The following is a 72,089-nucleotide window of genomic DNA, read 5'->3' as shown; positions in this document are numbered from 1 at the left end:
CCTTACTAGCTACAGGATATCTTCCCGGACTTAAAACCTGAGAACTTCTATAATATTGCAAAATCTATTAAACACGCCGTACCCTTTCAGTATCTTTTCACTAACTCACACCCTGACATCCTCTTCTGTAGGGTGAGTAAATAATTTTAAGAATAACCTTGATTTTGCTCCAATATATGGGAAAAAAAGGTCCCTTTACAAATTCTATTATTATTAGTTTTCTTCTGAGTTATTTAAAGTAAAATTCACAGTATATTGAAATCATGCTTGACAATTACATTCAGTATTACTATTAATATTAGTGCATTTCTCTTTATTTTGTTTTTAATCTGGAATCTTCTGCTCTTTTTCCCCCACACTTGCACTCTGAAACTCAGAACTGACTTTTCAAGCACATATAAAGTTTATATATGCAGATATTATTTCTTGCATTCAATCTTCCTGGAATTCTTTTTCTCAAGGCTAGAATTTATCAGTCTTCTCACTTCTTATGATATTTAATCATAGAAAGTGGGAGCTCTCTCAAAGTTTAGACATTTATACAAATGACTTATCCTTCCTATAGCACTGCAAGCTTCCAGAGGGTAGACGTGACTTGAGATCACTGTTAAACTTCATAATTAAAATAATGGTGGTCAGGTAGTATATACATTCAGAATAGCTTTGTGCCTTATGAATTATCTACTTTTAATATACCTTGAATATTTTCTAAGCTTATATGGACTAGTTTTCATTGGTTTGTTTGGATTTTGTCATTATTATTCTTGTCCATGAATCTATCAAAGTATCAGATAAAGATTATCTTTGTAATTTGAAAGACTATACGTTTGTTTTAAGGTTTAATCTACTATTCTATTCCACTCTCTCTTTCTCTCCTGTCACCACCCTTCCCTATCTCAGCTGTCCCCAGACTCCCCCAGGTGTCTCTAAACTGTTTATTATTCCAGTAGTCAGGTTCTTTGAAAGGTACTTGAAAGCCTTTAAATAATTGGCAAGAGTTGTTTTTGCTTCTAGACATATTAAATAGCTTCATTGTCAAAGTTGCTATTTTATTATTAACTGATTGATTAGCAGCATTCTGAAAGTCATGATGTTTTAATTACTGAGATTCCTCACAATGTTTTACATTGTCAATTTTTCCCCAACAGTTCAGTAGACCCTTGGCATTCACTGATTGAACAGAGTGGTTTTGTGTATTTACATCCATCCCAGAAGACACATGATGTGTAGGGATTTGCCATTTTCCTGGTGCTCACATCTGAAATGTATGCATTATGAGGCTGTAAGAAAACAATTCCCTTAGCTGCTGAGTGAGTCTTGCGGGGCACTTAACGACACACCTCTATCCAGCTTTGCTGTAGTGACATCTAAAGCACAAGTTCAATCTTGCTAAACATACTTATTTATTATTCAGGAAATGCTCATCTTACAGCAAGGATTTTCATGTTTCATTCCTCTCTGAAAAGAGCAATTACTAAAATTTAGAAGACAAGCTTCTTGTATATGGAGAGAAAACAAGCTTTCAAGCCAAGAAGAAACAGTCTCATATTTTACTTCTTAAACCCTGTTCTTATAGTGAAAAAAGTACTTATCTCCCCCTCTTAATTTGTGTCCCAACCTATAAAGAACCTAAGAATTTGGCAGAGAATATGTAATTAGATAATAAGTGAATAGTAGCACTCTGCCTTTTAGTAGATCTTTAATAACTAAAAAGAATTATTAAATTTTAGTACTTTGGCCAAGAACTGTATTTTTCATTTTCTTGTATTTTCTTTAGATCCTCTGGTCTGCGAGTCTCAATATTTAGCATGGTTATTAGTTGACCTTTTCCAATAGAATAGTGTTAAACATTATGAAAGATGTTAACCTGGAGGTTTTTGCTTTCCTGAAATGAATGCATCATTTCCTGAGAGTCTTTAACTGAATTTCAATTGGTTAGTAACCTTTTTCAATTCTAACACTTATTTTAAGATTTGGGTATACTAAAACTCAATTCAAAACTAAAAATGAACCTATCATTTTTTAGTTTAATATCTCATTCTTCAAACACATTTATTTTTATAAAAGTATTTTAATGTTGAAAATCTTTTTTAAAAGGACTCTTTATTCTTAATCTGTTTTTCACTTTGTAAGAACCAAAGGTATCTGCTCTTTAAAAGCAAAGCAGGCCCTCTAGTTGTCTAAAGAGATTTTGCTGCATTGAATTTATTTTTCATTGTACACTTTCATTTTAAATTCAATTCTGCTCTATGACACAAACTTTTTAAACAGCTTTATTCAGACATAAGTGATAAACAAAACTACACATATTTAATTTGTACCATCTGATGAGTTTGGACATAGGAAACATCTCTGATACTATCACCACAATCAGCATAATAGATATATATAATACGTCCACAAGTTTCCCTGTGTCCTTTTGTATTTTAAGGTTAATCTAGGTATAATTGCCTGGAGAATCCCAGGTATGGCGGGGCCTGGTGGGTTGCCATCTATGGGGTCGCACAGAGTCAGACACGAATGAAGCGACTTAGCAGCAGCAGCAGCAGGTATAATTGATATCCTAAAAACTCTGCACAATTTGATGAGTTTGGATACACTGCATAAACCCATATTATTACCCGTGATGAGTTGTTTCAGTGTTGTCTGACTCTGCAACGCTATGGACTAGAGCCCACCAGGGTCCTCTGTCCACGGGATTCTCCAGGCAAGAATACTGGAGTGGGTTGCTGTGCCCCCCTCCAGGGGATCTTTCCAACCCAGGGATTGAACCCGAATTTCTTGTGTCTCCTGCATTGGCAGGCGTGTACCACAGTCACCTTAATAGATACCCATCACCAACAGAAGTTTCATTGTCCGCTGTGTGTGTGTGCTAAGAACGCTTACCATAAGATCGGCCCTCGTAATGAATGCTTCAGGGCACAATGCAGTATTAACTATAGTCGCTGTGAATTTTACTCTTTGTTCTGTTAATGTGGTGTGTCACACTAATTGATTTGTATATATTGAAGCAGCCTTTCAGCCATAGGGTATGTCTCACTTGGACATGGTGTTTGATCCTTTTAATGTGCTGTTGAATTTGGTTTCATTTTCTTGAGGACTTTTGTATCTATGTTCGTCACAGATATTGGTCTGTAGTTTTTTGGTCATTTCTTTGCCTGGTTAAAGTATCAGGGTAATTCAGCTGCCCATTTCCTGTTTAGTCCTTCTTTATTTTATCTTTCTCACTTCTCATTTATTCCTGTATCGTTTTCCTAATTGTATTTAGTTGTCTATCCACATTCTCTTGTGTAACTCTCTGTTTCTTCAAGATGATTATTTTGATTTTCCTTGTCATTTTATAGATCTCTATTTTTTTAAGTTACTGGAGATTCTGTTCTTTTGATTGTGTCATGTTTTCCTGATTCTTTATGTTCCTTGTAACTTTACACTGATGTCCACACATTTAAAGGAACAGCCACATCTCCCAGTTTTTAATGAACTGGTTTTGACTGAGAGAGACCTTCGCCAGTTGGTCTGCCTGTAGACTCTGGACTTACGTTACTAGTTATCCCATGAGCCTAGTCTGTTGTTGATGCTGCTGTCTTCATGGTTTTCTGGGACCCACAATCTTCTCCCCCATGTGATGTCTCACTGTCTCAGTTTCCTCAGGGCTCTGTGTTACTAGCCCCTCAAGCAACGTTATGAAAGTCTTGGGCTACTGAAATTATACTCCCTTCTTCCCTCCTGGAGGAGAAACCTCAGTTCTGCACCACCTTTCATACTCAGTAAGGTCAGCTGCAGAAGTACCCCTCCCCTGACTGCTGCATGGCAGTTCTTTCAGTCCAGTGAGCAAAAAGGCAGAAGCCTGCCCTCTGGGAGTGCTCTAAATCCCTGGGACACTGGACATTCACTCCATTCTCTCGCCTCACCCCGCCCCCCGAGGAGAAGTCATGCTCTTTCTTGGTGCTGAGTTTTAATGGCTTGGGAGGAGGGCCTGACATAGGTAATGACAATCTGCTTCTTTTTTTTTTTTTTATTATATGACAATCTGCTTCTTACCCATTTCAGTGCAGCTGATCTCATTCTTATGTTCATCTGTGATACAATATTCTTTACTTTTTTTTTTTGGTCTGGACCAATTTTTTAAAGGTTGTATTGCATTGCTTGTTATATTGCTTCTGTTTTGTGTTTGGTTTTCAGCTGTGAGACATGAGGGATCTTAGTTCCCTGACCAGGGACTGAATGTGTACCCCCTGAATTGGACCACCTAACTACCAGACCACCAGGAAAGTCCCTAGGATACTACAATTTCTTAAGTAAAACAGGACCTGCTTGTAAGGCATTTTATTCCTTATATTACCTCAGTGTTTCCGTGGGAAACAAGGGCTGGACTTCTTATTCCTCCATCTTGCTTAAGTCACTCTCTATGACATTGAAACTTGCAGCCTATGCATAACTAGTGTTTTGAGAAAGGTGAGTCAACTCCAGAGAAGAAGAAAAGTGTTTGGAAGCCCTGAGAACCATCTTTTTGAGGCATATTTTTTTATTTTATGTTGCATGGAGATAGCCCATATTTTAAACTGAATGTCATTTCTTAGTTTTTTTGCAACTGTCAGCTGCCTTTCAGAAGATGAAGGATCACCAAGTCTTCATTTAGGCAGACTTGTTACTGAGGAGATTTAGGTTACTTAAGATAAAATGAAAGAAAACTCTAATTAAAAATAATAGTTATGATGAGGTCGAGCCATCAGATAGCGAGACATTTGCATGTGGAATTATCAATAAGATCTCAAAAATAGAATGTCATTATGGCCTTCATCAACTTTGTTTTTCTCTTCTCATAGTGTATAAAAATTGCCTGCTGGCTAGTCTAGTTGCCTCTAGCTTTGACCTAGTTATAAACATTGCCTATAGGACATCTAGCATGCAATTTGTGATAAACAACTCTGACCATGCCCTCCTCCTTTTTTTTTTATATCATTCAGTGCTATGAGATTCCCAATAGGAGACAGTGTGCCCTGCAACACAGGTCTACAATGCTTCCCCATTGCCTCTACTTTCCCCATTGTCTGCTTATTTATCCGTCTCCCTAGTTTTACCCCCTACCACTTCAATGTTACTCTAAAAATATAGAAAATTCAGAGCTTCCGAATCTTCTCAACTGTTAACTCTGCCTGAAAAGTCCTATCCTCTGTCCCCTATATACCTGTTACATTACTTTTTTGCCTTTTGCATCTTAAATCCTGCTATTGCTTTAAATACCATTTGGACCTCACTTCTTCCAGAAAGTCTTCTCTGAATGAAGATAAACTGTGCCTATCATTGATGTTTGATATAGCATGGAAACATCTAATGATGGTAACTATTGTGTATCTGTCTGTTTTCTTTTTTTTAACTCTGGACAATATGCTTCTTGAGAAAAAGAATTCTTTTACGTTCAAGTTTGTTTTCCTGCCTCCAGCACAATACTTATATCAACAGTCATTTAATAAATGCTTGCTGAAGGACTGTGTCTCACAGGAAAATGATTAAGACTGAAAATTGGCTTTCAAGTCCTGTTGATTCTTTTTGACAAATAGGCTATTCCAGTATTACTTTTATGTCTTCATTGGATTACAGCTTTCAAAGATGTAAACGTGCAGCTGGTTCCAGCATGGATCCAGAACCTGGGCCATCAATGTCAGACACAAGTGAGGTTGCAGCTTGCCCTCCATCTCCTGTTGCTGATGATCCTTCAGCTCTACCATTTCCCACCTCATCCCCCTCCTCCAGTCAGTACCTCTTCTTGCCTGTCCATTTGATACTAGTCCTTGAAGGTCAGCTGTTGTACTCTACTAGTGTACTCTTCAAATTATTATATTGTAGGGTTAAAAATGTTTCCTTCAGTTTTTGTGTTTTTTAATGTATTATTTGTGTGAAAAGTATTATATACCAATTATAGTATAGTACTATATAGCCTATTGTGTTAGTTGGATACCTAGGCTAACTTTGTTGGACTTATGAACAAATTCGACTTACAAACTCCCTCTCAGAATGGAACTTGTTTGTACATAGGGACTTACTATACTGCTAATAACATAGTTTTCTAATTGATCTACTGATTTCTCTCCACTTCTACCTATTATTTCCAATTAATCCCTAAAATTACAGGTTAAAAAAAAAGGGAGACATTAAGGGATTAAGGTTCTGTACGTTGGGCTAAAGCGCTAGAGACTCACATTCAGATATTCTAAATGAAATAAAAGAACAAAGCATTGATTCCCTATTGATTTCCAAGATACTCCATGGTATTATCTCAATTTTTCAGAACATATTCCTTCAAGTTTCCAATTTATATGCTTTCATTTGGCTTTTCCCTTGACCTGAAATCTCTGCTTACATCTTTGTCTGTTAGGCATGATGGAACAAATTTTGAAATGGAAATTCTAAATGAAGATACTAGTATTTGTATAGCTAGAAAATGAGATGTCATTTGTCAGCAAAGAGAATCTGAAACTGAGAGAGTGAATGGTGAGGCACAGGTAGGATGAACAACTCCCTGGATCTGCCTATGACTTGCCTGCTTTTAGCAGTGGAAGGCTCAAGTCCTGGGAACCTCCTCAGTTACAGAAAAACTGCGACAGTCGGTCCCTCTACAGATAGCTGATATAGACATCCTTACAGATCCTTGAGTGACCTGAATATAGAATCTGAAGATCTGTCAGACAGTGAAGAGCAGAATTAATTAACCAGAGAAAGAATGAAGTTATAATGATCAGGTAGGAAGGTATTATACAAATCCAGACCCAAACAGTGAAACCATTCCACTGACGGAATGTGAAGAGTGGTTTCTCTTCAGTAGTCAACAGAATTTGATGACTCATTAAATAAAGGGATTGAAGAGAAAGATCTATAATCCTGGTATGTTAGCTAAAAAAAAACCCATTAAGAAATAAGACAGAGGACTTCCTTTGTAGTCCCAGCGGCTCAGACTTTGCACTCCCAATACAGGAGGCCCAGATTCAATTCCTGGTCAGAGAACTAGATCCCACATGTTGCAGTTAAAGATCCCACATGCCACAAGTAAATGATTATGATCCTGCAAGTCACAACTAAGACCAGCACAGCCAAATTAGCTAACTAAATAATTTTTTTTTTTAAGTAAGGCAGAACTGTCATTAAACTTCTGTTCTTGCTAAAGGTGAGCAGCCAAATATCCCCAGAACACTGAGGCCATAAATATTACTCAAAAAAAAATTGTGGAAAAACAATATTTAAATGAGTAACTGAAATTAACATATCAGATTGCATACTGAGGTAAAATTAGACTCTATAAATTTTGGAGTTGTAGTAGAGAACATTCCATGAACACATCTGGAGACTGTGACAGCATAAGGCTGCTGAACCAGTAGGGAGCCAGTGAGGAGCCAGAAGAGAATGGCATCGCTAGAGAGAAGGTGCTCTGAATCCTACCTTTCTGTTTCAACAAATAATTAAAATAATAAAGTAATAATGCACATCCTATAAAAAACAGTTGTTAAACAGGTCAAGCAGTGTGCTGAGCACACATAGGTTATTTTACTTAAACTTTAAAACTCTCTAGGAGGTAAGTATCTACTTGAGATTTGGGATATTTCCATTTAGAAAGATAGGAAATGAACAAAAGAGGCAGGGATCTTGGGAGATAGTGGGAAGGTCAAGACTTCCATGTTTCAAGATGCACAAGTCTCACTTCAACCACAGTAGAATCAGAGATGCAAGCCAGTTACTAAACAACAATTGAAATGAGGAGGAGGCAGCCATGCCAGAGACAGATTGGTTACTATCATAAGTTTAAACTATGAACAGTGACTTTGAGAAACCAAGTGTGTCAGCAATGATGCCTGGGAATAACTTAACAGATAAAAGAATAATTTTTGAATATTGAATTGGATTTTGAAATGTTATCCTTTGAATGATATCTCATGGAAATTTTGTTCTTGTGCATTAATTTTGACTGTATTTGGATTGTCCTACCTCACCTAAATTTTGCATTAAAGGGCCAGAACAGTAAAGACGTATAGTCAAACTAGTAACAATTTAATAGTTAATAATATAGCTTGATTTTTCATCAAAAGAATATATAGTCTTTTTGAAGAAACTCTGATAAGGAGTTGGGCTGAAATGTTATACTACTGAAATACAACTATAGAGACAAAGACATTTTTCCTTTGAATAAGTGCATATTCGATGTGTAAGGAAAGTTAAGAGATAATACAGCGCTGTGTATTTAGGAAACAGCATGCTTTGAAGATTAACAGGGTATAGCTCATTTATATAACATTTCCTTTTATTTTCAACCATTGGAAAAATCACTTGTTAACATGGTTTCTAAGCCATTTCCAGTATCTGTCACTAGGGGTACTTTTTCCATCACTGATTTGTAACTTTTCTATCTCATAAAATACAACTGAAGGTGAGAAGAAGTTTTCACAGAAGCCCTAAAAATAGTTCGATATTTTAAGTATTCAGAATAAAAAATTAATGAATTTAAAAAATCAAAGCAATATTTTTTTTCTATGAATAAGGAGATGAAAGCTAAAATCAGAGGATAGTTCTCAATTAAAAACAAATCAGGGACTTCCTTGGTGGCCCAGTGGTTAAGAATCCACCTTCCAATACAGGAGATGTGAGTTCAACCGCTGGTCAGGGAACTAAGGCTCCACATGCCATGGGGGAACCAAGCCCACACACTGCAGCTGCTGACCCTGCGTGCTACTTCAGAGGCCGGAGCACCACAGCTAAAGACCCCACATGCTGCAACTAAGACCCGACATAGCCAAATAGCTTTTTAGAAATCATTTTAAATAAACCTTTATAGAGTAAATCTTATGTGCCAGTCATCAGATGTTTAACAGTGAGCAGCCGTACAGGTGTCACAGTAGCTCACAAGATGCTCACTGTCTGCATCACTTAATTATGATCACAATAATGATGAGTAACATACAACCATCAAACCTCAGTAGCACAAGACACTATGTATTTATTTAGCACACCTATGTGGGGCTTCCCTTATAGCTCAGTTGGTAAACAATCCGCCTGCAATGGAGACCCCGGTTCAATCCCTGGGTTGGGAAGATCCCCTGGAAAAGGGAAGGGCTACCCACTTCAGTATTCTGGCCTGGAGAATTCCATGTACTGTATAGTCTACGGGGTCACAAAGAGTCAGACATGGCTGAGAGACTTAAAAAAAAAAATGCGGGGCTTGGCTGGGAGTTTGATGATCTAAGTGAGAGGCACTGTTCTCTTGAACAGGCTATCACACATCTGAACACACTGATTTTCAAGTCTGCTGATTCTTTTTTTTTCTTGTTCAAATATGCTGACCTCCTCCAGAGAGGTTTTCACTTAGAGTTGTACTTATCAGCATCATAATTTCTTTTCAGTTCCTTCTTTTAATTTATTTTTTTATTGAAGAATAATTGCTTTACAGAATTTTGTTGTTTTCTGTCAAACCTCAACATGAATCAGCCATAGGTATACATATATCCCCTTCCATTTGAACATCCCTCTCTTTCCCTTTTTAAAATATCTTTCCTTTTATTGATCTATTTGTTGATACATTATTCTAAACTTTCTTTTACTTCTTTAAATATGATTTCCTTTAGTGCTTTGAATATATTTAGAGCAAGTGATTTAAAGTCTTGGGCCTGATGATATTCTGTTATCTAGGAGGAATGCTACGATAGAAATAGAACTGCACTTGAAGGGACCAAAGCCCAAACCAAACATGTCATTGCCACCTCCTTTTGGGTAAGTTGTTTCACTTCTTGGTAAACTCTAGTTCCTTAGCCATAGAGTGGAGTTACTTATACAGGGCTGTTGTGAAGCACAAACGAATTACTCTATGTGTAAAACCTTTATAAATGGTTAAAGCATTATGCAAAAACAAAAGACTCTTATTATGCTGTAAACCAGAATGTAAGATTGTCCTGCGAGTTTTACTGGCCAATAAACGCTGTGGCCTGACTGTGTGTGAAGATAACTAGGGAAAGTTTTTACTAACAGTTTTTAGGACCATTCCCACCAAGTTCAGAATCTTAGCCTAGACAGATTCCTATGACCTAATAAAGAGATACAGGATGGTGGGGATGTGAGGGTGGTCCTTTATGATGCAATAATTCTCAAGTATGCTGAGCATGCATAGAAGATTTAGTGATAAAGCAATTTACTTTTGGATTGTTACATGACCCAGACAGAGTATCCTTGATTTATAAAGACCCTGATGCTGGGAAAGATTGAGGGCAGTAGGAGAAAGGGGCAATAGAGGATGAGATGGTTGGAAGGCATCGTCAAATCAGTGGACATGAGTTTAAGCAAATTCTGGGAGATAGTGAAGGACAGGGAAGCATATCATGCTGCAGTTCATGGGGTCACAAAGAGTTGGACATGACTCACTGACTGAACACCATCATCACTATTACATTATAATCATTTTCTATCTTAAAAATCATAATGATGAATAATAAATGTTAAAATACTACATGTGCAATTACAATTTATGAATATTATTTATAATTATAATTTATAGGTACTATTTATTACAATTACATATTTCTTTATATTTTTACAATTAAAACTAACATAATACTGTAGTACTGTAATTATTACTATTTTACAAAAACTAAATACTAAATTAATATTATCATGTATTAAGTATTTATTATGTATCTGCCAGATCCTCTAATAAACAGATAATCCTTATAATGATCCAGTTACATATAAATTATATCTGCATTATATAGATTCTAAAAATGTACATGCAGACTTCTCTGGTGATACAGTGGATAAGAATCGGCCTGCCAATGCAGAGGACATGGGTTTGATCCCTGCTCCAGAAAGATTCCACGTGCCATGGAGCAACTAAAAGCCCACCATAACCACTGGGCCTACACTCTAGAGCCTATGCGCTGCAGCTGTTGAGCCAACACAGCACAATTACTAAAGACTGTGTGCCTACAGTCTGCGCTCTGCAACAAGAGAAGCCACCACAGTGAGAAGCCCGTGCACTGCAATGAAGAGGAACCCCTGCTCACTGCGTCTAGAGAAAGCCCGTGCACACGTAAATGACCAAGCTAAAATGGAACCTGGGTTGTCTGAGTGCAAAATTAATGCTCTTGAAACACTAAGACACATCTTTTTCTCTGTCTGCTTGTACTTAAACCAAATCCCGTTGAAGTGATATAAGACTAATTTTAATGGAATATTATTGTCAGTAGTTAACATTTGAAGCTGATCCCCATAATTTATGGGGCACTTTAACATATAGCCCCAGGGAAATACTGATGCAGTAAAATAAAATCAACTGGGAATATATTTAAATATTCCTGATGATGTTTCCACTTAAGCTCTCTATTAGTTGGTAAAGAATTTCTCAAGGGATCCCTGAACATACTCAATGATCTTCAATTGCACAGAAAAAAATAGAGCATCTCCCTTCCCAGAGACATGGAGACAAAATATATAGGCCCATTTCTCCGTGGGTTTAAGTCAGACCTTGAATAATAAATACTTTAATATGGTCATATGTATTTAAAGAGAGTCACATTAAATGACGCGTCAAAGTTTACCACAAAGAGGGCCCTGAGGGAAACCCATCAAAAAGAAAGAGAGAAATGTAGATGCTGAAATGTTGGCTTCACAGGGATCAGTTCAGGCATATAGTGTATTTTCTCATTTCCATCGCACTCCACCAACACACAAACACGCATGCCTGTGTACACATCATATTTGGAACCAATCAACTTTTTGATAGCACTCAGGGATTTAGGTCCTTTCCCTGACTCTTATTTTTAACTTTAGTAAAAAAAAAAATCTAAAATAAAATGTACCATCTTAACCAGTTTAAGTGTACATTTCAGTATATGAAGTACATTTACATTGGTATGTAAAAGATCTCCAGAACATTTTCATCTTGTAAAACTCTATTTAAAAAAACAAAAAATGAACAAACAAAAAAATCTCTGTATTTATTAAACAACTGCTCTCCATTTCCCATTCCCCTTAGTCCTTGATAACCACCATTCTACTTTCTGTTTCTACAACTTTGACTATTCTAAATAGGGTACATAAATGGAATCATAGAGTATTTTTCTTTTTGTGACTGACTTATTTGACTTACCATAATATGTTTAAAGTTCATTCATGTTATGTCATGTGGCAGAACTCCCTTTTTATAAGGCTAATACTGTGTTGGATGAAAATATTGCATTGTTTTTACCCAATATTTCAGTTGCTCTCACTTTTGGGCGATTGTGAGTAACATCACTAAGAACATAGGTGTGCAAATATCTCTTTGAGACACTGCCTTCGATTATTTTGAATATATACAGATATGGGATTGCTGGATCATATGGTAGTTCTATTTTAATTCTTGAGGAATATCCATACAGTTTCCCACAGGGGCTGTACATTGGAACATGCCTACCCATAGTGTTCAAGGGTTCCCCTGTGTATGCCCGAGAAGAATGTATATGCTGCTGCTGTTGGATTAAATGTTCCTTATCTGTCTGTTAGACCCATTTGGTATAGAGTATGTTTGATTCCAATATTCCTTGGTTGGTTTTCTGTTTGGATGGTCTATCCACTGCTGAGAGTGAGGTATTGAACTCCACTACTAATATTGTATTGTTGTCTATATAGCCATTCAGGTCTATTAGAATTTGCTTAATGTATTTAGGTGCTTTGATGTTGGATAGTTATATATTTGCAATTGTTATATCTACTTGATGAATTGACTCTTTTATCATTATATAATGACCTTCTTCATCTCTTGCTCCTGATTTTGACTGAAAGTTTATTTCATCCAATATAAGTATATATACCCCAACTTCTTTTGGCTTCCAAGTACATAAAATATTATTTTCCTGCCTTTGCATAAATTAATTTACAATGTCTTGAAGTTCAGATTTTCTCATATCTCACTACTTTTGAACATAATTTAACTTTTTTCCCAAATGCTCATTCCTTCTATATTTTCCTATGATTATTTTTGAGTCAGATTTAATGTATGTTTAAGGATGGGCTTAGTGTTTCCATAGGTTGCTTTTTTTTTTAAAGATTAAGGGGATGAAACCTCAAAATATGCTAGGTTCTAGTGACAATATTATCTTTGCCCACATTCTGGCCTAGGAGTTATCACTAAATGTTCTTATTATTTTTATAGACATTATTTTCCAGACCTTTGGACTGATCAAGGTGAGGAAAAAATCCAAGTTTACTTTTGTATTTCCTTATCTATGAGAATGTGAATTGACTAAGAAGAATCGTACACTAACACAGCATTGTATCTTGTTTTCTCAAAGTTGAGAATTTCCTTGAGCCGAATGGATGCCACCTTTTTAAGCTAAGCTGAAATTGTTAGAAAATACTGCCCAATGTTTTGCCAACTTAAAACTATTTAATTTGTTGTGGATTTCCAGAGTTAAGACTATACCATTATGATTTCATAAAGAAAAGCTCTCTGGTTACTATTCCTCCTAGCTACTCTGATAACGGGATATATTTGCAGTGTATAATTACATTTTTTATCCTGGGAAATAAATATTTATTAAGGAAAATTAATAAGAATTCAGGTTTATAAACATCAGCATTCCCTGAGTTCTGTTAGTTTGAGTGAGCCTTCCTAAGTCTGATGAACTCTCTCTCAATTGTCTGACCAAGCTCTTGTCAAGCTCAATTGGAATGCAGAGCAGAGCCAGGATCATGGAAAACCAATCAAGGTAGTTTGTCTTCTGTGATGAACTTGTGTGGTCACCTGGCATTATTTGAGCCATGAGGAAGAATTCTTGTCTTTCAACACCAAATCAAATCAACTACGGGGTGATAAATATAAAATCTTAACTTCTGTAAACTTAATTCTCCTGTTTTCTTTATAAGATAAAACACTGGAATAGACAATTTTTTTCATATATAGACATACATAATATTTACCTTTCTCACTATAGATAGATATAGACATATATTACACATGTCCTGCTGTACCGTTCTGATTTTACTTTCAAGACTCTTCTCTAAAGCAAACCCTAGAAAGCTGTGGCTGAGTCAATGGGCTCTATCAACATGATATCTTTGACCAGTGATTTCTAGAACTGTTCTGATTCCTGTTTCAGATTTTATTTTATGCCTAAATCATTTGGTTTGATTAAAACACACAACTTATATACTTACTGTAGGGACATTTCATTCTTTACAACTACAGACATTTGATGTTTATAAATTTAAATGGGAAGTTTTCTTTTTTTGTTGAGGTACAGTTGATTTAAAATTTGTTAGTTTCAAGTATACAGAAAAAGTGATTCAGATATATCAGTTGAGTTCAGTTCAGTTCATTTCAGTTGCTCAGTCATGTCTGACTCTTTGTGACCCCATGAATTGCAGCACGCCAGGCCTCCCTGTCCATCACCAACTCCCGGAGTTCACTCAAACTCACGTCCATTGAGTCAGTGATGCCATCCAGCCATCTCATCCTCTGTCGTCCCCTTCTCCTCCTGCCCCAAATCCCTCCCAGCATCAGAGTCTTTTCCAATGAGTCAACTCTTCACATGAGGTGGCCAAAGTACTAGAGTTTCAGCTTTAGCATCATTCAGATATATATATATATATTTAGATCATTTGTCCCTTATAGGTTATTAAAATATTGAATATAGTCCCCTATACTATACAATAGGCCTTTGCTGGTTATCTATTTTATATATAGTAATATGTTCATCTCAACCTCCTAATTTATTCCCCCTCCTTTCCTCTTTGGTAACCATAAGCTTGTTTTCTGTTTGTTGTCTATTTCTGCTTTGTATATAAGTTCTTTTGCTTTTTTGTTGTTGTTGTTGTTTTTAGATCCCATACAGTAGGAAGTTTTCTATGGCACTCACTCAGCCTGTTGCAAACTAGTTACCACAAATAGCTATGCTGAGCTGATCTCCCCATGTTGGTCTAGAAAATGCCTGTTGCAATTTACTTTGTTCTGTGCTTGAGTTCATACTGTTCTGAGAACCCTCTGATGTTGAAGTGGCTGCTGTTGATTCTGACTGGAACAAGAATGACTTCCAAGTTGTGTGAGACCTTAAAAAGCCTCCCCTACTGAACAGAAGATATTGACATTTATGTTCTGCCTGCATTGCAATATCAAGCATGCTGTGTGGTAGGAGCACCCTGTGGCTTTGCTGGACAGTCGTTTTGTGCTTTCTGCCCTGTAGCAGACTCATTTTAGAGTCCTGTTTAACTATTTCTTTGGCTTATAAATGCCCAACCAAATGGATGAATGGATGGATGAATTATTCTAGACATGAGCTGACAATATTTGCTTATATGTTCATCTGTTGCTTTATAACCATGGTAATATGTATAATCTTTCTGATTTAAATTAAGCACCCCCTTTTTCCTCCAAATTACATATTATTGGAAAGGGTTTCATCATCTTCAAACAAGATATGCCAATCACCAGACAATAATTATAAGTAGAAATTAACATAAAATGACAAATATCTGCTTTTAATGAGAGAGAACCAGAATCTTAGAAAAACAGGGCACTAAGGACATCAAAGATTAATCTTCAGTAATTTAGTGTTGAAATAACTGAAGGATAATATCACTATTGACTGAACTATAGTGTCCTTAGCAAAAAGCTTGTCAGGACTAATAAAATCCAACACAAAATTGATACAGGGAATTGTGACCCTACATCTTAACCACCACCAGGGTCTTCCCCATCCAGAGTAGGTAATTAATTAGTTTCAATTGGAGAATGTCTTCCAGGTCTGTAATTAACAATATGTACACCTACCATACTCTCACCCTCATCTTCTACTATGGTAAGAATGTGCAAGGTGATTAGTGAAGCCAGATTGTAAACATGCCTCCTGGTTGTTCCTTCTTCCACCTTAAACTCGCTCAGCCTCCAACCCCTTCCCACATTCCTTATCATGTTCCTAATGAGAGTGTATATATATATATATATATATATATATATATTTTTTTTTTTTTTTTACTCAACTGAAGTGTAAAATACCTGTTTTCTTCATTTTCTTGAAAAGATGTTTTACTATACATCTATGTCTTGAGTTGTAAAGTAAACCTTGAGTAAGTTTTATGTTGGTTTATTACTAATAACACAAGACATGCCAAAATGCTCATAAAATGCATATTTTATGTATTTTAGTCATGTTTATTTTTCACCTTGTGAAGTATCTGGAGAAATGACAGTTAAAGCTACATAGTAAAGATACTACATGTTTGCTTTCTTCAAGATTTTGACCTGGCATCTGTATAATGTAGGCAGCCCAATAAAATAATCAAGTAAATGGAAAAATAAAAAATGTAGCATATGTGAAATGGCATGAGTGGAATTAAATCAGAATATTTAACTGGCTTTAGCCATGTGCCCTTGGAAATATTAGTTAGCTTCTCTGTAATTTCCTTGTTTCTTCTATGAAAATAAGATATAGAATGCTACCAATATGGTGAGCACATCATTATAAATGTATTTTAGGTATGTGTATTAAATATAAGGGCTTCACAGGTGGCTCAGTGGTAAAGAATCCACATGTCAGTGTAGGAGACATGGGTTCGATCCCTGGGTCAGGAAGATCCCCTGGAGAAGGAAATGGCAACCCACTTTAATATTCTTGCCTGGACAATCCCATGGACAGAGGAGTCAGTTGGGCTACAGTCCACAGGTTCGCAGAGTCGGACACAACTGAAGCGACTGAGCATGTATGCATTTGTTATATTTCTATATTAGTTTTCTTAAAGCCAGAAAAAGTATTGAGTTCTTCAGGCAGCATTCCTACAATCTCAACAAACTATTTATTTTTGACATAGCTTTTATTTTGGAGGAACTTCAAGAAAACTTGGATAAATAAAAATGCTGAGCTTTGTAAATGAACATGATTATCCATAAAATGGTGAATATCATGCTGAATTATTAGCAAACAATCATTTATTTGGTTGCAGATGTGCAGAAGAAAAGTTGGAGCTATCAGCACAAAACTACGCACAAAGGAAAAAAGATAAATAAGGAATGTTATTTTGTCATATTTAAGTATGAAACTTTTGTTAGTAGGAACTAATTTTATTGCTCTCCATTATTCTGACTGTAATATTAACTCATAAAGTAACTAAGTTGGCTAAACATTTCTCTATAAAAACATTCATTCAGAATATAGCAAAACAGAAACAGACACCCAGATACAGAGAACAAACTAGTGGTTACCACTGGGGAGAAGGAAGAGAGGAGTAGGGGTAGAACAGGACAGGGTAAAGCAGAACAGGAGGAGGGGATTAAGAGGCACAAACCACCATGCATAAAATAACCAAGCTATAAGAATGTATTATACAGGACAGGGAATATAGCCAATATTTTATAACATTAAATGGAGTAAAATCTATAAAAGTATTGAATCACTATGCTGTATACCTGAAACTAATGTAGTACTGTAAATCAACTATACTTCAAAAAATCCATTCACATATTCCTTTTTATAAGTTTTATTTATTTATTTGGCGGCATCAGGTCTTATTTGCAGCACGTGGAATTTTAGTTGCAGTGTGTGGGGTCTCTAGTTAACGGCGCAAAGGCTTCCCAGGTGGCGCTAGTGGTAAAGAACCCTCCTGCCAATGCAGGAGATTTAAGAGTCCTGGGTTCAATCCCTAGGTCAGGAAGATTTCCCCGGAGGAGGAAATGGCAATCCACTCCAGTGTTCTTGCCTGGAGAATCCCCATGGACAGAGGATCCTGGTGAGCTATGGTGTATAGTGTTGCAAAGAGTCGACACAACTGAGGCAGTGGTGCACATATGATTCCTCAGTTCCTTAACCAAGGATTGAACATATATCCCCGCATTGCAAGGTGGATTCCTAACTACTGGACCACCAGGGAAGGCCCCATTCATACATTATTAATTGAAGTAACTCTTAGGAAGAACTTGCTTCAAACTCACCTAATACAGAACTTATTCAAAATAGTTGTATTTTGAATTGAGATTTTTTTCTTTTAAGTTGTCCATACTAATCCAAGACTTAGTTCTTCCTAAATTTATAGATCGTCATATTTTTGTGCACTCAGCTGTAATATAAACCAAAAAAGTCTCTGATTTCAGGGTCTTTCTTTTCTTTCTTTCTTTTTTTTTTTTGTCTTTACTATAGAATGTCCCACTCTAGCAAGATGGTAGACTAAGAAATCTTTAATATACTTTTACTACAACTATGTTGAAATGCTGGATAAACTAATAGAAACATATTTTAAATAAATAACTAAGCTTACAAAATGGAGATAACCTCCCTCAAGTTGACAGACACAATAAGATGACTAAAAACCAGAGCTGAAGTATTTGAGTTGATCTGGTGCTGCAGCTGTGTGTGTCTCCCCAGTGGTGAAGGAGACAGAGGAGTCAGGAGTGAGTGGCTAGTCTTAGTACCATAGACGCTTGAGGTTTCAGGTCCAATTAGCCTTAAAACATGCCTTTAGTCATGAGAACAAAGGCAGCATTATTTTTTTTTTAAGCCACATTTTTAAAGAACAAAATAGAACTTGAAGAAATATATATCTCTGCATCATATGAAAAACTGGACACAAATTTATTAGCATATGCAACACAGTTGAAGGATTACATGAATTACACAGATTACATGAATGTGAGATCATTAGGAAGACTTCATCCAGAATTCTGCAGAGATTAAAGAGAGAATATTTGAAAGAGCTTTATAGGCATCAAGAGTCAGATCCCAAATACGTACATATAAAATAAGAATTCCAGAAGGAGAAAAAAGGAAAGAAGCAATACTGCAAAGTAATTGCAGTAGAATTGAGAATGTCCATATTTCTCCCATTACAGGGTGGAGCCCACTTATCTTTCTGCTTAATATAGATTAGCCTGTGACTGCTTTGAGCAATGGAGTACAGAGAAGCCAGTTGATAACTATCCACTTTTGCTTGCTGGCTGGGAGCCCTGAGCTGCCATATAAGAAGTCTAAGTACTATTCTAAACAGACCATATGGAGTGATTTTGAGATGACATGAAAAGGGTGAGTGGCCTGACAGAAACCAGTCTTCAAATCATCTCTACCAAGCCCTGGCCTGTCTGTACCCTCTAGATCAGACTCTTCGCCAGTTAAATATCACTGAGTAATCTATCTATGCCACGTGGAGCAAAAACATCACTCTGCTGAGTCCTGTAACAATCAGGAAGCACAAAATCATGAGATATCTTTAAACGTTTGTGATTCAGAGCTGTTACATCTTGAAGTGAAGTCGCTTAGTTGTGTCGGACTATTTGCGACCCCATGGACTATAGCCTACCAGGCTCCTCCATCCATGGAATTTTCCAGGCAAGAGTACTAGAGTGGGTTGCCACTTCCTTACATCTTGAGGCACTGTTTAAAAGCAGCAATAGATACCTGAAACATAAATAATGGCCAAGAATTTTCCAAAATGAACAAAATATGGAATCCTTAGATAGAAGAATTATATCAAGTTTCAAACAAGAGAAATAAAATTAATCTCTACCTAAATTCATAGTTGTAGCCAGAAGAACAAGAGTAAAGTGAAGTATTAAATAAAGCAAAAAGGTAGATTGCATATAAATAATTTTAAGACTGAAACAGATTCCTGAAAAGAAGGAAAAGAGATGAGAAGATAATGGATTGACACCTTTAAGTGATGTGGGTTAACTGTAAACCCAGAACTCTACATCCTGCCAAATATTCAGGATTGAGATCAGAATCAAGACAACTTCTGTCCTAAAAGACTGATAATTCAGAAGGAATAGAGATGCATGAAACAATAAGAGAAAACAAATAGCAATATCCACCTGTGAGGAAAACAAAACAGAAAATGACGAGTAACACTAAGCACCTTTTTATACGTTCCCCAAAGTCATCATTAGCAGATGAGCGTAACTTAATTATGCATAACTATCACCACTGTTAGTTTTTCCTGTTACTTTATGCTTGATAGAAATAATACTTTATCTTATGTAAACTCAGCAATTCAAAGATAAACATAGAGGATGGGATAAATTGGGAGACTGGGATTGACACATATACACCATTGATACTATGTATGAAATAGATAACTAATGTAGCACAGGGTACTCTACTCAATGCTCTGTAGTATCTAAATGGGAAAGAAATTAAAAGAAGAGGAGAATGTATGTGGCTACTTGTTGTACAGTAGAAACTAACAAAACATTGTAAAGCAACTATACGTCAATAAAATTTTTTAAAGAAAAAAAAGATGAAATAGGAATTAAATCCCTCATACAACAGAAGAAAACATGCATTAAATAAACAACTCATCAGAATCTGAACAGCTATTAAAATGTAGAGATGAAGTTTGAACTGATTCAGTGATTTCAGATAGTGAACTGCTGCTGCTATTGCTAAGTCGCTTCAGTCCTGTCCGACTCTGTGCGACCCCATAGATGGCAGCCCACTAGGCTCCTCCATCCCTGGGATTCTCCAGGCAAGAACACTGGAGTGGGTTGCCATTTCCTTCTCCAATGCAGGAAACTGAAAGTGAAAGTCAAGTCGTGTCCGACTCTTAGCGAACCCATGGACTGCAGCCTACCAGGCTCCTCCGTCCATGGGATTTTCCAGGCAAGAGTACTGGAGTGGGGTGCCATTGCCTTCTCCGCAGATAGTGAGCAGACTCTCTCAAATATACAGTCTCTTGTGCATTCTTTTAGGCCTTCCCCCCTTCATAACTCAAGCGGGTTTGTTTTAAGCAACTTTAGATGCTTTATCTCTATTTCCCTGTTCATGCCCCCAAAACACCCCCACTTCTCCTTTGCCACCAAACACCAATAACAACATACCAAAATTTGTTCATTCTGAAAACAGAGAATTACCTAAACCTAAAACTAGGTTTTCAAGACAAAATGATTATGGAAAAATTAAAGTATAAATGACCTTGCATATGAACCCTGTATATGGAGCATAAATGTCTGCATCTGAAGGATGGAGATGTTGCTTTCTATGTATCTAGCAGAGGAAGACTGCTACTCTCATTTTATTTATTTATTTTTATTTGACTGTGCCAGGTCTTAGCTGTGGCATGTGGGATCCTGTTCTCTAGTCAGGGATTGAACCTGGGCCCTCTGCATTGGGAGCATGGAGTCTTAACCACTGGACCACCGGGAAGTCCTACTACTCCATTTTATTAATAAAATAGGTAATAATGGAGCTTAACCAAACAACATAACTAAACCAAGATAATTAAGCAGTTAAAAAAAGAAGAGATTCAAAATAATGTCCAATGCTTCTGAAGATACTACATCAACTACCACCCAAGATGACCACCTTAGGTTGGGAGAATCTATGATGTCTGACATGTATATGACTTGTGTTTAGTCCCTCAGTGGTGTCCAGCTCTTGGTGACCCGTGGACTGCAGCCCACTAAGCTTCTCTGTCCATGGGATTCTCCAGGCAAGAATACGAGAGCGGGCTGCCATTCCCTTCTCAAGGGGATCTTCCCAACCCAGGGATCGAACCCAGGTCTCCGACACCGAAGATGGATTCTTTACTGTCTGAGCCACCAGGGAATCATGATGTCTGACGTAGGAAGTTGCTACTATAAATGACTTTGATCTCTTGTTAGGAAAACATCATGTGCCCAAGTAAAAACAATTCTGAATGATAGTAGCCAATATTGATTTACTGATCACTTAAAATTTTCTGCTCCATGAACTATTACTTCATACAGATGCAATAATTGGGCACATCTCTAAAATGTGGAGAAGATGTGACTCATGTTAAAGTGAAAGTGAAAGTCACTCAGTCATGTCCAACTCTTTGCGACCCCATGGAGTATACAGTCCATGGAATTCTCCAGGCCAGAATACTGGAGTGGGTTGCCATTCCCTTCTCCAGGGGATCTTCCCAACCCAGGGATCGAACCCAGGTCTCCAGCATTGTAGGTGGATTATTTACCAGCTGAGCCACTAGGGAAGCCATGTTAAAGTCAAAGTCAATATATGAGGAGGATGGGAGTCAGGGTACACACATCCTTCCACTAGTCTTCCAAAAAAGAACAGTTCTGAGTGAACTAATAAAAGTTAATTCTAGTGGTGATGTTATAAAGGGAGGTTAAGTGGAGCAGAGGCCTGAGTGTGTGCTAGTGTGTATGCTAAGTCGCTTTAGTCGTGTCCAACTCTTTGAGACCCCATGGACTGTAGACTGCCAGGCTCCTCTGTCCATGGAATCCTCTAGGCAAGAATACTGGAGTAGGTTGCTATTTCCTCCTCCATAGTAACCTCCTGACCCAGGGATGGAACCTGTGTCTGTTACATCGCCTGCACTGGCAGGCAGGTTCTTTTCCACTTGTGCCAGCTGGGTAGCCCAGCAAGAACTTTAAACCTGGACGTAGGAGAAAGCTATGTACAACTCAGAAGACTCTTCTCTGTGCTCCTTCACTGTTCATTCTGAGCTTTATTTCCTTAGCTTATATTGTAGAAAATGGCAGCTACACTTGTACTTTGTGTGAACGTTGAGGATAAGGCTAAAGAGTGAGAGAAGGAAGATGAAAACACATGGCATAGATCTGAGCATGCTGTAGCTATTTAAAACATCACGTGAACTGTTTATTGACTAAAAATTAATCATACTGTTTGAGAAAGAAAGCTAGTAAAGAAAACAAATGTGGGCATAACAGATATGGGCATTAAAACTATTTTAAGAATTGGGCATGTGCTCTCATAAAGGGAGACAGAAATGTACTTATTAAATTTTGTCATACTGTTTTTCCTATTAATTTTAATTAGATCCTATTAAATATTCAAGGATTCTTTTTAGTGGTTACCAGGCTTACTATTTAGATGTATTATTAATTGTAGATGGAACTTCCCTCTTGTTAGATGTGCTGTCTTTGAGGGAATTTTGTTTCATTTAAGTGTTGTTCAAATGTAGCACCCCGTGGCAGGTCCCCTAAGAATACATCACAATGCTGTATATATTGTGCAGAGACTATAGGTATTTGTCTCGATGGGGACTTTGCTCTGGCTACAGTAACTCTGGTCAGAACTCTTGTTAAGTCAGATATCTAATACCAATGCTCAGTGATGGTCACAGGTGCGGGAAGTTAACACCGGTCATTAAAACAAAAATGATCTTGCTAGAGAACTAAATAATGTTCTTCTCCAATGATGATTTGTGTATTGCATATTTATGACCTCTTCAAAAATAATCCATCCAAATAGGAAATTAGTCCCTACAAGAGAAGCATTTAAGTATGAAAAAGAATTTATGGAGGCTGAGATCTAAACTCTCATCCTATAGATAGAGATGATGACAAAAACTGAAACTTAAGACTGTGGGAGATAGGTGAATTAAGTATTCTGCTTCCTGAATTTTTTATTCACTTGTTTCTCTTTCATTTGTGCATTTTCCACAGTGGATTACAGTAACAGAAAAATTTTCCTGAAGGAAATAACAAGTAGGCTTTAGTGGGAAACAAAAAAGTAAGGTATTCCTAATTCCTATACTCGGAAGCAGTTTGAAATGGCCTATTAACTGGAAATTCCAGAGATGAAGAGTAATTTAGAGCTAGTAGGAAAAAAGCACCTTTGATGAGTGGCTACAAATAAGGTCAGAGAACTGTGCAGTGCTGCGTCATGGAAGGACTTCTGTGCTGAATTGTGAAGTTTGAAATGTGTTCAGAAAATTACAAAGAGGAATTGAAAGATGATGCATTAGTGTTCTAATACTGCTATAAAAAATTACCACAAATTCGGTCACTTTAAACTACATGAATTTATCATCTAACATGTCTGGAGGTCCAAAGTCTGAAATCAGTCTCCCTAGCCTGAAGTCAGAGTGTCGGCCTGGCTGGTTCCTTCTGCAGCCTCTGAGAGGGGATCCATTCTCTTTGCCGTCTTCTTTGTACTCTGAAGGCTGCCTGCATTCCTTGATTCATGGTTCTTTCCTCATATCACCCCTACCTTTTTCTTCCACCATCATCTCTCCTACTAACTCTGATCCTCCTGCCTCACTGTTAGAAGGATTCCTGTGATTAACCTAGGCCTACCTGGAAAATCTAGGATAATCTCCCCATCAGCATCCTTAAATTAATCATATCTGTGGAACTCCTTTAATCTGGTTAAAGATTTGGGGAATTAAGACATGAATATTTTCCAGAAGCTATTATTCAGTTTACCAGAAACTATGAACAGAGACACGACATGATAAACTTTATATTTTAGAATGAACCCTCTGATACCGTGGGAGTTAAAGAAGGATCAGTCTGGAAGAAGGGGACCAAGGGGCAGTTGCTGAGCTCCTGAAGAAAAATGGCTTATTCTATATCTATTAATGTTAAATGTTTGGCTCTAACACTACTGTGCCCCATTTCCTTCACAGGAGTAAATGAGGAATAGTGAAAAAATATGTATAAGGTGCCTTTTAACAGAACCTAGAAGCTAACTATATCGGGAGAGAAGTGAGGAGTAGAGGTAAGGGAGTGATTAAAGTCTCCAAATTTGAATTGACGTTAACAGATATGCGGATTTTAGGAAAACAGAAGAGTGAAGAAGAAAAGAAATTTATTCAAAGATCCTATTAGTTTGTAGAGCATCCATGTGCAAATTTGGAAAAGATGCCCCCCTGCTTCCCCTGGACAGATGCTGTCCCACAGGCACACAACTTGGTCACATGGCCGTGCCTTTAGAGAGAGAAAATTGTGTCCCCTTCTCTCGGTTAAGGCTTTGTCAGAGCACAGTAGGAGCCTACCACAGCTCCACAGTCATAATATATCCTGAGTTGTTCTGTATATGATAAACAAAGCATCAGTGAACTTAGATGGAGTTGTCTATTGGCACAAGAGTTAAAAAAAAAACAAAAAAACAAAAAAAAACCTCTGGATGCTAGTTTTATATCAGCAAAAAAATAACAGATGAATGAATGTATAGGCTGGCTGAGATTGTACAGGCAGCAAAGAAAATATTAATAACTGACTTCAAGAGGCAATCAAGTTTAAAGGTAGAATGTCCAACACCGCAGCATCAGTGCTACCATCAAATGGGACAATCTCTTGTTGCAGAGACATTCTAGGTGAATATATAGTGCATTTAGTCTTGCTTATGACAACGCTAGACCATTATCATTTTGCTTGTTTGTATTTTTACAAAAATGTTGATGTATTAAATGTATGCCATTTGGGGATCAACAATAAGAAATAGAGGAGAGCTTGATGATTTGATATCAGCAAAAGGGAAGATTGGTAAAAGGGCAACTGGGGTATATCAACCATGGGTAAAAACGGATAGAAAAACCTTTGATGCATAATTAAATCAAAGTCTCTTAGGAATCTCTGAACAGGAAAAGAGGCAGAAAAAAATTGGAAAAGGAGAAAATAGAAACATTTACATGAAAATATTGTTGATTTTTTAACCAATTTATTTTGTAAATGAATTAATTCCAAGAAATGATGCTTCATCCTGATTATTTAAACCTGTGAAATGTGTTGACATGGGAAAATCATCCCCTTCAGTTCCGTTTGTGGAATTTAGTTATCTGTTCAATATATGTATTTCATTTAAACTTCAGCTGATTTGAGACACCCAACTCTCCATTGGGAGGCACTTGGCTTTTCTCATAAATGTGTAATTTTCAGCTCGAAGAAACATTTGCACCTTCAGGGAGCAATATATTCTCTTTTCCCGGTAGTTTCTTATTTTATTTACCCTGTCAAGTAGCCAACAAGAACATTTTCTCATACTGTACTGAGCCTAAGTGAAGTTCAGGCATTCAGTCTGCCCAACTTTTAGAGGAAATAAGAAAATACTTTCTAGCAAAGTAACTAATAATAGCTCTTACTGAGCCATAAGCCACCTGTTTGGACATATCGATCAAATTAGCTTTTAGAATAAAGACCTAGTATTTTCTTAAATATAATGCATTTCCAAAGTGTTTGCATTTTTGCATTTGGCATGGAGGTAAAATGTTGGGAGGAAAGGATCTAAATTTTAGCTCATACATTTGTTAATTGCTCCATTTTGGAGGAAACTAACCATGAAGAAGGAGAAGTGCTATTTCTCTTACTGGTCATTTAGTGAGCTGCATAAAAGTGAATATGGCAAGTTCTGATTCTTTGGATTGTTATTTGTTGAAAATGTGCAGAAATAAAGCTATCAGAAGTGTTTCTTTTAAATGAATATTGAATAGAAGCTAGTGCCATTTATCCAATAAAGTAATTTCTTCCTTACTTAGAATGGGCTTAGTTAGAGGGGAAATCCTATTTCAGGGCCATTTTTCCTCCCCTCATTTATGCCCAAAGCATATTGTATGTAGAGATATCATGCCATGGACCCAGTAATAGTTCTGCTGTAGACAGTTTCCACCTGACTGCATTTCTATTACTGCGGATAACCTTCAACTCAGGAACAGCATTCACAATTTATAAAGAATATAGAAAAAAGGAGTCTTCCATATAAATCCAGAATTCTGTGTGAAGTATGGATAAATTGCATAACTTTGAAAGCAAATGTGAAATCTTTTTGAGTGTGATCCTCATGGGAAGGAATGCCAACTTGCTGCTCACCTTGAAAGTTTTCCTCAGTGTGCTATTATTTTTCTCAAATGTCAAATAGTTTGCAAGACATTTCCCTGATAATTCCCACAGGGCATGGAGAATAAGATTTACTTTGATTAGAACAGGCTGAAGATGAGGAATCTGGTTTAGCAACAGGCCCTGCCAAAGAATAAAGGCTGGTTAGTTTTGTTAACCTGGATCAAGCAGACCAGAGATTGATTCTTGGAATCTGGCTCCATGAAGAAGCATTGAAGAATTGGACTACACTTAAACAGACAGCCTATTCAGGAGCTAGGCACAGCAGATCTGGCTTTTATTGTTGACCCTCTTAATAATGTATAGTGTAACCTTTGGCAAGTAAATTAATACATCCATTCCTCCTTTTCCTTATCTGTAGAAAAGTGATTTCAGTTGCTTGATCCATAAGATACTCAACTCCAAGCTTCTTAGTTTGAAGGAGGAGCAGAATTAGTGAGCTTATGATACAAAGAAGTTGTTTGTTTTCTGACCTCTTTCCTGTCCTTCCATTCATGGCTACAGTAGCATTTCCACATGTCTGCTTCCATCCAGAGGAAAAGAAGGAAAATAGTCCTTAGGTCCTTTTATATCCATATTTTATAAAAGTGAAGGACTATATAAATCAACAGGGCCTGCCAGAAGTATAGCATTTTTTATAATTGCACTGTGCTAGCTTTAGCTATAAGTTTTACCCATCCATTCAAGCATGCACATATCCATCCATTCATGCATTCATCCATCTATCCTCCATCAAAATATCCATTGAATCAATATGTACTATGTACTTATTTTCTGGCTGCATAAATACTATAAATACACTGGTCAACAAGACAGGCTTATTCTTTCTTCAGGGAACTGAGAGTAAATCTGTAGGCCTGTGTTAACAAACAATTAGTTTTAATTACATATGTGAAAAGTGTTGTTTAAGAAATACAGCAAGTAGTAACAGTGACTAATGAGGAGTTTTTTCTTCATATAAGAACAGACCTGATTATCCCCACACAAATTAACTTCTTTATTCAAAGGAATGTAGAGGTGCAAGTTGATCGAAAAGTTAAGAATGAAATTCCTTTTTCAATGTTCAGTCACTTGACCTGTTTTCAAGATCATATTATCAAAACAGTTACACTTCTGGCTTCTGAATAACAAAGAATTACATTTATAAAACTCTCCATGCCTGTCGCAACTTCCAGGCCTTGGGAAAGGCCTTGGGAAAGACTTTGCCCTTGCGAAGTCATCCAGAAGAAGAGTAACCTTTAATTTCAAATTGATATTCCAAGTATACTAAGGCAATAAAGAAGAATGATAACAATCAAATCCTAAAGGAACTAACAGAATCAGCCTTTATTTGGCAGAGAATGGCATGTAATTATAAAGTGATCAAGACTCCATACCTATACATTTAATTAAGAATAAGGATGGGTGAATATTGAAATACTAATGAGAAAACTTAGACTTCCTTTTAATGAGATTTCACATTTATGACCCAAATATTCCATTCTAGATAATGTTGACTAACCATCTGTCCTGGTTTACCTGAGATTGAAGGATGTCAGACTTTTAATGCCAAACAGGGAAAATCCTGGGCTAACTGAGGAGAGCTGTTTTCCAATATATCTTCTATAAAGTAGTAATAATGTAAGCCTAATTATACAAGGTTCTAAACTTATTCAATTTATGCTGTCTAAGCACTGGCAAACCATGAATCATGGCCACTCACCCTTTTGTAAAGGATATTTTAGAACCCACTAATCTGTCAACAAAATAATGTTATAGCAGGGGCTATTTGCCCAAAGTATAACCAGAAAGGAGAAGGCAATGGCACCGCATTCCAGTACTCTTGCCTGGAAAATCCCATGGACAGAGGAGGCTGGTAGGCTGCAGTCCATGGGGTCGCGAAGAGTCGGACACGACTGAGCGACTTGACTTTCACTTTCACTTTCCTGCATTGGAGAAGGAAATGGCAACCCACTCCAGTGTTCTTGCCTGGAGAATCCCAGGGACGGGGGAGCCTAGTCGGCGGCCATCTATGGGGTCACACAGTCGGACATAACTGAAGCGACTTAGCAGTAGTACCAGAGAACAAACATGCAGAAACTCTAGTCAACATAGTTATTTATTTCCACTTTGCAAGGTATACCTCTCTTCTTGGCAGAATCATAAGTAAACAGTAAAATCTATCAGCTGGCTGCCACACATATGGTTTAATTAGCACTGCGGTTAGTGATTCTATCTCTGTTTCTGAGTTGTCTCCATTCAGTTAATTAGTTAGAGCATGTCAACATCAGTTAATCTTTCTGAGCCTTGGTTTCCTCAACTTAAAAAAAGAGTTTGACTGTCATAGATGAACCAAGTCTCCTTTTCCCAGGGTTGAGGTTGGTTCGGTTCAGTTTAGTTCAGTCGCTCAGTCATGTCCAACTCTTTGTGACCCTATGAACTGCAGCACGCCAGGCCTCCCTGTCCATCACCAGCTCCCGGAATTCACCCAAACTCAGGTACATCGAGTCAGTGATGCCATCCAGCCTTCTCATCCACTGTCGTCACCTTTTCCTCCTGCCCCCAATCCCTCCCAGCATCAGAGTCTTTTCCAATGAGTCAACGCTTCGCATGAGGTGGCCAAAGTACTGGAGTTTCAGCTTTAGCATCATTCCTTCCAAAGAAATCCCAGGGCTGATCTCCTTCAGAATGGACTGGTTGGACCTCCTTGCAGTCCAAGGGACTCTCAAGAGTCTTCTCCAACACCACAGTTCAAAAGCATCAATTCTTCGGTGCTCAGCTTTCTTGACAGTCCAAATCTCACACCCATACATGACTACTGGAAAAACCATAGCCTTGACTAGACAGACCTTTTTGGCAAAGTAATGTCTCTGCTTTTCAATATGCTATCTAGGTTGGTTATAACTTTCCTTCCAAGGAGTAAGCATCTTTTAATTTCATGGCTGCAGTCACCTTCTGCAGTGATTTTGGAGCCCCCCAAAATAAGTCTGACACTGTTTCCACTTTTCCCCATCTATTTCCCATGAAGTAATGGACAGATGCCATGATCTTAGTTTTGTGAATGTTGAGCTTTAAGCCAACTTTTTTACTCTCCACTTTCACTTTCAAAAAGAGGCTTTTTAGTTCCTCTTCACTTTCTGTCATAAGGGTGGTGTCATCTGCATATCTGAGGTTATTGATATTTCTCCCAGCAATCTTGATTCCACCTTGTGCTTCATCCAGCCCAGCATTTCTCATGATGTACTTCTGCAGAGAAGTTAAATAAGCAGGATGACAATATACAGCCTTGACGTACTCCTTTTCCTATTTGGAACTAGTCTGTTTTTCCATGTCCAGTTCTAACTGTTGCTTCCTGACCTGCATATAGGTTTGTCAAGAAGCAGGTCAGGTGGTCTGGTATTCCCATCTCTTTCAGAATTTTCCACAGTTTATTGTGATCCACACAGTCAAAGGCTTTGGCATAGTCAATAAAGCAGAAATAGATGTTTTTCTGGAACTCTCTTGCTTTTTTGATGATCCAGCAGATGTTGGCAATTTGCTCTCTGGTTCCTCTGCCTTTTCTAAAACCAGTTTGAATATCTGGAAGTTCACAGTTCACGTATTGCTGAAGCCTGGCTTGGAGAATTTTGAGCATTACTTTACTAGTGTTTGGTAAATGAAGATAATAGTGGAAAGTAAGTTGCTAATAACCACATTACAGGAATACATGGAGGGCTTCATTTAATTTTACACAAAGCCCTATTAAAATATGAAAATTTTTAAAAAGTGGTAATGCTTTTCTAGATAATGAACTAAATTACTGTTCTGGCTCAATCTGGAATAGGTTAGCCATGAAGAGTTAGAGAAGCCTAGGCAGGAAAACGAAACAAAACAAAAAACCAAAAACCAACCATTCCTTTCCTAAGTTCTTGTTTTAAAAAAAAATTTAAGCCGATTTCTTGAGATATGATTGACATATAAAGAAACTTTTCATATTTTCTATTTACTAATCCATGAGTTTACTAATCCATATACATCTATGACAACATCACCACCATCAAGGTCATAGAAATATTTGTTACTACCCAAAGTTCCTACCTGCCTCATTTAATAGTAGTAATAGGAATACCTAAAATACAACTTTACCTCTTATATCACATGCTAGTAAAGTAATGCTCAAAATTCTTCAAGCCAGGCTTCAACAGTACATGAATCAAGAAATTCCAGATGTTCAAACTGGATTTAGAAAAGGCAGAGGAACCAGAGATCAAATTGCCAATATCCGTTGGATCATCAAAAAAGCAAGAGAGTTCCAGAAAAACATCTATTTCTGCTTGCCTTTGACTGTGTGGATCACAACAAACTGTGGAAAATACATATAGAGATGGGAATACCAGACCACCTTACCTGCCTCCCGAGAAACGTGTATGCAGGTCAAAAAAAAACAGTTAGAACGGGACATGGTTCCAAATTGGGAACAGAGTACATCAAGGCTGTAAATTGTCACCCTGCTTATTTAACTTATATGTAGAGCGCATCATGCAAAATGGCATACTGGATGAAGCACAAGGTGGAATCAAGATTGCTGGGAGAAATATCAATAACCTCAGATATGCAGATGACACCACCCTTATGGCAGAAAGTAAAGAGGAACTAAAGAGCCTCCTGATGAAAGTGAAAGAAGAGATGAAAAAGCTAGCTTAAAACTCAACGTTCAAAAAATTAAGATCATAGCATCCGGTCCCATCACTTCATGGCAAATAGATGGAGAAACAATGGAAAAAATGACAGACTTTATTTTCTTGGGCACAAAAATCACGGCAGATGGTGACTACAGCCATGAGAAGAAAAACTATGACAAACCTAGACAGCATATTAAGAAGCAGATACATTACTTTACTGAAAAAGGATTGTATATTCAAAGCTATGGTTTTTCCAGTAGTCATGTATGGATGTGAGAGTTGGACCATAAAGAAAGCTGAGAGCCAGAGAATTGATGGTTTTGAACTGTGGTGCTGGAGAAGACTCCTGAGAGCCCCTTGGACAGAAATGAGATCAAACCAGTTAATCCTAAAGGAAATCAGTCTTGAATATTCATTGGAAGGACTGGTTCTGAAGCTGAAGCTCCAATACGTTGGCCACCTGATGCGAAGAACTGACTCATTGGAAAAGACCCTGATGCTGAGAAAGATTGAAGGTGGGAGGAGAAGGGGATAACAGGATGAGATGGTTAGATGCCAGCACCGACTTGATGGACATGAGTTTGAGCAAGCTCTGGGAGTTGGTGATGGACAGGGAGGCCTGGCGTGCTGCAGTCCATGAGGTCGCAACTGAGAGACTGAACTGAATTGAACCTTATATCAGATTTTAGTACACAACATATATTGTTAGCTATAGGTGGTATAATAGAATTCCAGCACTTATTCCTCTTATAAAACTGAAACTTTGTACCTTTGACTATCACTTCCCCATTTACCTCTCTCCTTGGCCCTTGTCAGCCACCATCCTATTCTCTGCTCCTGTAAATTGGCTATGTTAGATTCCACAAATAAGTGACCTCATTCTGTAACTATCTTCTGTGTTTGGCTTATTTCACTAAGCATAATGTCCTCTAGGTTAATATATGTTACCACAAATAGCAACATTTTCTTCTTTTCTAAAGGTTTAATAATACTGAATTGTATGTACATACCATTTGTTCTTTATTCATTCATCCATCCAGGGACATTTAGATTGTTTCCATACCTTAGCTATTGTGAATAATGCTGCACTGCTCAGGGGGTGTAGGCATCTTTCTGAAATCCTGATGTCAATTCCTTTAGATAAATATGAGGATTGGAGTTGTTAGATCTCCTGGTAGTTTTGTATGCAGGTCAGGGAGCAACAGTTAGAACTGGACATGGAACAACAGACTGGTTCCAAACAGGAAAGGGAGTACGTCAAGGCTGTATATTGTCACCCTGTTTATTTAACTTATATCTTATGATATATCTTATGATATCTTATGTATCATGAGAAATGCTGGACTGGAAGAAACACAAGCTGGAATCCAGATTGCCGGGAGAAATATCAATAACCTCAGATATGCAGATGCCACCACCCTTATGGCAGAAAGTGAAGAGGAACTAAAAAGCCTCTTGAGGAAAGTGAAAGTGGAGAGTGAAAAAGTTGGCTTAAACTCAACATTCAGAAAACTAAGATCATGGCATCCGGTCCCATCACTTCCTGGGAAATAGATGGGGAAACAGTGGAAACAGTGTAAGACTTTATTTTTCTGGGCTCCAAAATCACTGCAGATGGTGACTGCAGCCATGAAATTAAAAGACGCTTACTCCTTGGAAGGAAAGTTATGACCAACCTAGATAGCATATTCAAAAGCAGAGACATTACTTTGCCAACAAAGGTCCGTCTAGTCAAGGCTATGGTTTTTCCTGTGGTCATGTATGGATGTGAGAGTTGGACTGTGAAGAAGGCTGAGCACCGAAGAATTGATGCTTTTGAACTGTGGTGTTGGAGAAGACTCTTGAGAGTCCCTTGGACTGCAAGGAGATCCAACCAGTCCATTCTGAAGGAGATCAGCCCTGGGGTTTCTTTGGAAGGAATGATGCTAAAGCTGAAACTCCAGTACTTTGGCCACCTCATGCAAAGAGTTGACTCACTGGAAAAGACTCTGATGCTGGGAGGGATTGGGGGCAGGAGGAGAAGGGGACGACAGAGGATGAGATGGCTGGATGGCATCACTGACTCGATGGACGTGAGTCTGGGTTAACTCCGGGAGTTGGTGTTGGACAGGGAGGCCTGGCGTGCTGCGATTCATAGGGTCGCAAAGAGTCGGACACGACTTAGGAACTGATCTGATCTGATGGTAGTTTTATATTTAATTTTTCCAGGCATATTCATATTGTTTTCATAATAGTTGTACCAATTTACGTCCCCACCAACAGTTTACCAAAGTAATCTTTTATTTACATCCTAACTAACATTTGCTTTTTTAGTAGGTGTGAGGTCATACCTCATTGTAGTTTCAATGTACATTTCACTGATGATTAAATGGACTGAGCACTTTTCATATACTTCTTGGCCATTTGCATGTCTTCTTTGGAGGAATGTCTACTGAGATCCTTTGCACATATTTTAATAGAATTAGTTGCTTTTATTTCTTGTTACTGAGTGGTAGGGCTTCCTAATATATTTTGAATGTTAATCCTTTATCAGATATAAGTCTTGCAAAATTTTCTTTCATTCCATAGGCTATCTTTTCATTGCAACTATTTCTTTTGCTGTGCAGAAGATTTTTAGTTCCCTATAATCTCCTCTATTTTGGCTTCTGTTGCCTGTAGTATCCGAAAATTGTTTGTGCTTTTGATGTTGTATCCAAAGTCATTGGCAAGACCAAGGTCAAGGAGCTTTTCCCCTGAAGTTTCCTGTAGAAGTTTTATTATTTCAGGTCTTAAGTTTAAGTCTTTAATCCATTTTGAGTGAAATTTTGTGTATTCTACATGTGGATATTCAGCTTTCCCAACATTATTTACAGAAAAAAGTACCCTTTCCCTTTTTGTATTCTTGGCACCCTTGTTGAAGATTAGTAGACTCTGTATGCATGTGTTTATTTCTAGGCTCTTGATTCTATTCCATTGGCCTGTTTGTCTATTTTCATGCCAGCACTGTACTGTCCTTGCTTATTCAAGCTTCATAATATAGTTTGAAATCAGGAAGTGTGGTACCTCCAGCTTTATTCTTTTTGCTCAAGATTGTTAAATAGGGAACTCCTGTGGTTCCATATGAATATTATGATTGTTTTTTAATTTCTGTGAAAAATGGCATTGGAATTTTGTTAAAGATTGCCTTGAACCTATAGAGGGTTTGAGTACTATGGGCATTTTAGAAGAAACAATATTGATTCTTCTAAGTTATGTATATAGGATATCTTTCCTTTTACATGTGTCTTCTTCAGTTTCTTTTATCAATATATTAGAGATTAAAGATCAGTGTACAGATCTTTCACCACCTTGGTTAAAAATATTCCTAAATATTTTAAAATTTGAAGCTATCATGTCAGTTGTTTTTTTAGTTTCTTTTTCATGTAGTTCTAACAACTTTTGGGTGGTGTCTTCAGGGTTCTACATGTGAAAGATCATGTCATCTGTAAACAAAGATAATTTTACTTCTTTCTTCCTTTTTACTTTGTATGTGTTTTCTTCTTTTCTAATTGCTCTAGCTAGAAATTTTCATACTATGTTGAATAAAGTGGTGACAGTAGGCACCCTATCTTGTTCCTGATCTTAGAGGAAAAGCATTTAACATTTCACCACTGAGTATGATATTAGCTGTTGGTTTATCATATAAAGGTCTCTATTATTTGGGGGTACATTTCCTATATATCTAATTTGTTGAGAATTTTTTAATCACAAAATGATGTTGAATTTTATCAAATTCTTTTTCTGCATTTATTAAAATTATCACGTGAATTTTACTCTTCATTGTGTTAATGTACTGTATCTCATTTATTGATTTGTGTGTGTTGAACCATTTATCCCAAGGATAAATCCTACTTGCTTACAGTACACAATCCTTTTAACATGCCATTGAATTCATTTTACATATTTTGTTGAGAATATTGGTGCTCATCAAGGATATTGGCCTATAATTTTCTTTTCTTGTGGTGTCCTTGCTTGGCTCTGTTATGAATTTATTGTTGGTCTTGTGAATGAGTTTGGCACTGCTCTTTCCTCTTCAATTTTTTGGAATAGTTTGAGAAGAATGGTGCTAATTCTTCTTTAAATGTTTGGCAAACTTTACCAATAAGCTATCTGATAATGGGCTTTTCTTTGTTGGGGGGTTTTTCATTATTAATTCAATATCCTTATATTAATCTGTTAGATTTTCTATTTCTTAAAAATTTAGTCTTGGTAGATTTAATGTCACATCCACAGCTGGGTATTGTTTTTGCTTTGGCTCCATCCCTTCATTCTTTCTGGAGTTATTTGTCCACTGATCTCCAGTAGCATATTGGGCACCTACTGACCTGGGGAGTTTCTCTTTCAGTATCCTATCATTTTGCCTTTTCATACTGTTCATAGGGTTCTCAAGGCAAGAATACTGAAGTGGTTTGCTATTCCCTTCTCCAGTGGACCACATTCTGTCAAATCTCTCCACCATGACCCGCCCATCTTGGGTTGCCCCACAGGCATGGCTTAGTTTCATTGAGTTAGACAAGGCTGTGGTGCTAGTGGGATTAGATTGACTAGTTTTCTGTGAGTATGGTTTCAGCATGTTTGCCCTCTGATGCCCTCTTGCAACACCTACCGTCTTACTTTTGTTTCTCTAACCTTGGGCGTGGGGTATCGCTTGACGGCTGCTCCAGAAAAGCATAGCCATGTTGCTTAGGTCCATGAATCAAGGCAAATTGGAAGTAGTCAAACAAGAGATGACAAGAGTGAATGTCGACATTCTAGGAATCAACAAACTGAAATGGACTGGAATGGGAGAATTTAACTCAGATGACCATTATATCTACTACTGTGGGCAGGAATCCCTCAGAAGAAATGGAGTGGCCATCATGGTCAACAAAAGAGTCTGAAATGCAGTACTTGGATGCAATCTCAAAAACAACAGAATGATCTCTGTTCATTTCCAAGGCAAACCATTCAATATCATAGTAATCCAAGTCTATGCCCCAACCAGTAATGCTGAAGAAGCTGAAGTTGAACAGTTCTATGAAGACCTCCAAGACCTTTTAGAACTAACACCCAAAAAAGATGTCCTTTTCATTATAGGGGACTGGAATGCAAAAGTAGCAAGTCAAGAAACACCTGGAGTAACAGGAAAATTTGGCCTTGGAATACAGAATGAAGCAGGGCAAAGACTAATAGAGTTTTGCTAAGAAAATGCACTGGTCATAACAAACACCCTCTTCCAACAACACAAGAGAAGACTCTATACATGGACATCACCAGATGGTCAGCACTGAAATCAGATTGATTATATTCTTTGCAGCCAAAGATGGAGAAGCTCTATACAGTCAGCAAAAACAAGACCAGGAGCTGACTGTGGCTCAGACCATGAACTCCTTATTGCCAAATTCAGACTGAAATTGAAGAAAGTAGGGAAAACCACTAGACCATTCAGGTATGACCTAAATCAAATCCCTTATGATTATACAGTGGAAGTGAGAAATAGATTTAAGGGCCTAGATCTGATAGATAGAGTGCCTGATGAACTATGGAATGAGGTTTGTGACATTGTACAGGAGACATGGATCAAGACCATTCCCAAAGAAAAGAAATGCAAAAAAGCAAAATGGCTGTCTGGGGAGGCCTTACAAATAGCTGTGAAAAGAAGAGAAGTGAAAAGCAAAGGAGAAAAGGAAAGATATAAACATCTGAATGCAGAGTTCCAAAGAATAGCAAGAAGAGATAAGAAAGATTTCTTCAGCGATCAATGCAAAGAAATAGAGGAAAACAACAGAATGGGAAAGACTAGGGATCTCTTCAAGAAAATCAGAGATACCAAAGGAACATTTCATGCAAAGATGAGCTCAATAAAGGACAGAAATGGTATGGACCTAACAGAAGCAGAAGATATCAAGAAGAGGTGGCAAGAATACACAGAAGAACTGTACAAAAAAGATCTTCATGTCCCAGATAATCATGGTGGTGTGATCACTGACCTAGAGCCAGACATCCTGGAATGTGAAGTCAAGTGGGCCTTAGAAAGCATCACTATGAACAAAGCTAGTGGAGGTGATGTAATTCCAGTTGAGCTATTCCAAATCCTGAAAGATGATGCTGTGAAAATGCTGCACTCAATATGTCAGCAAATTTGGAAAACTCAGCAGTGGCCACAGGACTGGAGAAGGTCAGTTTTCATTCCAATCCCAAAGAAAGGCAATGACAAAGAATGCTCAAACTACTGCACAATTGCACTCATCTCACATGCTAGTAAAGTAATGCTCAAAATTCTCCAAGCCAGGCTTCAGCAATATGTGAACCGTGAATTTCCTGATGTGCAAGCTGGTTTTAGAAAAGGCAGAGGAACCAGAGAGCAAATTGCCAACATCTGCCGGATCATGCAAAAAGCAAGAGAGTTTCAGAAAAACATCTATTTCTGCTTTATTGACTATGCCAAAGCCTTTGACTGTGTGGATCACAATAAACTGTGGGAAATTCTGAAAGAGATGGGAATTCCAGACCACCTGATCTGCCTCTTGAGAAATTTGTAGGAAGGTCAGGAAGCTACAGTTAGAACTGGACATGGAACAACAGACTGGTTCCAAATAGGAGAAGGAGTTCGTCAAGGCTGTATATTGTCACCCTGCTTATTTAACTTATATGCAGAGTACATCATGAAAAACGCAGGACTGGAAGAAACACAAGCTGGAATCAAGATTGCTGGGAGAAGTATCAATAACCTCAGATATGCAGATAACACCACCCTTATGGCTGAAAGTGAAGAGGAACTAAAAAGCCTCTTGAGGAAAGTGAAAGTGGAGACTGAAAAAGTTGGCTTAAAGCTCAACATTCAGAAAACAAAGATCATGGCATCCGGTCCCACCACTTCATGGGAAATAGATGGGGAAACAGTGGAAACAATGTCAGACTTTATTTTTCTGGGCTCCAAAATCACTACAGATGGTGACTGCAGCCATGAAATTAAAAGACGCTTACTCTTTGGAAGGAAAGTTATGGCCAACCTAGATAGCATATTCAAAAGCAGAGACATTACTTTGCCAACAAAGGTCCATCTAGTCAAGGCTATGGTTTTTCCAGTGGTCATGTATGGATGTGAGAGTTGGACTGTGAAGAAGGCTGAGTGCCGAAGAATTGATGCTTTTGAACTGTGGTGTTGGAGAAGACTCTTGAGAGTCCCTTGGACTGCAAGGAGCTCCAACCAGTCCATTCTGAAGGAGATCAGCCCTGGGATTTCTTTGGAAGGAATGATGCTAAAGCTGAAACTCCAGTACTTTGGCCACCTCATGCGAAGAGTTGACTCATTGGAAAAGACTCTGATGCTGGGAAGGATTGGGGGCAGGAGGAGAAGGGGACAACAGAGGATGAGATGGCTGGATGGCATCACTGACTTGATGGACGTGAGTCTGGGTGAACTCCGGGAGTTGGTGATGGACAGGGAGGCCTTTCGTGCTGCGATTCATGGGGTCGCAAAGAGTCGGACATGACTGAGTGACTGATCTGATCTGATCTGAGATTTAATGTTTCTAAGAACTTATCCATTTCTTTTAGTATATCCAATTTGTTGACATACAGATTTAATACAAGTCCGTCATGATCCTCTGTATTGCTGTGGTATCAGTGGTAATGTTGCCTCTTTCATTTATTAATTTTATTTTACAATTCTTTTTTTCTGTTCTAGCCTAAGGATTTGTCAATTTTTGTTCTCTTTTAAAAAAATCAACTCTAGCTTCACTGGTCTTTTCTACTGGTTTTCTAGTCCCTATTTCATTGATTTTCACTTTGATCTTTGCTATTCATTTCCCTTTGCTATCTTTGGGCTTAGTTTAGTCTTTTTCTAGTTCCTTTAGGTGTAACATTATGTAGTTTACTTGATATCTTTCTTTGCCCTTACTGTAGATTTGTATTAGTATAAACTTTTTACTTAGAAGTGTATATGTTGTATCCTATAAGTTTTGGAATGTTGTGTTTCCTTTTTTATTTTTATCAAGATATCATCTTATTTCTCTTTTGTCTTCCTTGACCCCTTGCTTATCCCGGAGTGTGTTATTTAATTTCTACATATCTATGAGTTTTCCAATCTTCACCCCGTTACTGATTTCAAGTTTTATATTACTGTATTCAGAGAAAATACTTAGTTTGATTTCAGATTTCTTTAATATGCTAATATGTATTTTGTTGCTTAAAAGATGATCTATCCTGGAGAATGTTCCATGTGATGTATATGTGTCTCAAATCATGCACACACAAATACACACACACACACACACACATAATACACTTCAATACTGAGATGAGTAACTTGTTAATTTCTTCATGATCACTCACTTTTTAGAGTAATGGTCAACTGTACTCTAACTACCTTTCAGAATAGACTTAGGACTATACAATATAGGTAATATTTCCAAGCAAGAATGGCATACACTAGAAATTTTTATTTATAGCCATACTGTTAAATGCCAAAATCAGCACTGTCTTCAACACAACCACCGTGTTTTGTTTTGTCTTTTAACACTGCTATTTTTTCCTAATTTTCAGAGCTTAAAATTTGTGATTTTCTCCTGTGCTTCTGAGTTCAGCCTGGCAGCTGGAATCATATATCTTAATTCTAGAATACAAAAATATTCCCAGTTTTTGCCCAGTCTGAACCAGAGAATCACCTGGCAGTAAGTGAAATGACCACACAGGATAAAATGGAAATCGCCTGAGCTCAGCTGTCAAGTCATCACAGATGATGGTGGGGGGCAGAACGAGACTATACAGACAGTAATACTTTCAGTTTTCAGCCTCCTCAGTAGACTTGACACTATCTCATGAGAAGCAGTGGCTCATTGTAGCACTTATCCTCAAATAAGGGGAAACATCGGAATCTCTAGCAGAGGAACAGGAACAATTAGTTGAATCTCTGACCTACTGCCCATACCTGGCAGACACAAATTTCCTGTTAAATAGTTAAGCAATCTAAGAATCAGGTTTTCTGAATTTTGTCTAACTCTGACACCTTAAATCAAATAAGAAACATTAGGATTGTCCAATTTTTCTAGCCTATGTTTCCTTCAAAGGGTTTGATGAAACTTGTATGCAACTCTGTGATGTATTTCTCACATCAACTTACCTCACAGAATTAAAATTTTTTAAATAAGAATATAAAGATGTATCAAATGTTCTTTTATTAGTAAAAACCCACTTGACATGGTATGCACAGCTAACAATCATATATTAGAAGGGGTATTAAAACTAACATTTCCGTGAAAATGACCAGAATGATAAAGAAAACACAAAGTATTTGAGGGTTTGAAGGAGGAAGCTGTGATATCTGAATGAGACTAGTGAGGTGGCACATGAAAATTTTTATTAATGAGATATTTGAAAAGAGTTATTTTCTATTTCAGTTCTGTTCAGTCGCTCAGTTGTCCAACTCTTTGTGACCCCATGGATTGCAGCATGCCAGGCTTATCTATTCATCACCAACTCCCAGAGTTTACTCAAACTCATGTCCATTGAGTCGGTGATACCATCCAACCATCTCATCCTCTGTCATCCCCTTTTCTTCTCACCTTCAATCTTTCCCAGCATCAGGGTCTTTTCCAATGAGTTGGTTCTTCACATCAGGTGGCTAACATACTGGAGTTTCAGCGTCAGCATCAGTCCTTCCAGATCAGATTCAGTACTGACCTCCTTTAGGATGGACTGGTTGGATCTCCTTGCAGTCCAGGGGACTCTCAAGAGTCTTCTCCAACACCACGGTTCAAAAGCATCAATTCTTCAGCGCTCAGCTTTTTTAATAATCCAACTCTCACATCCATACATGACTACTGGAAAAACCATAGCTTTGACTAGACAGACCTTTGTCAGTAAAGTAATGTCTCTGCTTTTTAATATGCTGTCTAGGTTAGTCATAGCAATTTTCTATTTACTAGTCCCTTAATTTGCTCCAAGAAGACAAAGCCAGTGTTTCAAAGATAAAATACTTGCAAAAATTTTCAAATGTCATGAAAAGTGGAACATAGTGTCTTACAAAAGAGTGAGTTTCTATCAAATAGGTACTTTAAGCAAGAGAGTGTCAAGTAAAAAATTTCTAAAGATGTTTTTGACTTACATTCACAAGGTGTGTACCATGGAAGAGCTGATCCAGGTTAGGTTAAATGATGTTTATGAACAAAAGAAAGAAAGAAAGAAATCTGTCATTGAATATTATTGAAAAAAACCAGGTTAAAAGAAATTAGACTAATTGTAAGACTTAACAGAGCACTTTAAATAATAATGTTCATTCCTTGGCAATGAATGAGGAGGGGATGTGAATAAAAATGATGTATCTGAGATCTCAGCATATTATTTTTGCCTTCTTTCAACCTTGCTCCAAACTATTCTAAAACCTATTGCTATGTAATGCTAGTATGTTAAAATAATAACAGTAAATGCAAACCAGTTATGGAAGATAAACACCATATCGGTGTTTAATACAATATGAGTATCTAATATTTTATGAGTGCATAAAATAGAATCACAATATAATGATAGCAAAGAACAGTAAATGTGGTGGCATTATCCTTAACATATTTACCCCCAGTTGGCAATAAGTCACTGGGCTTGAGGCAATCACTTTGAGTCAATTTTGAAGACCTTGGAGTAACCCATTCATTTAACTGAGGTCTGTAATGAATAATTTTTCTGCCTTCACTGAGTCAGACGATTTGGCCAGCCCATGCCCTATATGCCTTCAGATCTAGTCTAGACTCTTTTTTTCTGCTGCTCTCTAGATGATAGGGAAGCAGACCTCTACAGGCTTCCAGGTCAGCTGACTTCTGCCTGGGTTTAATCAACAAGAGATGTTGATGAGAGACTGGAAGGCAGGGAGAATAGAAGATGAGAGATTTCCCTTCTCTTTCTCTGCCTCAGGCTAGGTCTGTAGTGCATCAGAATTTGTTTGATGATTCTAGCCCTTTGGATCTGGTAAACCTTCCTTTCCCTTGGTTCATCGTGCCTAGGAAGACAGACGCTTTTTTGCTTTTGGTCATCTCAAAATTATACTGGAGTTTTCTTTTGGCCTCTTACCAGTTCTATCACACATATAACACATTCCCAGCACTTTATCTTATGTATTTCCAGTGGTTTCTGTTTTCCTGGTTGGGTTCTGGTAAATATAATGGTTTTCTACATTACAGAAGCATTTTTTTTTTCAATGTTAATGCATTACTGATGTTGAAGCTGAAACTCCAATACTTTGGCCACCTGATGCAAAGAGCTGACTCATTTGAAAAGACCATGATGCCAGGAAAGATTAAGGGCAGGAGGAGAAGAGGACAACAGAGGATGAGATGGTTGGATGGCATCACCGACTTGATGGACATGGGTTTGGGTAAACTCTGGGAGTTGATGATGGACAGGGAGGCCTGGCATGCTGCGGTTCATGGTGTCACAAAGTTGGACACGACTGAGTGACAACTGAACTGAATTGAATGCATTACTATTTTCTCATAAGATTCTGAAGATGGAAAGGATCTTGGAGATTACTTAGCTAAACAGTCAGATTAAAGTGTCTGGTAAAGAGAGAGATACAGCCAAATGGGTAGGGATGTGAAACTCTCATCCTTGTTTCAACAAGATCATTGTAAATATTTACCTATTAACAAGTATTGATTCTATGTCATAAAAAAAGCTGTCATGGAGTTATACAGAGAATAGAAGTGGGAGGAAGGAGACAGAGGCGGCCAGGAGGATAAAGGGGGGAATCAAAAGAAGAGAGACAGATCCAGCCAGTAATCAGTTCCCTAAGTGTTCTCCACCATCTGGAACACACAGAGATTCACAGAGTTGGATAGAGAAAAAAAGGGGGAGAGAGGAGATAGAGGCGACCTGGTGGAGAAAAAGGAGAGTCTTTATGACCCAGCAATCCAACTGCTGGGCATACACACTGAGGAAACCAGAATTGAAAGACACACGTGTACCCCAATGTTCATCACAGCACTGTTTATAATAGCCAGGACATGGAAGCAACCTAGATGTCCACCAGCAGATAAATGGATAAGAAGCTGTGGTACATATACACAATGGAGTATTCAGTTCAGTTCAGTTCAGTCGCTCAGTCGTGTCTGACTCTTTGCGACCCCATGAATCACAGCACGCCAGGCCTCCCTGTCCATCACCAACTCCCAGAGTTCACTGAGACTCACGTCCATTGAGTCAGTGATGCCAACCAGCCATCTCATCCTCTGTCATCCCCTTCTCCTCCTGCCCCCAATCCCTCCCAGCATCAGAGTCTTTTCCAATGAGTCAACTCTTCGCATGAGGTGGCCAAAGTACTGGAGTTTCAGCTTTAGCATCATTCCTTCCAAAGAAATCCCAGGGCTGATCTCCTTCAGAATGGACTGGTTGGAGCTTCTTGCAGTCCAAGGGACTCTCAAGAGTCTTCTCCAACACCACAGTTCAAATGCATCAATTCTTCGGCGCTCAGCCTTCTTCCCAGTCCAACTCTCACATCCATACATGACCACAGGAAAAACTATAGCCTTTTTTTTTAACTTTACATAATTGTATTAGTTTTGCCAAATATCAAAATGAATCCACCAAAGGTATACATGTGTTCCCCATCCTGAACCCTCCTCCCTCCTCCCTCCCCATACCATCCCTCTGGGTCGTCCCAGTGCACTAGCCCCAAGCATCCAGTATAGTGCATCGAACCTAGACTGGCATCTCGTTTCATACATGATATTTTACATGTTTCAATGTCATTCTCCCAAATCTTCCCACCCTCTCCCTCTCCCATAGAGTCCATAAGACTGTTCTATACATCAGTGTCTTCTTTGCTGTCTCGTACACAGGGTTATTCTTACCATCTTTCTAAATGCCATATATATGCATTAGTATACTGTATTGGTGTTTTTCCTTCTGGCTTACTTCACTCTGTATAATAGGCTCCAGTTTCATCCACCTCATTAGAACTGATTCAAATGTTTTATTTTTAATGCCTGAGTAATACTCCATTGTGTATATGTACCATGGCTTTCTTATCCATTCATCTGCTGATGGACATCTAGGTTGCTTCCATGTCCTGGCTATTATAAACAGTGCTGCGATGAACATTGGAGTGCACGTGTCTCTTTCCCTTCTGGTTTCCTCAGTGTGTATGCCCAGCAGTGGGATTGCTGGATCATAAGGCAGTTCTATTTCCAGTTTTTTAAGGAATCTCCACACTCTTCTCCATAGTGGCTGTACTAGTTTGCATTCCCACCAACAGTGTAAGAGGGTTCCCTTTTCTCCACACCCTCTCCAGCATTTATTATTTGTAGACTTTTGGATCGCAGCCATTCTGACTGGTGTGAAATGGTACCTCATAGTGGTTTTGATTTGCATTTCTCTGATAATGAGTGATGTTGAGTATCTTTTCATGTGTTTGTTAGCCCTCTGTATGTCTTCTTTGGAGAAATGTCTATTTAGTTCTTTGGCGCATTTTTTGATTGGGTCATTTATTTTTCTGGAGTTGAGCTGTAGGAGTTGCTTGTATATTTTTGAGATTAGTTGTTTGTCAGTTGCTTCATTTGCTATTATTTTCTCCCATTCTGAAGGCTGTCTTTTCACCTTGCTAATAGTTTCCTTTGATGTGCAGAAGCTTTTAAGGTTAATTAGGTCCCATTTGTTTATTTTTGCTTTTATTTCCAATATTCTGGGAGGTGGGTCATAGAGGATCCTGCTGTGATGTATGTCAGACAGTGTTTTGCCTATGTTCTCCTCTAGGAGTTTTATAGTTTCTGGTCTTACATTTAGATCTTTAATCCATTTTGAGTTTATTTTTGTGTATGGTGTTAGAAAGTGTTCTAGTTTCATTCTTTTACAAGTGGTTGACCAGATTTCCCAGCACCACTTGTTAAAGAGATTGTCTTTAATCCATTGTATATTCTTGCCTCCTTTGTCAAAGATAAGGTGTCCATATGTGCGTGGATTTATCTCTGGGCTTTCTATATTGTTCCATTGATCTATATTTCTGTCTTTGTGCCAGTACCATACTGTCTTGATAACTGTGGCTTTGTAGTAGAGCCTGAAGTCAGGTAGGTTGATTCCTCCAGTTCCATTTTTCTTTCTCAAGATCACTTTGGCTATTCGAGGTTTTTTGTATTTCCATACAAATTGTGAAATTATTTGTTCTAGCTCTGTGAAGAATACTGTTGGTAGCTTGATAGGGATTGCATTGAATCTATAGATTGCTTTGGGTAGTATACTCATTTTCACTATATTGATTCTTCCAATCCATGAACATGGTATATTTCTCCATCTATTAGTGTCCTCTTTGATTTCTTTCACCAGTGTTTTATAATTTTCTATATATAGGTCTTTAGTTTCTTTAGGTAGATATATTCCTAAGTATTTTATTCTTTCCGTTGCAATGGTGAATGAAATTGTTTCCTTAATTTCTCTTTCTGTTTTCTCATTATTAGTGTATAGGAATGCAAGGGATTTCTGTGTGTTGATTTTATATCCTGCAACTTTACTATAGTCATTGATTAGTTCTAGTAATTTTCTAGTGGAGTCTTTAGGGTTTTCTATGTAGAGGATCATGTCATCTGCAAATAGTGAGAGTTTTACTTCTTCTTTTCCAATTTGGATTCCTTTTATTTCTTTTTCTGCTCTGATTGCTGTGGCCAAAACTTCCAAGACTATGTTGAATAGTAATGGTGAAAGTGGGCACCCTTGTCTTGTTCCTGACTTTAGAGGAAATGCTTTTAATTTTTCACCATTGAGGATAATGTTTGCTGTGGGTTTGTCATATATAGCTTTTATTTTGTTGAGGTATGTTCCTTCTATTCCTGCTTTCTGGAGAGTTTTTATCATTAATGGGTGTTGAATTTTGTCAAAGGCTTTCTCTGCATCTATTGAGATAATCATATGGTTTTTATTTTTCAATTTGTTAATGTGGTGTATTACATTGATTGATTTGCAGATATTGAAGAATCCTTGCATCCCTGGGATAAAGCCCACTTGGTCATGGTGTATGATCTTTTTAATGTGTTGTTGGATTCTGATTGGTAGAATTTTGTTAAGGATTTTTGCATCTATGTTCATCAGTGATATTGGCCTGTAGTTTTCTTTTTTTGTGGCATCTTTTTCAGGTTTTGGTATTAGGGTGATAGTGGCCTCATAGAATGAGTTTGGAAGTTTACCTTCCTCTGCAATTTTCTGGAAGAGTTTGAGCCAATTTTCTGGAAGAGTTAACACCAGGATAGGTGTTAGCTCTTCTCTAAATTTTTGGTAGAATTCAGCTGTGAAGCCGTCTGGACCAGAGCTTTTGTTTGCTGGAAGATTTTTGATTACAGTTTCAATTTCCGTGCTTGTGATGGGTCTGTTAAGATTTTCTATTTCTTCCTGGTCCAGTTTTGCAAAGTTGTACTTTTTTAAGAATTTGTCCATTTCTTCCACGTTGTCCATTTTATTGGCATATAATTGTTGATAGTAGTCTCTTATGATCCTTTGTATTTCTGTGTTGTCTGTTGTGATCTCTCCATTTTCGTTTCTAATTTTGTTGATTTGATTTTTCTCCCTTTGTTTCTTGATGAGTCTGGCTAATAGTTTGTCAATTTTATTTATCCTTTCAAAGAACCAGCTTTTGGTTTTGTTGATTTTTGCTATGGTCTCTTTTGTTTCTTTTGCATTTATTTCTGCTCTAATTTTTAAGATTTCTTTCCTTCTACTAACCCTGGGGTTCTTCATTTCTTCCTTTTCTAGTTGCTTTAGGTGTAGAGTTAGGTTATTTATTTGACTTTTTTCTTGTTTCTTGAGGTGTGCCTGTATTGCTATGAACTTTCCCCTTAGGACTGCTTTTACCGTGTCCTACAGGTTTTGGTTGTTGTGTTGTCATTTTCATTCGTTTCTATGCAAATTTTGATTTCTTTCTTGATTTCTTCTGTGATTTGTTGGTTATTCAGCAGTGTGTTGTTGAGCCTCCATATGTTGGAATTTTTAATAGTTTTTCTCCTGTAGTTGAGATCTAATCTTACTGCATTGTGGTCAGAAAAGATGCTTGGAATGATTTCTATTTTTTTGAATTTACCAAGGCTAGCTTTATGGCCCAGGATGTGATCTATCCTGGAGAAGGTTCCATGTGCGCTTGAGAAAAAGGTGAAATTCATTGTTTTGGGATGAAATGTCCTATAGATATCAATTAGGTCTAACTGGTCTATTGTATCATTTAAAGTTTGTGTTTCCTTGTTAATTTTCTATTTAGTTGATCTATCCATAGGTGTGAGTGGGGTATTAAAGTCTCCCACTATTATTGTGTTATTGTTAATGTCTCCTTTCATACTTGTTAGCATTTGTCTTACATACTGTGGTGCTCCCGTGTTGGGTGCATATATATTTATAATTGTTATATCTTCTTCTTGGATTGATCCTTTGATCATTATGTAGTGACCATCTTTGTCTCTTTTCACAGCCTTTGTTTTAAAGTCTATTTTATCTGATATGAGTATTGCTACTCCTGCTTTCTTTTGGTCCCTATTTGCATGGAAAATCTTTTTCCAGCCCTTCACTTTCAGTCTGTATGTGTCCCCTGTTTTGAGGTGGGTCTCTTGTAGACAACATATGTAGGGGTCTTATTTTTGTATCCGTTCAGCCAGTCTTTGTCTTTTGGTTGGGGCATTCAACCCATTTACGTTTAAGGTAGTTACTGATAAGTATGATCCCGTTGCCATTTACTTTCTTGTTTTGGGTTTGAATTTATACACCGTTTTTGTGTTTCCTGTCTAGAGAATATCCTTTAGTATTTGTTGGAGAGCTGATTTGGTGGTGCAGAATTCTCTCAGCTTTTGCTTGTCTGAAAAGCTTTTGATTTCTCCTTCATACTTGAAAGAGATCCTTGCTGGGTACAATAATCTGGGCTGTAGGTTATTTTCTTTCATCATTTTAAGTATGTCTTGCCATTCCCTCCTGGCTTGAAGAGTTTCTGTTGAAAGATCAGCTGTTATCCTTATGGGAATTCCCTTGTGTGTTGTTTGTTGTTTTTCCCTTGCTGCTTTTAATATTTGTTCTTTGTGTTTGATCTTTGTTAATTTGATTAATATGTGTCTTGGGGTGTTTTGCCTTGGGTTTATCCTGTTTGGGACTCTCTGGGTTTCTTGGACTTGGGTGATTATTTCCTTCCCCATTTTAGGGAAGTTTTCAACTATTATCTCCTCCAGTATTTTCTCATGGTCTTTCTTTTTGTCTTCTTCTTCTGGAACCCCTATGATTCGAATGTTGTAGCGTTTAATATTGTCCTGGAGGTCTCTGAGATTGTCCTCATTTCTTTTAATTCGTTTTTCTTTTATCCTCTCTGATTCATTTATTTCTACCATTCTATCTTCTAATTCACTAATCCTATCTTCTGCCTCTGTTATTCTACTATTTGTTGCCTCTAGAGTGTTTTTAGTTTCATTTATTGCATTATTCATTACATATTGACTCTTTTTTATTTCTTCTAGGTCTTTGTTAAACCTTTCTTGCATCTTCTCAATCCTTTTCTCCAGGCTATTTATCTGTGATTCCATTTTAATTTCAAGATTTTGGATCAATTTCACTATCATTATTTGGAATTCTTTATCAGGTAGATTCCCTATCTCTTCCTCTTTTGTTTGGTTTGGTGGGCATTTATCCTGTTCCTTTATCTGCTGGGTATTCCTCTGTCTCTTCATCTTGTTTAAATTGCTGAGCTTAGGGTGTCCTTTCTGTATTCTGGCAGTTTGTCGAGTTCTCTTTATTGTGGCGTTTCCTCGCTGTGTGTGGGTTTGTACAGGTGGCTTGTCAAGGTTTCCTGGTTAGGGAAGCTTGTGTCGGTGTTCTGGTGGGTGGAGCTGTATTTCTTCTCTCTGAAGTGCAATGAAATGTCCAGTAATGAGTTATGAGATGTCTATGGTTTTGGGGTGACTTTGGGCAGCCTGTATCTTGAAGCTCAGGGCTGTGTTCCTTTGTTGCTGGAGAATTTGCTTGGTATGTCTTGCCCTGGAACTTGTTGGCCCTTGTGTGGTACTTGGTTTCAGTGTCGGTATGGAGGCGTTTTATGAGCTCCTGTCAATTAATGTTCCTTGGAGTCAGGAGTTCCCTGGAGTCAGGGTTTGGACTTAAGCCTCCTGCTTCCAGTTATCGGTCTTATTTTTACAGTAGTTTCAAAACTTCTCCTTCTATACAGCACCATTGATAAAACATCTACATTAAAGATGAAAAGTTTCTCTACTGTGAGGGTCACTCAGAGAGGTTCACAGCGTTACATGGAGAAGAGAAGAGGGAGGAGGGAGTTAGAGGTGACTCAAATGAGATGAGGTGGAATCAATAGTGGAGAGAGTGGGCTAGCCAGTAGTCACTTCCTTATGTGCACTCCACAATTGGACTGCTCAGAGATGTTCACAGAGTTATACAGAGAAGAGAAGAAGGACGAAGGAGACAGAGGTGGCCAGAGGGATAAAAGGGGGGAATGAAAAGGAGGGAGACAGATCCAGCCAGTAATCAGTTCCCTAAGTGTTCTCCACCGTCTGGAACACACAGAAATTCACAGAGTTGGGTAGAGTAGAGAGGGGTTAGGGAGGAGACACAGGCGACCTGGTGGAGAAAAAGGAGAGTCCAAAGGGAGAGACAGCAGTCAAGCCAGTAATCTCGCTCCCTAGTGAAAAATGGGTCCTGAAGATTGGGTTCTTAAAGGTACAAAATTGGTAACAAATACATAGAAGCAAAAATTAAAAATCTAGAGTAGAGTTTGGAATTTCAAAAATACGATGTTAAAGAAAAGAAGAAGGAAAAGAAAGAGAGGAAAAATGAACAAACAAAAACAAACAAGGTCGTGAAAATTATAAAGAAAATACAGGTACAAAATTGATAACTAATACCAAAAAGCAAAGATTAAAAATCTAGAGTAGAGTTTGGAATTTCAAAAATACAATGTTAAAAAAAAAAGGAAGAAGAAAAATAAAGAGAGAAAACAAACAAACAAACAAAAACAATGTCGCAAAAATTATAAAGAAAATACAGGTACAAAATTGATATCAAATACCAAAAAGCATAAATTAAAAATCTAGAGTAGAGTTTGGAATTTCAGATATACAATGTTATATAAAAGAAGAAGAGAAAGAAACAGAGAAAAAAAAGAAAAAAAAAGTCACAGAAATTATAAAAAAAACTATAGGTACAAAATTGATAACATATACCAAAAAGCTAAAATTAAAAATCTAGAGTAGAGTTTGGAATTTCAAAAATACAACGTTAAAGAAAAGAAGAAAAAGAAAAAAAAAACAAGGTCAAAAAATTATAAAATATATATATATGAAGTTTGCTGAAGAAGAAAAAAATAGGGTCTTTTTTTTTTTTTTTGCAAAGTAATAGGTTATAAAAGTGAAAATTAAAGGAACAATAGAGGACTTAAATTTTTTTTTCTTAATTAAAAAAAAAAGAAAGAAAGAATGATCGTAAAAATAGTAAAAATATATCTAGGGCTTTCTCTGGTTTTGTTGTGAGTATTGTGGGTTCAGTTCATTTTTGGCTAGTTCTTTGGTCCGACTTATATTTCTCAAGATCTATAGGCCCCTTCCTATGTAGTCCGTAGTAACCACAGGGTTTTAATCTCCGAGGCATTTCCCTCTGTTATAACTTCTGTTTGCTGGTCTCTTCAGTGTCTGGTTTCCGCCCTGACACAAAGGGGATGGTGGAGGACACTTTTTTTTTTTTTTTTTAGGCTCACTTGTTCAGTCGCGCTGTGGGGAGGGAGGGAGGAATGCTGCAAACAAATAACACTCGCGTGCGCTCGCACTGCCTCAGCCACACTGGGTCTGCCCACGCTCACGGCGCGTGTAGCCTCCCTGCCCACACTGCTCGGGCTCTCGGTTGTTCCACCAGGAACAATCCAAGGCTGGCCCTGGGCTGCATGTACCTCCCAGGTCCAAGCCGCTCAGGTTCAGGCACTCGGGTAGTCCTCAGAGGCGCAGACTCAGTTGGGCCTGCGTTTTGTGCTCTTCCCAGGTCCAAGCAGCTCAGGTGATGAGGTGTTTGGCGAGCACCAATGCTGCGACTTATCGCCTCCCCGCTACTCGGTTATCTGGGTGTAAAACCGGTGCACCTTCTCAGGCAGATGTTGACCGTCCAGACCCCCAAGAAGTTTTAGTTAGCAAAGAAGCCTGCTTACAGTTTTATAAATAATGTCTCTCTGGGGCTGCGATTGCCCCCTTCCGGCTCTGGCTGCCTGTCACCGGAGGGGGAAGGTCTGCAGCCGGCTGTCTCTGTTCAGTCCTTTGTTCCGTGCATGGGCCTGGCGGTGTCTTAGGTTGGGGCTGGCTTTTCGCGTGGTAGATATCCCACAGTCTGGTTAGCTAGCCCAAATTATTTTGCTCAGATAGCGCTCAGGGTATTCAGGCCAGATTCTTACTCTAAGTGATGCAGCCGGTGCCACGCCTCCCTGCCCAGCCCCCGCTTGCCAATGGCGTGTGCAGGTGTCTGCGCTGTTTCTCCGCTGGGGGAGTTACCATAGGGCTCACAATCTGCGAGTTTTAATTGTTTATTTATTTTTTCTCCCTGTTAAGTTGCCCTCTGTGCTTCCAAAGCTCAGCACAGATTCGGCAGTGAGAAGGTTTCCTGATGTTTGGAAACTTCTCTCTTTTTAAGACTCCCTTCCCGGGGCGGAACTCCGTCCCTCCCTCTTTTGTCTCTTTTTTTGTCTTTTATATTTTTTCCTACCTCCTTTCGAAGAGTTGGGTTGCTTTTCTGGGTGCCTGATGTCCTCTGCCGGCATTCAGAAGTTGTTTTGTGGAATTTACTCGACGTTTAAATGCTCTTTTGATGAATTTGTGGGAGAGAAAGTGTTCTCCCCGTCCTACTCCTCCGCCATCTTGGCTCCTCCCCCAAAACCATAGCCTTGACTAGACGAACCTTTGTTGCCAAAGTAATGTCTCTGCTTTTGAATAGGCTATCTAGGTTGGTCATAATTTTCCTTTCAAGGAGTAAGCATCTTTTAATTTCATGGCTGCAATCACCATCTGCAGTGATTTTGCAGCCCAGAAAAATAAAGTCTGACACTATTTCCACTGTTTCCCCATCTATTTCCCATGAAGTGATGGGATTGGATGCCATGATCTTCATTTTCTGAATATTGAGCTTTAAGCCAACTTTTTCACTCTCCACTTTCACTTTCATCAAGAGGCTTTTTAAAGTTCCTCTTCACTTTCTGCCATAAGGGTGGTGGCATCTGCATATCTGAGGTTATTGATATTTCTCCCGGCAATCTGGATTTCAGCTTGTTGTTTCTTCCAGTCCAGCATTTCTCATGATGTACTCTGCATATAAGTTAAATAATCAGGGTGACAATATACAGCCTTGACGTACTCCTTTTCCTATTTGGAACCAGTCTGTTGTTCCATGTCCAGTTCTAACTGTTGCTTCCTGACCTGCATACAGATTTCTCAAGAGGCAGGTCAGATGGTCTGGTATTCCCATCTCTTTCAGAATTTCCCACAGTTTATTGTGATCCACACAGTCAAAGGCTTTGGCATAGTCAATAAAGCAGAAATAGATGTTTTTCTGGAATTCTCTTGCTTCTATATTACTCAACCATTAAAAAGAATACATTTGAATCAGTTCTAATGAAGTGGATGAAACTGGAGCCTATTATAAAGATTGAAATAAGCCAGAAAGAAAAACACAAATACAGTATACTAACGCATATATATATATGGAATTTAGAAAGATGGTAACGATAACCCTGTATGTGAGACAGCAAGAGACACAGATGTACAGAACAGTCTTTTGGACTCTGTGGGAGAGGGAGAGGGTGGGATGATTTGGGAGAGTGTCATTGAAACATGTATAATATCATGTAAGAAATGAATCGCCAGTCCAGGTTCGATGCAGGATACAGGATGCTTGGGGCTGGTGCACTGGGATGACCCAGAGGGATGGTACGGGGAAGGAGGTGGGAGGGGGGTTCAGGATGGGGAACATGTGTACACCCGTGGTGGATTCATGTTGATGTATGGCAAGCCCAATACAGTATTGTAAAGTAATTAGCCTCCAATTAAAATACATAAATTTAAATTAAAAAAAAAAAGGCTGTCACACTGATGCAGTTGTAAACCTTAATATTACAGAAAAGGCCCAGGTAAGACTTGACTTTTATTTTGTTCAATTCACTTTCCATTACATTCTTTCAGATTCATCACATTTTATAAAGCAAATCCTTCTTCCCCCACCACAGTATCAAAAAGGACTCTGCCTATTGTTTTGCTTTATCTTGCCATCAATTTCTTGAAGATGGAAGTATTATTCAGAAATTGAGATTTAGAAAGGTGAAGTAGCCTGCCTCAGAGAAGGCAATGGCAACCCACTCTAGTACTCTTGCCTGGAAACTCCCATGGATGGAGGAGCCTGGTAGGTTTCAGTCCATGGGGTCGCTAACAGTCGGACAAGACTGAAGCGACTTAGCAGCAGCAGCCTGTCTACATCTCTATTGTAAATAAGCATCCAAATCAGACCTAAACACCCCATCAATGTCCTTCCACACACAGTCCTGTTTCTGTTGATGATTAAATGCTTACCTGTTCTTACAGTTACATGAAGAGTTTTAGAGAGTAAAATGATGGAGTTTTATTTTGGAGGTGTGAAATAAAAGTGAAGTGAATATGCCTGTTAGCAAGGACTTAATCTAATGCCTGATCTACCTCTGATATAGTAACTGTTGCTGACTGTTCTTTGTTTGTTTGTTTGTTTAAACAATGTCTTATAAAAGATTCCATTCCCAAGGCATAAGATGAATATTAGCATCTATATACTTTTCTGTAATCTTCCCAGGTGGCTCAGTGGTAAAAAATCCTCCTGCCAATGTAGGAGGTATGGGTTTGACCCCTGGGTTGGGACAATGCCCTAGAGAAGGGAATGGCAAACCACTCCAGTATTCTTGCCTGGAAAATCCCACGGACAGAGGAGCCTGGTGGGCTACAGTCCATAGTGTCACAAGAGTCGGATGTGACTGACCATGCATGCACACTTTTACTTAGCCTACTACTTAGAATACACCTGTATCACAAATCATTCCACCCTAGCTCCTCAATTAATATTATAATCCTCATCATCATTGTTTCCAAAATAACTCAGTGTAGAAGCTTTTTCTGATGAGGGAAAGAATAGACAAAATTGTTTAACAGACCCACATATGGGAGGGAAAAACCAATTAAAGATTATCTCTGAACCAGGACCGCCAATATGAGATGAGATGCATAACTAATCAGCCCAAGACATACAACAGGTGAAGTGAGGAAAATGTGATTGTGAGAAATGTAACAGTCTGATGTGCCTAATTCACTTTTCCCATGGAGCCCTGGCCCATCTGCTGTGACTCAATTGAATATCAGAAGATGGAAGGAGGCCATCATTCATTAACTTACCCAACTCCTTCGGGGCCTGGCTTCGCCTGAGCTTTGTTTTTGTTCTTGCACCAAAGATTTGGAAACCGTTAATATTTCTCTCTGGGTTTCCAAACTTCCCATGCTAGGATCTAATCTGATTCTCTTTTGAAGGGACCAGAGGTGTGAAGTGCTGTATACACAAAGCAAAGAGTATCGAACATTTGTTAAAGTGCCAAAGAACTGCCTCCTCCTCAGCTATGATGTATTAAAACCATGAAAACATAGTGCTAATTCTAATGTTCTTGGAAACAATCCTCCCAGGCTTTCTTTTTCCTATCTCTGCCTGGGCTCAGGCAGATTTCTCACACTAAACACTGCCAGTCAGGCTTTGGATTCATTGCTCAAAAGAATTTCTAAACTTGAAGGCACACAAGGAAGGAGTAGATGATTTTAAGCTAATTCTGTAGATATGAGTCATTTATTTAATTTTTATTGGAGTGTAGTTGCTTTACAATGTTGTGCTGGTTTTTTTCTGTACAACAAAATGGATCAGCTATATGTGTCTATATATGCATATATCCTCTATTTTTTTGGATTTCCTTCCCATTTAGATCACCACAGAGCACTGAGTAGAGTTCTCTGTGGTATACAATAGATTCTCATTAGTTATCTGTTTTCTGTATAATATCAGTAGGATATATATATATATATATATTTCCATCCCAATCTCCCAATTCATCTCACCACCTACTCTTCCCACGTTGGTCTCCATACATTTGTTCTCTACATCTATGTCTCAATTTCTGCTTTGTAAATAAGATGTGGTACATATATACAATAAAATATTACTCAGGCATGCAAGGGAACAAAATTAGCTTATTTTTAGGGACATGGATGGACCTAGAGACTGTCATACTCAGTGAAGTAAATCAGAAAAACAAGCCTTGCTTTACTTAGACAAATCAGATGCCTCTAAGAGTGATATATAATTTTTAGAAAATAGTTGAGCTTACAAAATATGCACTGTTTACAAGGAGAGATATGTCTTAACCATGTTGGTGATCCCTTCTGTCTTATATACATACAGATAATAATCCCTACATTTTTTGTTTGTTTGACAGATGGATTTTCAGTTTGACCAGTCAAAAATCAAATGGTACTAATACTACAATGAACTAAATGCCTTTTAAGTAATGTTTTTCATTTGTTAAAAATTGAAGACAAACATGGAGTATTTGAGTATCAGGAATATTCTCTTTTCTATACATTTGTATAGAAAAGACTTGATTTAAATATTACTTTCTTTGCACTTTAAAAAATAATTTGTTTTACATTAAAAATGTATATTTTGAAAAGTATATAATTTGGTGAAACTTGATGAATATATAAAACTTTGTAACTATCAGCCAGACCAAATTATAGAAATCAGAGATTTTTCCTCCTTTCCTTTTCAAAGATGGAATCACTCTTCTATTCTGATTGTTCAGTTCAGTTCAGTTCAGTCACTAGTCGTGTCCAACTCTTTGGGATCCCATGGACTGCAGCATGCCAGGTCACCCTGTCCATCACCAACTCCCAGAGTTTACTCAAACTCATGTCCATTGAGTTGGTGATACCATCCAACCATCTCATCCTCCCATCCCCTTCGTCTCTTGCCTTTAATCTTTCCCAGCATCAGGGTCTTTTCCAATGAGTCAACTCTTCCCATCAGGTGGCCAAAGTATTGGAGTTTCAGCTTCAACATCAGTCCTTCCAATGAACATTCAGGACCGATTTCCTTTAGGATAGACTTGTTGGATCTCCTTGTAGCCCAAGGGACTCTCAAGAGTCTTCTCAAACACCATAGTTCAAAAGCATCAATTCTTCAGCACTCAGCTTTCTTTATTGTCCAACCCTCACATCCATACATGACTACTGGAAAAACCATAGCCTTGACTAGACAGACCTTTGTTGGCAAAGTAATGTCTCTACTTTTGAATATGCTGTCTAGGTTGGTCATAACTTTTCTTCCAAGGAGTAAGCGTCTTTTAATTTCATGACTGCAATCACATCTGCAGTGATTTTGGAGTCCCCAAAATAAAGTCTGCCACTGTTTCAACTGTTTCCCCATCTATTTGCCATGAAGTGATGGGATCAGAAGCCATCATTTTTGTTTTCTGAATGTTGAGCTTTAAGCCAACTTTTTCACTCTCCACTTTCACTTTCATCAAGAGGCTCTTTAGTTCTTCTTCACTTTCTGCCATAAGAGTGCTGTCATCTGCATATCTGAGGTTATTGATATTTCTCCCCGCAATCTGGATTCTAGCATGTGCTCATCCAGCCCAGTGTTTCTCATGATGTACTCTGCATATAAGTTAAATAAGCAGGGTGACAATATACAGCCTCGACATACTTCTTTTCCTATTTGGAACCAGTCTGTTGTTCCATGTCCAGTTCTTCCTGACCTGCATACAGATTTCTCAAGAGGCAGGTCAGGTGGTCTAGTATTCTCATCTCTTGAAGAATTTTCCACAGTTTATTGTGACTCACACAGTCAAAGGCTTTGGCATAGTCAATAAAGCAGAAATAGAATTTTTTCTGGAACTCTCTTGCTTTTTCCATGATCCAGCGGATGTTGGCAATTTGATCTCTGGTTCCTCTGCCTTTCCTAAAACCAGCTTGAACATCTGGAAGTTCATGGCTCATGTATTGCTGGAGCCTGGCTTGAAGAATTTTGAGCATTAGTTTACTAGGGTGTGAGATGAATGTAACTGTACGGTAGTTTGAGCATTCTTTGGCATTGCCTTTCTTAGGGATTGGAATGAAAACTGACCTTTTCCACTCCTGTAGCTACTACTGAATTTTCCAAATTTGCTGGCATATTTAGTGCAGCACTTTCACAGCATCATCTTTTAGGATTTGAAATAGCTCAACTGGAATTCCATCACCTCCACTAGCTTTGTTGATTGTTGCTGTTGTTTAATTGCTAAAAATCCTGCCTGACTCTTTTGTGATCCCATGGACTGTAGCTCTCTTGGCTCCTCTGACCATGGGATGCTCCAGGCAATAAAACTGGAATGGGCTGCCATTTCCTTCTCTAGGAATGAAATTTTCCCGATCCAGGGATTGGAACTGTGTCTCCAGCAGGAGGATTCTTTACTGCTGAGCCACTATTCCACTATTGGAAGCCACTATTGGAAGCCTCTATTCCAATATTTCTAATAACTGAAGTCATACAGGAATATCAGGTAATTTGAAGTAGATATGGTAACATTATTCTCTTAAAACTTAAAGCAATTTAGAGCTTTATATCTAATTCATTATCAGTGGACCCAGTTTGCAAGTTTTTCTAGTAGAAATACTAGAGTGAACAAAATTACTTTATTCTCCTTTGCAATTCTGATTAACATATTTTTTAAAATTTAAATAACAAAAATCAATATTGATCTTGAAAATAGAATAAATATACTTTTCTAAAATGAGGGAATGTAAGGGTATAAGAGAGCCTCTAAATTTCTTGGGTTAAAAAGTAGATTTAACATCATATCTGGAAATATAAAGCTTACTGCTTTTCATTAGGGAGTCTTACTTAAAACCAGGATTGTTGGGCAGAGTAAAACTCCTTGGGTTCCAACAGGACAGTGGAATATAGCTACAATCTAGCTATAATTACCAAAACCAGATTAGAAGTATAAAATATTTAGGAATTACTAGCAGTTTTGAGGGTTATATTTAAATATGCCTACGAAGATGTCTGGGCTTCCCTGTTAGCTCAGATGGTAATGAATTTGCCTGCAATGCAGGAGACCAGGGTTCAATCCCTGGGTTGGGCAGATCCCCTGGAGAGGGAAATGATAACCCACTCTAGTATTCTTGCCTGGAGAATTCCATGGACAGAGAAGCCTGGTGGGCTTTAGTCTATACTCCGGTGGGCCTAGCTATAGTCCATGGGGCCATAGAGTCGGACACAACTGAGCGACTCACACACACACACACACACCAAGATGCTTAAGAATGTAAACTTATCTGCAGTTGGAAGGCTGCAAGTTCTGTTTTCCTGTCAGAAACATTAATCAACTGACACTGTTGACATGGTCCAGAAATGAACATGATTAGAGGAAGTTACACATTCTACTCGTTATTGCTTTGTTGAAGACTCTTTCAATTGAGAGAACAATATTACAGGACTTACACTGATGTGAATCATTTGGTTCATAAACAAATGAATAATAAACTGTTAGTCCAGGAGATTAAAAGCTAAGCAGATATTTCACAAGAACAAAAACCAGTCTAGGGGAGGAAACAGAGAGCAAATTCATGTTAGTCATTGGCTTCCAAAACTGAACAATGTCAAACAACTTGAGTTTGTGGAGTGGAACAAGGGAACACAGCCACCATTTTTGCTGAGGACCATTTATAAAGAAGTTTCAAAGTTGCTTTTTGAAAAATTACTTCCATTTCAAACAAGGAGTGAAAGTTGCTCAGTCGTGTCCAACCCATAGAGTCCAAGGGATTCTCTAGGCTGGAATACTGGAGTGGGTAGCCTTTCAAGCAGCTACTAAGAAAATGGGCCCTCAAACAGTTCCCCCCCTCCCACAAACTTTGTAAATAGCTACCAAACATCTCCTGTGGATTGCAATATATGATTCTGGGATTTATTTCCCTAGACTTTATACTCATCTTTAATCTATGGACCCACTGTAGTAGGTAGTCCTATAACTGTAACTCTATTCATGCTACCAGTCAGTGAAGGAGAGAGGAAATTTTCCCAGAACATTGGAAAAATATGAACAACTAGAAATTGGAAGTTTAGAGAGATCAAGAAAGTCAATCTGGTAATAATAAGGTGATTAAAGCAGATGATTTAAAAGGGATCTAACATGGAGATTTTAAATGAATTTATTTATATAATAGAAATAGATTCATAAACATAGAAAACACAAACTTATGGTTACCAAATGGGATAACTTCTGGGGTGGAGAGGGTAAATTAGGAGATTGAGATTAACACATACACACTATTATGTATAAAATAAGTAACAAGGATCTACTAAATAGTGCAGGAAATCATACTCAGTACCTTGTAATAATCTATAACAGAAAAGAATCTAAAAAAGAATATATATATATATATATATGTGTGTGTGTGTGTGTGTGTGTGTATGTGAATAAAGTCAGTTCACTTTGCTGTATACTTGAAACTAACACAACATTGTAAGTTAACAATACCTCAATTTAAAAAATGAATAAAAGGATCTTATCACAGCTTATGTCAATGAGTGTTATGCCTATGTTTTCCTCTATGAGTCTTATAGTGACTGGCCTTACATTTAAGTCTTTAATCCATTTTGAGTTTATTTTTGTGCATAGGAAGTGTTCTAATTTCATTCTTTCACATGTACCTGTCCAGTTTACTCAGCACCATTTATTGAATTTTTTTTTTTTTTGACTTTAACTAAGCTATTTCATGTCTCTGAAACTTGGTTCTTCATTTCTGAAATGAAGAGGATACATTTTTAAGGACTCCTCTAGCTCTTAAATACTATTGCTGTAGTTCAAAGTGGAGCTGGTCTCTAAAACTTGCTGATTTATACTTGAAAAAAAATGGTGATTTTACTTGGTGTTAAAAGACCTCTTCAAACTCTTCAGTCAGAAAAAATCAAAATCTTTTTTGTGTTAACTGTTTTAATTTAACAGGCAAATAAATCCCCCTCCAAAAAAAAAAAAAAAAAAGGAAAAGAAATAAAACCAATCTGGTAGTAATAATGTGAGAAGAGTAGACTGATTAAAAACGGACCTAATGCTGGTGATTTTGTGCTTCAAAAAGACACAGATTGTCAGCAATGAACAATGCACTAAACTAACTGCTACTGATATAAAAGTTCATTCCTCGCCACCAACAAGCTTACTATATTATGAAAATTACTTTACAGTTTGTAATAAGATGTCTTGATTCTGGATTTCTGGGCCTGCAAGGATACTCTGACTTTCCTATGTAGGATCCTGTTAGATATCAGAGAGTCATTTAGCTCAATATTTCTGGTAATGAGACAAGTGGAAATATGGATTTACATTGATGAAATGTGATAATGATGTTTAATCTTGGAATCTCACATGCTTGTATTTTTAGAGAAAGAAAGGTAGTCTTAATTGAACAATATTAAGACCTGAGAATACAGCTTTATTTTTCTCACTTTGCATGATCATCATGCACATAAGACACAGAGAATTTTAAAAAATGATTGAAGAATAAATAACAGACTCAGGGTTAAAAATTCAAGTAGGTTTGAGTCCAGTCCCATGTTTTCCCACAAATTTAATATCAAAGGATTTATAAGTGGTCAGTCAGGATGTAAATCAAATGGGGGGCTTTACAAATCATATCAGCTCTCTACCCTGACTCACATGTGCTATTATAAATATGCTGTATTCTATTTTACTCTTCATCAAAGTTGTGCTGGCTTAGTGTTCAACATGTTTTGGATTGCTTAACCTTGGCAAACTGAAAATCTAACTATGCCATCTAGTATAGTCACTGGAATGGCCCAATTAAGAGCATGCTATTCTTCTCAATGTAATTTAACTATGCCTCTTAGTAGCTTTAAGGCTGCATGAATATTAGAAGATTTTTGAATGCATTTGCTAATATGCTGATTACATAATCAATGATACTGATCATGTAGTAGGATAAATTGCCATTGACTTTGAACTGCCTTAAAATTCCCCAAACATAAATTACCATAAATTTTTAATTTGAACTTTGTTTCTAGAAAAGGCAACAGACACTATCATTTCGTCTATGTAGTTATTTATAATTCATTGACTACAGTCAGTGTTCTTAGTATTTCAGGTGAAATCTTTCCATTAAAATTATCTAGAGCAGACTTACTGGGTCCCTACTACACATTACATGCATATTCCCAGCCTGATATACAGCCCCATTCCTCACCATTTCTGTCCTAGTAAGATATATCTCTCTTACGTGTACTACAATGATCAAGCATCACATCCTTAAAAATTGTCTTTCTTGTAACTACAGGCCATGGTACACAATGTGCATGCTTTAAGTAAGTAAGTAAGTGTTAGTCGCTCAGTCATGCCTGACTCTGCGACACTACGGACTGCAGTCCAGCAGGCTCCTGTGTCCATGAGATTTTCCAGGCAAGGATACTGGAGCGGGTTGCCATTTCCTTCTCCAGGGAATTTTCCCAACCCAGAGATCAAACCCGGGTCTCCTGTACTGCAGGCAGATTCTTTACTGACTGAGCTACAAGGAAGTGTATGCTTTACTCTCATGGAAAGAAGAAAGGAAAGAGGAATTTACAGTACATTAAGAATATTAATTCTACTGCTAGTAATAATAGCAGTTAACATTTATTGATACTTATTCCATTAATCACTTTATATACAGTAATGTTGTCAGTGAAACCCCAATCTAACCACCAGGTACATCACCTGCAGTTGAAAAAAGTCAGTTTATTACTCATAGCACAGGAGAATGCCCACCATAGGAAACCATGGGATATCTCAGTAAAGCATACTGTGTATGTGTGTGTGTGCTCAATCACTCAGTTGTGTTCAAATCTTTGGGATTAGGAAGGACTTATTATAGGATTTGGGCTTCCCAGGTCACTCAGATGATAAAGAATCTGCCTGCAATGCAGGAGACCTGGGTTTGATCCGTGGGTCATGAAGATCCCCTGGAGAAGAAAATGGCAACTCACTGCAGTATTCTTGCCTGGGAAATTCCATGGACAGAGGAGCCTGATGGGCTACAGTCCATGGGGTGACAAAGAACTGAATAGGACTGACTAATAAGTGTAGGACTTAGGCTCCAGTTGAATTGGGATGGGTCCAAAGAAGTGGAGATTCACACTGGTTTGGGTGATGTCAGAAAGCAGGTAGAGTTCCATAACTGTATATCTCAATAAGTCTTATTTGCTGGGAAGGTAAACTAACAAAAGACTAAAGCTGTATTTGATAAAACAGAAGCAGCCATTCATACTAACTAGGAGAAAGGGTTGTTTGGTACTTTGTGCCTTGAACAATTATTCATGATCGGTCAGCTTTTAGAATTGACTGTGGAGTGATCTTGTTATTGGTGTGATTCATCATGACCTCTGTGTGGTCTTCTCTGATGTTGATATTCTATGTAATTGCTTATGTTCAACAGTTGAATAACAGGGCCTGGCAGTGAGTGCAAGAACAGCAAGTAGCAACAGCAAGGCCCAGCTGATGGTCCCAGGCTAGCTCCAGATGTCCAGGACTGCTTTCCTCTTACTTGATACATATATTAGGCCACTTATTTCATCAACAATCTGATCAGTTTTATGCTACCATCATCTCTGTTCTATTGGTGAGATAAATGAAAGTCAGATGGGTTATATAACTTGCTCAAGGACACAGTGACAGTAATTGGACTCATTAGTGGAACATTAGGCTGTCTGCTTCCCTGATTCCAGAGGCCAAACCATTAATCCTAGACTAAACTCTCCATTAATAGGCATATGAGAGAAGTAATTATTGTATTTTTCTCCTTTTGAGTCATGTTATTACCCTAAGAGCTACAAACATGAAAAATGTTTCTCAACTCTCTGATATCATCTAACGTTTCAAATGTAGCCCTTCTCTCTCCCCTCAACCCTTCACAATGTTTCAGCTTGTAAAGTGGTCCGCTTGCTCTGCTGAGTCACAAGGTCTACTCAAAGCATATTATTCTCATGCCTTAAGCTGAAATACAGAAACCATATAAATGTTTCTAGGCTGAGACACCCAAACCCATAAATAGGCAAAGCTTTCCTCTGCCTCCTACCCAAGGATATGAGCAGCAAAACTTCCTTGAATAATCCCAGGAGCACCCTCTGAGATTGCTTAGGGATTTATCTGACTTACAACCCAAGTCACAGCAGCCCTGGACAGCTCAACAATATGATGTGGCTTCTTATGACTTACTTTCATACAGACTGGTATTCAGCTTTATCTTCTTCCATGAATTCAGTCACTCTGGGAAGAAGTTAGACTCATGCTACTGGACATTTCATACTTTTAAGATTAAAGACAGGGAAGTCCCTGGTGGTCCAGTGATTAGGACTCTGCTTTCACTGTTGAGGGCCTGGGTTTGATTCCTGGTTGGGGAACTAAGATCCCGTGAGCATTGTGGCATGGCCAAAAAATAAGTAAATAAATTAAAAAATAAAAGGTAGTTGATGGCTTGACCCTAAATTTGGCTAATTTCATTTTACATTTGTAGGTATATAATATTTTGCTGCACTTATAATTATATAATATAATTATATTGCAGAAGGTCTATATAACATTAGAGATAAACTTCTAGTTTTACAATATAACTGTAAATTCTTAAATGCTTCTCCTAATTTTGAATGTGGACAGGTTTGTGACTGCTTTGATCACTGAAATATAGCAGAAGTGATCCAATGTGACTTCTGAGGCTACATTAAAAAGGCAAAGCAGCTTCTGTCTTGTCTGTTGGAAAACTCATATTTGAAGTTCTCAGCCCCAGATGGGAAGTGTGTGAAGTCTGAGATTGCCTACATCCACAGATGAGCCCTTCCTGCCTAGGAAACAGACCTTTGAATGAGGCTGTCTTGGGCCCTTTGGACCGTTTACCATGATAATATCACTGGAAGATATCTCACCATTTCACGTAGGACAGAAGAACCACCCAACTGAGCGCTGCCCAGATTTCCAACCCAGAAAATCACAACATACTCTAAAAGAGCTATTGTTTTGTCATAGTTTCATACACAGAAGTAGATAACTGGAATAATTTACCCTTGAAGAACTGATTGCAAAGAATTTCACGTGGCTGGAGAAATGGATAATTATTAAAAGAGACCCGTTTTTTTGTTTTTTGTTTTTTGGCAAATTCAATACATCATGAGCATTATGTGATACTTCCCCCACCCCCAAAAAAGTAATGCAATCTGTATATGGTCGGGAGGCAAGCAAATATTCCCTTAAATTATTTTGTGGAAAGCACACCAACTATTCTTTAAGTATTCATTCATTCAACCAGTGAACCATTCACCACAGGCAATACACTTCGACTTGAATTTCACTTTGTGCAAGGTTTAAGTATGAATTATTATGGATGCAGTAGTAAGAAAAAAATATATATTACTCCTCAAGGATTTTTTTAGTTTGGAGAAAAAATACAAATTTTAAAAATAATTCTGGTATTTTTGTGACGTATTTCCAGTCATCATTTTCTAACATGTCCAATTATCTTCTTCAATTTATGGATTCAAATAGCATGGAAATGCAGTTTAGTTTAATAGGTAATCTACTGAATTATGAACATAACAAAATGATTTAATCAGTATGAAGTTATTTTTATATTAATATACAAAAATAATTTAGGAGAAATGTTACTAATAAATATTAAATTGCCAAATTTTAAATATAGTAAGTAAAAAAGGTTTGTATCAGCAGATCTCATATTGAGTCCATATTTTCATTTCATACACTTTTTTTCAAGTGTGTCTAGTATCTTGGTAATTAAAACCTCTGTTGGTCCTTTGCCACTAAATCAGTGTATATTTGCCTTTGGGACAGGAAATATGTAAACCAAAATAAGAGAAATCATGACTGACCTTATTTTTGAAGTTATAAGAAATATATTAGGTGATAGGTCCTGATAAAGCATAATTTTATATTTTACTACTAGTTACAAAAAAATGTATCACCTCTTATACAGCTACAACATTCTATTGTAAATAATCAAGATTCTTATTAAGTAAAAACAGTTTTATGATCATCCCTCACTCTACACTATATATGGTTAAAGTATAGGGGTAAACAATATATGAAGTATTCAGATACCCATGAAGAGACTGCAAATATAAGAGGACTAATGCTGAAACAAAGGACAATTGGATGATGATGGAGGCCAGGGTAGGAATTGAAAGACATCTTCACAATTCATTAATAAATTCTAACCAAGATTCATAAAGGGGGACATGTGGAGAACTCTGTAGTTGCATGTACTTAAACATTGATGCTGTGAACACTCATTCACATGGACCAGAACTTTCCCCACATTTGGAATTGGAATGATTTTAAGTGGTAAGATAGCAAAATGAAGAATAAAATAAATCCCATAATAAGAAGCCATTTTCGTTTTAATACTTTTGAATACCCTGAAAGATTCAGTTTGGTGCTGGTGTGTCCTAAACACCATTCTAAAACTTGTTTAATCCAACAAAGAGTCAGTTTATGGCAGAAAACCATCACAAAACAGCACTATCATATTACAATGTAATCACATAGCTTTTTGTATTTATTTTTATATTTACCTTACTTTATCAACTGACACTGACTTTTACACTCATAGTAATAAATAGGCTTTCCAGAATGCTGATAGAGTACACATGAGGATTTAATGAGGTATAATGGTTACTGCCTGAGCTTTCTGTTCCTGAATAAAGATACATATGCACAGAATCTGAATTTGATTCTGCAACCAAATCCACCAAAAATGTTGCTATCTATAAATTTGGTTGTCCAGATTCTAATCTTCACCACCAACTTCTACCTCCCATGTCAGAGGCACTATCATCTGTCACCACAATTAAATAACAAGAACTTCTAACTGATCTGCCAGTTCCTATCTCTTTCCCTATCTGTACTCCATTTTAAAAACAGCATCTGAAGTATCCCATGAAAAATGCTATCAGACCCACAGCTTCTCTGTACAGATTCCTCCAGCTTCTCCCCACTTTACTCAGAAACAAAGTCCATCTATTTGCAATGTCCTATTGAGATCTGGCTGCTGATTATCAACTTGACCTCACCTACTACAAAGCTCATCCAACTTGAATCACCAGAAAAAAAAAAAGTTCCTAAGAATATTATTAATGTGTCTCCAAGATGTTTGACACTAATATAAATATTTTCTATTAAATTAGAGTCTTCTAATAATTTTTATTAGATGTTGCTATTTCATTTTTAACTTTTGACATAAGTATTCAACCCTTTAAGCAGTTAATGTTTTGTGCAATTTGAATGATGACTTTCTGGTCTTTATAAAATTAGGACAGTCTTTAAAACTATTAACCATTTATATGTCCAATTATTTACCAGTTCTCAAATCCCAGGCTTTATTATTCTTCATAAAAGGCCAAAATCCTATAGTGTAGAGTGAGATCTAAACAGCCCACTGACAGGATGCTGAAGCAAGCGGGAGAGACATGCTAATTGCTCATGCACTCCTTTATTAACATGTTCCCAAAACTGTTTTCCATTTCACATCATGTATCAGTAAAAATGTGGCAATGACAAGGTAATAGAAGGAAGATTAGCTTTAATGTACTCCCTTTCATGTTTATAGTTAGAGCAAATATGAACTAATTTATACCTTTAGCTATTTTTCTTTTCTGTGTGTATTGTAACAAATGTGAAAATTGCTGGTGTAAGTGCATTCGATCAACTGAGATAAATGCAAGTTGAGTTCAATGAATCTTTAACAAATTTTCATAAGGCTACCCTTTTTAGTAAAAATTGTTAGTCGTTTCTCTGTCAGCATAAATACTACAGAATCCTGGGAACTCCAGGTTCCAGTAGGCAACATGGATTTTTTGATTAAACAAGTGAATCAAATAACCACAAATCAAATCAAGTTCATGAACAATTAGATGGTACCGAACACACAAATAACAAAGCTTGCATTTGCTCTTAAAACTACATTTTATGTTTCAACAGTACAGCTAATCAATATTTTGAAAGGTCTTGGACAACTGTAAAATGGTATGGGCAGTTAGTTCTGAATAACTCTAAGTGAAATGTACCCCAAATTATTCACTACTTTTATTTAGTGTTATATTTTTGGATATCCTTTAAATACTATGAGATATAATTAGAATGATGAATAGAACCTTTATCAAATTTAATGATATACTAAATATATCAACAGTGAACACTTTGAGTCAATTTTCAAGGCATACATCAATACAAATACAAGTTCGTGCAATGCTTTGATCAATGGAAGTCTCTTTTTAGATAATTATCTAGATACATATAGATACAAATATATATATATGTAAGTCCTCTATTGGGTATAATCCAAACATATATACTATCAAGAAGTGCTTAGACCTCAAAAGCACCTAGAAATGCCTCAACTAAAAACACTGCTTGTTAATTTCCCATCCTCACATGGTACAAAGCCATGGTGCCTTAATACTGAGATGTTAGGTATGTTTTGGGGAAGGAACTTGGTGGTGACACTCTCCCTGCTTGAGGTGTGCACTGTCTCTGTAACAGCTCACTGTGAGACAATCACTGAAAGCCATTTTCCCTTTTCACTTTTTTGCATGAAAGTGAAAATCCTCTTCAGATTTCTTTCAATTTGCAAAAATTGGTATAAATGTAGATCTTTTCAGAAAACTAAAAGGGCATGAAACAAACTTTCAAAAAGCAGGGGATACCTGTATACCCAAAGGAACTGAAACCAGGATCTCAGGGATATCTGTACTGTCCTGGGCACTGCTGCATTATTCACTACAGCCAAGACATGGTAGCAACCTAAACATCCATGGCTGGACAAATGGAAAAAGAAATGTAGTAGACACATATAGGGAAACATTCTTCATCTTCAAAAAGTAAATCCTGCATTTGAGACAGTATCAGTAGACTTGGAGTATACTATGCTAGGTGAAATAAGCCAGACAAATAAAGACAAATACTGCATGATAAAACTTACATAAGGAATCTAAAATAGTCAAACTAGTTGAAGCAGAGAGTAGAATGTGGCTTCCAGAAGGTTGGGGGAGGGAGAAATAAGGAGATATTAGTCAAATGGTACTAACTTTGTTATGCAAGGTCAATGAGTCATAGAGAGTAGTACAAAGTATAGTTAAAATACACACATATAGTTAAAATTTGCTAAGAGGGTAGAGCTTATGTAAATATTATCAAAATATTATTCAATAATAATAAAAAGGGCAGGAGGAAACACTTGGAGGTGATGGTATAGATTGCAGTGATGGATTCAAAGAGGTAGTTCTCTATATCTCTAAACTCATTAAATTGTATACATTAAATGTGTACAGTATTTTGTATGCCAGTCATACCTCAATAAAGTGGTTTTAAAAGTGAAATGGTAAAGCAAAAAGTTGACAGTCACAGAAATCACCACTGTAATTCTGATTGCTTAAATGCAAAATCTATCCCTCTAAGAACAATTCATGATTTCCCTAGACAGGTAAATGTCTTTCTATCTAAATTCCCATGTCATTTTATTCGTTGATTTTGTCTCAACAAAAGAATAACTTTTCAGAGTCACAAAAATTGCTAAAGCAATCTGTACCTCATTTCCATTTAGTCTTTAGGGCTATCCTATATTTGACAAAAGTATTGATATAAATAAATGTAGCCCCAAGATATTTTAAAAGGCTAAAATATTCTCTATAGCATTCTTATACTCAGTTCAAGAGCTGAAGAAATTTTTTTAGAAATATATATTTAAACCACTTTTAAATAGGAACATTGGCACTTACATAAATTTTGCAGGGGTCGGAAATGACAAAGTACTCCAACATATTCCGATGAACTTCATTCCTTTTTTATTTTTTTCCTTTTATTTTTTATTTATTTATTTTTTGCTTTAATTTTATTTTATTTTTAAACTTTACATAATTGTATTAGTTTTGCCAAATATCAAAATGAATCCGCCACAGGTATACATGTGTTCCCCATCCTGAACCCTCCTCCCTCCTCCCTCCCCATACCATCCCTCTGGGTCATCCCAGTGCTCTAGCCCCAAGCACCCAGTATCGTGCATTGAACCTGGACTGGCATCTCGTTTCATACGTGATATTTTACATGTTTCAATGCCATTCTCCCAAATCTTTCCACCCTCTCCCTCTCCCACAGAGTCCATAAGACTGTTCTATACATCAGTGTCTCTTTTGCTGTCTCGTACACAGGGTTATTGTTACCATCTTTCTAAATTCCATATATATGCGTTAGTATACTGTATTGGTGTTTTTCTTTCTGGCTTACTTCACTCTGTATAATAGGCTCCAGTTTCATCCACCTCATTAGAACTGACTCAAATGTATTCTTTTTAATGGCTGAGTTAGTGTGGAGGCATTAGCATCATTCACCACATACTTCTGGTTCTCTTTCCAGCCAAATAGTGGGACTGCATTTCCCTGCCTCTTGGAGCTCAAGCGGCCATGCAGCCAGCATTGGTCAATGAAAATATGAGTGGGAATAATATGTATGACTTCTAGGTGGAAATTTTAGGAATTAATGTGCAATCATTCCTACTTAATTTTTCCACCTTTGCAATAACCAGAGTACATCCAGACAGTTAATCTACTTCACACTGTGCCTGTGAATGAGGATGATGTAGAATTGAGCCCAACAGCCACTCTGTGCTATTCAGGTGTTGTTAGTTGAGCAAGAAACAATCTTCTGTCATTTTAATCCACTGATATTTTTAGAGTTGTTTGTTACAGCAGCAGCATCTAACTTATGCAGACTGATACGCTTATTATTATCATTTTTCTTAGAAAAAAAGAAATATATGGCTCATATTTTCTGGAGCAATATGTCACAAAAGTAAAAATTAAAATATTGAATGCATATAATTAAATAATGATGTGATGTAGGATATGCTATTTTCCTTTAAAAATATCATTTCACTAGACTGGAGGGCATGAAGCAGGCATCTGTCAACAACTTGCCACTTTGATCACATAAAAAAGTTACTTTAGGAGATCCTTTACTTTGAAATATTGAATTTTTTATTTTATCCAGAATCTTATCTGCCATTCTTGGTTATGACACCAATCAAAAAAAATTTTTTTAATTATACTGATCAAAAATAGAGATTATGATAACTTGATAGGTGAAGGCATCTACCTTTTAAAACTGAAAAAAAGTTTAAAAAGTTGATAAATGTGTTTGAACAATACACAATTTCTACAATAAGTATCAACTTCCTGAAGGAAATCTACTTTGTAGTTTGCATATTAAACATAACAGTATAATCTGCATTTGAAAGAGGTAAGACCATGAAAGTTGGAAGTGTCTAGTCTTGGCCCCTTCACTGTTGGGTGGGTCCATACGATAAGATCTGGCCAACGAAGTATGAGCAATTTTGACATACATAATTTCAGGCTGAGGAACTGGAAAGCCTATGTTGGATGTGTACTAGACCTTCTTCCAAGTTCTAGTACTCAAAGTAGACTCATATTTCTGATAGGGTTGATAAAAGATGGCTACATCTCTGCCAGTACAGCACTGTCTCCAGTGATTTCCTTATACTGGCTAATGCCTTAGCAAATTGACTTATTATTAAACATCCCTGGAACTACACTAATTTAAGCATCCCATCTGTTTTTTGCTGGGCCCCTAAGTTATAGAATCAGGCTATGGCCCAGAATTTTAGGAGGAAAATGGCATCCCTCTTTCATCTACCTGGCTTAGATAACCATGTAACATCCAGAATAAGTAAACTTCATATATTAAGTCACTGTGAAGAGAATTCTTTATCAAGGCTCCAAAACCCTAAGCCAATCCTGAAAAATACACCTATTAGACTAAATAAGAATTGATCTGTACCTGTTTTTTCTAAAAATTCCTGCCAAGAGAAACTGGTAAGTGGGTGAATACATAAGGAAAAAAGCCAAAAGAAGGTACATTTTAGAATAGTGTTGGCCGAGTTTTTCAGAGGAACTCTGGAATGTAAATGATACATCGATTCATGGGCTTAACATTCCAGGTTCCTATGCAATATTGTTCTTTACTGCAGAAGATTTTACTTACACCCTAGACACATCCACAGTTGAGCATCATTTCTATTTTGGCACAGCTGCTTCATTCTTACTGGAGCTGTTAGTAATTGTACTCCGTTCTTCCCCAGAAGCATACTGGACACCTTAAAACCTGGGGGATCATCTTCTATCATCATAATTTTTTCATTTTCATACTGTCTGTGGGGTTCTCCAGGCAAGAATACTGGAGTGGGTTGCCATTTCCTTCTCCAGTGGACCTCCTTTTGTTAGACCCCTTCACTATGACCCATCTGTCTTGGGTTGCCCTGAAAGGCATGGCTCATAGCTTCACTGAGTCATTCCAGCCCCTTTGCCACGACAAGGCTGTTATCCATACAGGGGCCTTAGGAAGCATTACTGTGAACAAAGCTAGTGGAGGTGATGGAATTCCAGTGGAGCTACTTAAAAAGATGATGCTGTTAAAGAGTTGCACTGAATATGTCAGCAAATTTGAAAACCTCAACAGTGGCCACAGGACTGGAAAAGGTCAGTTTTCATTCCAATTCCAAAGAAGGGCAATGCCAAAGAATGTACAAACTATTGTACAATTGTGCTCATTTCACATGTTAGCAAGATTATATTCAAAATCCTTCAAGCTAAGCTCCAGCAGTGCATAAACCAAGAACTTCTAGATGTACAAGCTGGATTTAGAAAAGGCAGAGGGATGAGAAATCAAATTGCCAATATCTGCTGGATCATAGAAAAAGCAAGGGAATTCCAGAAAAACATCTACTTCTGCTTCATTGACTACACTAGAGACTTTGATT

This window comes from Bos grunniens, chromosome 18 (assembly GCF_055505025.1).
Source record: "Bos grunniens cultivar Pamir isolate PY7600 chromosome 18, Bosgru_T2T1.0, whole genome shotgun sequence".
Lineage (NCBI taxonomy): Eukaryota > Metazoa > Chordata > Mammalia > Artiodactyla > Bovidae > Bos > Bos grunniens.
This window is presented reverse-complemented; position numbering follows the sequence as displayed.